The sequence below is a fragment of the Panthera onca genome, chromosome A3 (genome assembly GCF_046562875.1).
Source record: "Panthera onca isolate mPanOnc1 chromosome A3, mPanOnc1 haplotype 2, whole genome shotgun sequence".
Classification (NCBI taxonomy): domain Eukaryota; kingdom Metazoa; phylum Chordata; class Mammalia; order Carnivora; family Felidae; genus Panthera; species Panthera onca.
In genome coordinates this window covers 92121055-92193143 of record NC_138341.1, presented here as the reverse complement: position 1 = coordinate 92193143, position 72089 = coordinate 92121055, and the positions used below count along the sequence as shown (strand labels likewise).

The 72089-nt window shown below is 43.0% G+C and overlaps 2 protein-coding genes across 5 annotated transcripts; one reads left to right on the top strand and one right to left on the bottom strand.

Annotated features, from left to right (window-relative positions):
- The first annotated feature begins 15003 nt into the window (after positions 1-15003).
- On the top strand, positions 15004-25786 carry GZF1 (GDNF inducible zinc finger protein 1). 2 transcript variants are annotated; one of them, XM_060610857.3, is made up of 6 exons: positions 15004-15146; positions 17527-18925; positions 20321-20415; positions 22002-22169; positions 22923-23080; positions 23634-25786. In XM_060610857.3, the coding sequence occupies exons 2-6, from the start codon at positions 17550-17552 to the stop codon at positions 23982-23984; spliced, it is 2148 nt and encodes a 715-aa protein (XP_060466840.3). In that variant the 5' UTR covers positions 15004-15146; positions 17527-17549; the 3' UTR covers positions 23985-25786. The 2 variants fall into 2 exon arrangements, with proteins under 2 accessions (XP_060466840.3, XP_078300431.2); XM_078444305.2 differs by having other exon boundaries at positions 15040-15146; positions 23680-23910.
- Positions 25787-27579: 1793 nt separating this feature from the next.
- Positions 27580-68689, bottom strand: NAPB (NSF attachment protein beta). 3 transcript variants are annotated; one of them, XM_078444306.2, is made up of 11 exons: positions 68494-68689; positions 52845-52924; positions 49809-49925; positions 47931-47977; positions 47705-47782; positions 40612-40667; positions 40355-40439; positions 33050-33154; positions 32003-32071; positions 31582-31632; positions 27580-30586 (listed from the first exon to the last, which is right to left on the bottom strand). In XM_078444306.2, the coding sequence occupies exons 1-11, from the start codon at positions 68589-68591 to the stop codon at positions 30476-30478; spliced, it is 897 nt and encodes a 298-aa protein (XP_078300432.1). In that variant the 5' UTR covers positions 68592-68689; the 3' UTR covers positions 27580-30475. The 3 variants fall into 3 exon arrangements, with proteins under 3 accessions (XP_078300432.1, XP_078300433.1, XP_081651437.1); XM_081795311.1 differs by having other exon boundaries at positions 30567-30586; positions 32017-32071; XM_078444307.2 differs by lacking the exons at positions 47931-47977; positions 52845-52924; positions 68494-68689 and having other exon boundaries at positions 49809-49868.
- Positions 68690-72089: the final 3400 nt, after the last annotated feature.

Genomic DNA, 72089 nt, shown 5'->3' with positions numbered 1-72089 from the left:
TCGTTTGTATGATGGGGTAAGTGTGTGAAGTCTTCTTAGGTCAGAGCCTGCTACATGGATCATGAACAACAAGAGTAAACGGGACTGGTGTGTACCTATTGCTCTGAGCACATTCAGAAGCTTCTTGATTTCCTGACATTCACTGAATATCCAATCTGAGTTACCATGGTTCCTCAGGACTCCCTCAGCTTTGCTCACTGACCATTTCACACGCATACTATTTCTCTTCTGCCAGAATGTTCCAAGTCACTCTCCCTTCACCTCCTCCTCCTGCCCCCACCCCTGCTCCTGTCCCTCTGCCTGTCAGGGCCCCACTACTTCTCCCTCAGACCAATGGACCACTTCCTTATTCTGGTATAGCGCCCTTCCACCAGCCTATTTCTGGTACCATCTCTGCTTTGTAAAGAGCAAACAGAAAATTACAGAAGGTTCCTTTGTCCTTTAGACAGGGCTGGGTCTGGGTAAGTGAGGTGCCTAGGGGACAAAATTTAAGGAGGTACCACTCTCAGAGCCTAAAGGATGCCGGTGAATCGGGGTAAATATTTGCTACACAGGACAATGGTATTTTATTAACAATTTAAAGTTAATTTCTTGGGGCACCTGGGCCCCACTGGCTCAGTAGGTTAAGCGACTGACTTCGGCTCAGGTATTGATCTCAAGGTTCATGGGTTTGAGCCCCCCATCAGGCTCTCTGCTGTCAGCATGGAGCCCTCTTGGGATCTCTGTCCCTGTCTCTGCCCTTCCCCTGCTTGTGCTTTCTCTCTCTGTTTCTCTCAAAACTAAATAAACTTAAAAAAAATGAAAACAATTTCTTACCATTTACCAATTCCTTTACCATGATTCCTACAAATCAGTAAAAGGCATGATTTCTACAAATCAGTAAAAGGCTTAGCAAATGCAAAACTTGGAAAAAGATTAATGCATGCATATCATAGAAATACAGATGGCCTCTTAAGATCAGACAAAACACTCACTGCACCCTCATTTTTAAAATGCATGTTGGGGCGCCTGGGTGGCGCAGTCGGTTAAGCGTCCGATTTCAGCCAGGTCACGATCTCGCGGTCCGTGAGTTCGAGCCCCGCGTCAGGCTCTGGACTGATGGCTCGGAGCCTGGAGCCTGTTTCCGATTCTGTGTCTCCCTCTCTCTCTGCCCCTCCCCCCTTCATGCTCTGTCTCTCTCTGTCCCAAAAATAAATAAAAAACGTTGAAAAAAAAAAATTAAAAAAAAAAAAATAAATAAAATAAAATGCATGTTGCAGAGGACTGTAGTGGATGTTGTGGCCATGTCCCCGGAATCCCCTTTGTAACAGATTTTCAAGGGATTGACCTCTGCTCATCTCTGGGTTAACTTCCTAATTGGTCTCAGGCAGTCAGAATAATCCTGCTTCCATTTCCAGAAGTAACAGGTTCATGGACCTGGGCCCAGCAAACATTTGAAGAGCAGAGGAAAAAAGAAATTGGGTGCATCAGAGCTTTGATGCACTATGGAACTAATCCAACCACAAAACCCATGTGCACCACCTCCAGGTCTTTTGGGAGTCAATTATTCTTTTTTAACATGCAAGACAGCTTGATGGGCCTTTCAGCAACTTTCAATAAAGTTGTCCAATCAACATGAATCACTATTACTTTTCATTCATCATAGTGATAATGGACCAAAACATTTTGTTGTACTCCATGTTGGCCAGAGTCCAGGGAAAAGAGCATTCCTGCTCAGTTGTTTGGGGTGTTGATTAGTCCAGTCTCTTCTGAGGTCAAGTGACATTTAAAATCCACCTCTCTTATCTTTGTAGTTCCATTTCTATGTACAGGTGACCCTTGAACAACATGAGTTTGAACTACATGGGCCCACTTATATTGGATTTTTTACATTACAGTAAATGCATTCTTTTTTTTTTTAATTTTTTTTTAACGTTTATTTATTTTTGAGACCGAGAGAGACAGAGCATGAATGGGGGAGGGTCAGAGAGAGGGAGACACAGAATCTGAAGCAGGCTCCAGGCTCCGAGCTGTCAGCACAGAGACCGACGCGGGGCTGAACTCACGGACTGCGTGAGATCATGACCTGAGCCGAAGTCGGCCGCTCAACCGACTGAGCCACCCAGGCGCCCCATTAAGCATATAGTATATAACACATGTAACATAAAAATATGTATTAATTGACTGTTTATATTATCTGGTCAGCAGTAGGCTACTAGTAGTTAGGTTTTGGGGGAGTCAAAAGTTGCATGTGGAGTTTTAACTGCACAGGAGTCACTGCCGCTAACCCCTGTATTGTTCAAGGATCAACTGTATGCATGTTTTGCAGATCCGATTGGCCGTATACATACACATCTTCATACAAGATAATTCATCATGGCAGTCTTTGTGTTAACAGTAAAACATCTCAAATATGAAAACACGAAGAGATTAAGGAAATTATAATATTCCCACAGAATGGATTATTGTGCAGCCTTGAAAACAAGTGGCAGACCTGTACATGATATGAATGGCATGAAATAATCTTTGAGATTCATAATAGAGAAGTTCAAACTCTTTGTAGAACATTAACAATAGTAATCACAGTCAGTGAAATCAGTATCCCAAGAAGTTTTCAAGGTGTTTTGCATTATTTCCAACCTCATTTTATAGATGAGAAAATTGATTCGTGTTTTTTAAAAAAATGGGATTCCATATAGGCTTACTCTGTAAGCATGGACCTTCTTGAAGGATTGGCAAAAACTTCACGATGGCTGTCCTTAGGGCTTGGATTCTAGGGTTTTAATGTGGGGACAAGGCATTTGCTGTTAAATGTTCTTAGACTCTCCATTTTTTACAGTGTTAGTGTCTTGCTTTTCAGTTCAAATTTCATTTAAGAATGAGGAATACGTTTTCGCAGGCAGAAGTAAAGGACATTCAAGTTGCAGGCATCCACAAGGAGAGGCCTCACTTCTCCCCACAGAACAGCCAACCTGAGCCTCACCTGGAGCAATGAAGTCTCCAGGTAGATGTTTCACTGAGATACATTGGGATCTCGCCAAAAAAATCCACATTTAAAAATCACCAATTAACCTTGTGAGAACTAATTTGAAGTTCTAACCTGCCCAAATTTAAGGCGGGTGTTAAAACTCAAACTCTTGATTGACCCCCAAGTTGTGTAAATATGTTTAATTTGCTCTCCTGGAACCTAACCTACTACTTTGTAGCATTTTGGAGCCCGGGCACCCAACCATTAGGAAAATCATCCACTAGGCGGCGCCGTTGGTACTCCAAGAGAGCCCAGACCCCGCAGGGCTGGGGCCCAGACCACAGGTCGCAGCGGCCTCCGGCCCTGAGGGGCCTGCTCTCCCCTCGCAGGTGCGCGTAGGCCGCCCGCAAACCCGATGCCCCGCCGAAGCTCTGGGCTTTTCCGTTCAGCTGACTGACCGTAGTGCTTCACGAGCGAGAGGGAATATAAGGCGATTGAGGGCAGCTATGCAGGGGAGAGGTGGAGACCACAAGCCCAGGCCTCGCTAGCCAGCAGCGAATGTCCAGACGCCTAAGCTTCTTTCGCCCATGCTTTAGCGGGACTTCCCGGGTCTCACGGATGGTGGCTAACGTCATCATCTGGCGACCACCCAGAGCGAATTGTAACACTGCCTGACCGCAGAGACTCACAACGGCGCGTCCCACGTGACCCAGCGCCCCAGCTTCGCTTCAAGCCCTCGGAGGAGCCCTGAAAAGGAGAGAACCTGGTCCCGGCGGGGTGGGGCGGGGCCGGCGTCCCAATAGCCAATGGGCGGTGAGTACCGCGGGTTTGAACCGCCCCTCCCCGGCGCTCCCCGAGAGCCGGTTGAGAGCTCCGGGAGAGCGGATCTGGCGGCACAAGTTGAATGGCTGGGCCCGGGGCGGTAGGCGGGGCTGGCGCCAGGTGGGCGGGGCGGGAAGTCAGGGGCGTGTCTCCGCTCCTCTCACTATGGTGTAGAGCTGGGGGTGTAATTCTTTATAGTTCTTTACAGTCTAGTTTTATAGATTTGTGCTGTTTTTTAATGTTTGTTTTTTATATTTAGAGAGATATAGCAGGAGAAGGGGAGGGGCAGAGAGAGAGAAGGAGGGAGAAAATCCCAAGCAGGTTCTGCACTGTTAGCAGAGCCCCACATGGATCTTGACCTCACCAACTGTGAGATTATGACCTGAGCCAAAATCAAGAGCGGGTGGCTTAACCCACTGAGCCTCCCAGGAGCCCCTTTAGATTTGTTTTTAAATCAGATAATTTATGAGAATAGTGTAATCTTCTTTACTCATTATGATATAGGGAGCATTTCTCCAAGCCATTACAAGTTTTTCGGTTTTATTGAAAATAAATGACAAAACTGTATTTAAAGTGTACACTGTGATTTGATAAATGCATACATTGTAAAATGATTACCACTAGTTCCAGTAAATAATTGTAAACGTTACTTTAATGACCACATAATAAGCCAATGCATGGCTATATTGCAAATTATTCAGTCATCTTATGGGTGAGTAGGTTTTTTATAAAGTTTTAGTAATATCAGTGCACTCGAGTGAACGCCTTTACGTGAAAATTGTTCACTCCCTTTTACTTCTTCAGGATGGCTAAAGGGTGAGGACAGTTCCATGGATAAACATACAGATAGTACATAGATAGATTTTTTTTTTCCCTAACTGCTCCTGAGATTGCATTTCCCATGCATACTTGTGCTGAGTCAGAGGTTATGTTTAACTGTAGATCAATTTGTCCAGACATTGGTTTGTCATTGTTTTTATAGTATTCCATTTGTCGGTGAAATCTCTGCCATTTGTACTCCTGTGTGTGAATTGCCTATTTGTGTTCTTTGCTAATTCTGTATTAGGTTGTTGGTGGGTTTTTTTCCTTATTGATTTTCAAAGTTCTTTTAAAAAGCTTGATGTAATTTCCATCTGGGAACCTGATTATGTAGCATTTCTAAAGGGAATTGAATATAAAGTTTATGATAATCATGTCTGGTTTCTTCACTTGGTCAGGCACTAAAGCTCTTATGACACCCATCTGTGCTTCAGCGGTGAACCAGTGAATGCTAACTAACTGGGGCAGAACAGGGATCCTAGCTGCTCTTGTCCACATATGTTGTTTTGTGTCTACTTAGACTTCTGAAACATTCTGAATACTTCATGTACTGTTTTAAACACTTACATGGGATTCTTCATAGTGATAAAGTAAGATTGCAGTAGTATTACAACAAGGTTTTATTTTATTTTTTTTTTTAATTTTTTTTTTTTTAACGTTTTATTTATTTTTGAGACAGGGAGAGACAGAGCATGAACAGGGGAGGGTCAGAGAGAGGGAGACACAGAATCCGAAACAGGCTCCAGGCTCCGAGCTGTCAGCACAGAGCCCGACGCGGGGCTCGAACTCACGGACCGCGAGATCATGACCTGAGCCGAAGTCGGCCACTTAACCGACTGAGCCACCCAGGCGCCCCAACAACAAGGTTTTATTTTAAATTGTTCTGTAAAAAGTGGTGCAATGCCCATTTTGACATTCTGTGTTTAAGCAAAGTTGATTTAAAAGCCGGATTAAATTTATCTAAATGTAATGGCTGGATTAAATTTATCTGACTGTGATGTGCCTGATGAGAGGAGATATGCATTTTTAACTCTTCCTGGAATCTGAGCTCTTTTCAAAATCAAGTGCCATTTGTTACTGTGTTTCTCGTCTCCCATCATGAGTTATCATTTAGACTTTTCCTGGAGACATTTATATTTGGGGTCAATCCTGAGCCCTATCCTGACAACTATTGTTTTTAACTATGGAGAGTATTGAGAGCTTTGATAAAAGTATTGAGAACACCATGCTGAAAAGATTATATATGTGTAAAAATCCCTTGCTTAAAAATGCTTCAATCCATTGGTGAGGATATAGAAAAATTAGAAACATAGAATTACCACATGATCCAGCAATTCTGCTTCTAAATATATACCTGAAAGAACTGAAAGCAGGGACTCAGAACTTGCACACCAATATTTATAGCAGCATTATTCACAAAAGCAAAAAGATGGAAACAACCCAAATATCTATCAACAGATAAATAAACAAGAGTGGTATATACATACCATGGAATATTATTCATACTTAAAAGATAATGAGGTTTTGACACGTTTTGACATGGATCAACTTATGCTAAATGAAATAAGCCAGACCCAAAGGCCACAGTTTGTATACTTCCATGTACATGAGGTCTCTAGAGGAGTCAAATTCATACAGACAGAAAGTAGAGTGGTTGTCGCCAGTGCCTGGCGAAAGGACAGAATGGGAAGTTATTGTTAATGGATACAGAGTTTCTGTTTGGAATGATGAAAAAGTTCTGGAGATGCACAGTGGTGATGGTTGTAGAATATTGTTAATGTACTTAATGCCACCCAAGTATACACTTAAAAATGGTTCGACTGGTGAATTTTACATTACATATATTTCATCACAATTAAAAAAAAAAAAAAAAAAAGGATTCAATCCAGAACCACGGTGAAATGATTTACAAATTCTCGAAGGAGCAGTGCCTGCAATTTAAAAACACTTCTTAAAAAGCAAATGACCTTTTTCCAGCTCCTTCACCTTTAGTGTTTAGACTGTTGCCAATTTTTCTTAATACCTATAGTGACCTGGAAGTCATGCCGCTGTTGCTGCTAAAACTGAGACTATGCGGCCAATACCTTGCCATTTCTGGCAGGCATGGCAGAATCTCATGATCCTGTGTGACGTGAGCTTAGGCCAATTGAAACCAACAACCTCCATTGCTCTGTTTCCAGTCAAAGCCATCAAGCACATCAAACCAAAAACTTTCAACAAACCACATCTCAGAGATCTTTATGAAGCCTTGTGCAGAAACCATGTCCCTCTGTCAGCTCAGCTTTGCCACCAGCTAGTGTGTTCTGACAGAATATGTCAGTTGTCCCCACCCCGGAGTCCAGCAGAGATGAGGTCTGGTGTGAATGAACATTGGTGCAAGCTGGGAGGATGCAAGGACGTTTGGAAGTGAGCAGAGGTTAACCTTAAGGAAAAGTGAAACTTTGGCCTAGACATATAATTTTCTTAATGTTTAAACACTTAAAAAATAAGTCACAAATTAATATCTGCTGATATGAGATAGCCTGAGGCCCTGGTCATTCTTTCCCTTTAACAGATGGGCCTGTGGAGGCCTGTGAATACTTTGAAACGATGTGCAGATTTACCTCTGGTTGTATGGTTGCTTTTTTTTTTTAATGTCTATTTTTGAAAGAAAGAGAATGCACATGCGCACAAACCAGGGAGGGGCAGAGAGGGGTCAGGAGAGAGAATCCAAAGCAGGCTCCAGGCTCCTGAATTCAGACAGGAGAAGCAACAGTCATTTGAAATCGTGTAGTTGTCTCCAGTTTGGCTTCTTCAGGGCATATGACAATGCCCATATCCCAAATCACCATGTCCAGGACAGCACAGAGAGTCAAAAGTCTGTCAACCAGACATACTAACCATCAAGCAAAAGAGTGAGGAGGCTACAGAAAACAGGAAAGGCTAGGAAGCTGAATGACACCTGCTATGAAATTTCCAGGGAGCTGATTACACCGGAGGCAGTTGACAGCATAGCAGCCTGGCAGACCCTGTGCAAGAGATAATGAGTGGCCATTCCTTGATTTATTCACTCTCATTCCTTTATTTAGGAAGGACTTATGTGAGCTAGCTGCTGGATTCACCATTCTGTGCTCATAAACCTCACAGTCTAGTGGGTGGGGGGGAGAAAGATTTTTAAGCCAACAGTCACCAAATAAGTATAAAATCATGCTTGTCATTTGTGTGATTATTGAGTGGTACCTGGTATTCTGTGAGCTTATGGGACGGGGCTCTGTCACAGTCAGGGCACTGGGGTTGGCTTTCCTGTAGAGGAGACAACTGAATTGAAGCTGAAGCGATATGTAGGAACTAAATGGGGGAGGAGGGAAGATCAGACCAGGATGCGCAAATGGCCTGTGCTGAGGGGATGTGTGGCCATTTCCAGACTTGAACCCTGGCCTGGGTGGCCAGGAGTATAGACGTGCAATGGCAGCGATGTGGTCAGGCAGAGAAGGGCCAGATCCCTGACCTCTTGCATGAACCACACTTCTGAGTGTTCACTTTTGGAATCATGCAAACCAAAGATGTGGGACATTTAGGATGTTATTTAATCACACCCTCTCCAGTCCCCTTTTGATTTTTACCTGAGCTGGGAGGCTTTATGGTCTGGTCAGAGCTCGCACTCTAGAGCTTCAAATCCTGGCTCTTTGTTGGCTCTCTGTGTGATCTTGGGTAAGTTCCTTACCCTCTCTGTTCCTTTGTACTTTTGTGAGAAGAAATGAGTAATGCCAGCAACGTGCTTGGCATGGTGGCTCACTCACTGTAAGCATGGAACACATTTTGTTCTTATTTTCATTATAATTAACCCGAAACGGGACCAGTTTGGGGGAGGTTGTGTTTGCAGGAGGAAGGCCACGCAGCTTCTAGGCTCACTGACTCCATGCCCTTCCACCACGTCACACTGTTTTCACAAAGGGCGAGTCCTTTTCATGCTGTAATTCTGTCCCTGAGCAAAAAAAAATTAAATGATGGTCCTTAAAATTATATTCAATTGATCCGGTTCTGCTTATTCCTTTTTTCCTCCTTCCCTGACCAAATGGAGAAGAAGAAACAGCTCTTGAGGCATGAAGTTGCTGCCTGGAGCCTCTGAATATCTTGCACGCCCCTACAGGCTGGGCCCATAGTGGGTGGCGATGCAGCACCTGGCTCCTTGGGGACCCTGGAAGCCCTTCTGGTCCACAAAGCATCTTAGCTGCTTCAAGGTCTATCTCAGACATCAGGAGAGAGATTGCTTTGATGACACAGAGGAATGTGCCTCATTTCTAGAATTTGTTTACAGTGCACAAACTGTACCAGAAAATTTGCACCATATAAGAGAGGTATCCGAGAGACCTGAGTGCTGGATATTTGTGAAGAGATGAGGGCAAACGGAAGGCTTGGAGGAACATTTCAGAGCACTGGCTGTGTGAGTGGCCGGGGATGGGAAAAGTAGACTAGGGTGTCTCCCTGACTGTGGCGTCTCCTGCCAGGAGAAAACTGTAGCATGTGTGTGCACAGAGCCTCGCCAGCAGGTGGGCAGCTAGAGTGCCCTGATGCAAAGGGCCAGGTGGGGCAAGACTGGAAACTAGAAATGCCTTGGATAGATGGAAGGGAGCGGAGCAGGTGGGGGCCACTACCAAGACAGTGAGGATGCTGCCAGCCTTGCTGGGGAGGCCCATTTAGGCATGGCTACATTCTTCTTGGACCCCAGAGCCTGGAGAACCACAGGCAGTCCAGCATGATGGAATCCTTGCAGGTGGGATCGATGACCTCCAACTGCTCTACTGCTCGAAGAACAGCACCCCTCCCAGTGCCCTCTGACAACAGGATAGAGTGGCTTGTCCTCTGGGGGCATGAAAGGAGGAGAAGCTCCAGGCTTGTCCCATCTGTCACCAAGTGCAGTGTACCAGGCACACGGGAACCCACACTACCAAGAAGGCCCTTAAATGTGGATGCTGCGGGGAGCCACCTGAAACACACACATTAGGGACTCGTGTGTGTGTTGGGGGGGAATATGTGTGCACAATAAATTATGGCAGGTTTTGTCGGTGTTTTGTCAGAGTTTACACTTCTAATCACTTGGAATGACTGTTGGAATTGCTTAGTGAAGAACTGGCAAAAGAGATAAGACATTCAAATGGCAGAAATACTTGTTTAATCGCCAGAGAGCTAAGATTTATAATTTGATTTTAGAGTCTGTGTGCTGGACTCTTTCGTTTTGAACATTACAGTAGGCCAGGGAATCATCATCTAATGTCATATTTATTTCTACGAAGTTGAACTTTGCACCAGACATTCCCTTGAAAATAATAGTAAAATATAAAATCCAATTTTAATAAAAACTCTATCAGAATTTTTACATTGTAGTGGTGTAGATTCATTAAAAAGGGACCCTCTTTCAAGTATAAGGAAATTTGAATGCAGCATAATGGACTCATATGAGAAAATTTGACACATATTTCAAGAAATATTGGTTTGAGGACTTTGGAGAAGAATTAATTGAGGCCATGATTTAATAGGTTTTCTGTCCTGAGGGTATATCCTTATGCCAAGAATTTTCAGATAGGATCAGAAAGTGACAGAGTTAAAGTGAGGGGCGGGCAGGGGGGAATAGCTCAAGGTCAAGGTGACTACAGGATATGGAATGATAGACTTTGTCCTGGTGTATTAGTCCAGGATTTTCAGAGAAACAGAAGTAGGATAGAGAGATAAATAAGAGGAGATTCATGATAGGAACTGGGTCATGTGGCTCTGGAGGCCAAGAAGCCCCACAGTCTACTGGCTGAAGATGGGAACCAGGCATGCCAGTGGTATCCTTCAGTCTGAAGTCAGAGGCCATTGGTGTACATGGCCGGAGTCCCAAACTTCAAGCTCCAAGAGCAGGAGAAGATGGATGTCCTGGCTCAAGAAGAGAGAGAATTTGCCCCCTCTTTGCCTTTTTGTTCCAGGTGGGCCCCCAACGGATTGGATGCTGCTGCCCACATTGGTGAGGGTGGATCTTCTTTACTCAGTCTACTCAATCAAATGCTAATGTCTCCCATAAACAACCCCACAGACACACGCAGAAATACTGCTTCACCAGCTGTCAGGGTCTCCCTTGGGCCAGTGAAGTTGGAACAAAATTAACAGTCACACCTGGGATAAGACCTGAGGCTTGAAAAATCGAGGGGAAGAAAAATCTCAGTTCTTGAATGGGGAATTTTGTTCTTCTGTGCATTTCATCCTTTATTCTCTCCATAAGGAAGGCTGCCACTTGGTCAGCAGCATTTCTGCTGCTGAATTTATGGGTGCCTGTCTCCTTCCCTTGACCTGGAGGCCCTCCACACAAATCTTGTGTACAGATCACATGCTTCCTTTTATGCTGTTGGAGAATTTTAATCAGTTCTGTCTGGTCTGTCTCTGGATATTTGTAAGATCTCTTTGGTTCTGTTGTTATGCAGTTTCATTACATTGTATCTAGGTATGAATTTATTTTTATCCATCCTTCCCAAACGTGAGAGTTTCTGTATTTAGTTCTGGAAAATTATCAGTCAATATAGATGCTGGCAAGGATGTGGAAAAATGGGAACCCTCTTGCACTGTTGGTGGGAATGCAAACTGGTGCAGCCGCTCTGGAAAACAGTGTGGAGGTTCCTCAAAAAATTAAAAATAGATCTACCCTATGACCCAGCAATAGCACTGCTAGGAATTTACCCAAGGGATACAGGAGTGCTGATGCATAGGGGCACGTGTACCCCAATGTTTATAGCAGCACTTTCAACAATAGCCAAATTATGGAAAGAGCCTAAATGTCCATCAACTGATGAATGATAAAGAAGATGTGGTTTATATATACAATGGAATACTACTTGGCAATGAGAAATAATGAAATATGGCCTTTTGTAGCAACGTGGATGGAACTGGAGAGTGTTATGCTAAGTGAAATAAGCCATACAGAGAAAGACAGATACCACATGTTTTCACTCTTATGTGGAGCCTGAGAAACTTACCAGAAGACCATGGGGGAGGGGAAGAGGAAAAAAAAAAGTCACAGAGAGGGAGGGAGGCAAACCATAAGAGACCCTTAAATACTGAGAACAAACTGAGGGTTGAAGGGGGTGTGCGAGGGGGGAAAGTGGGTGATGGACATTGAGGAGGGCACTTGTTGTGAGCACTGGGTGTTGTATGGAAACCAATTTGACAATAAATCATATTTTAAAATTATCAGTCAATATCTTCAAATATTGCCTCTCAGTCTCTATTTTGTTTTTTCTTCTTGAAGTCCTATTATGAGTATATTAGACTTTAGTATTCTCTCCTCCCCTTCTCTCTCTCTTTCTCTTTGAAACATAAATAGACATTTAAAAAAATTAAGAGACATATGTCTCTGAAGGAACACAGGGGCAGCATCAGACCCTGGATCCTCAGTGGGAGCCAATCACAGGTAATTTGCTGGCTGTGAAAGAGGAGGCAGCAAATTCATCTAATGTGAACTTGAAGAAGAGGAAAAAGATGAAAATCATGATGGAGAAGAGCAGAGGTCAGTTCATCTTAAGAATGCTCTTTAGGACATATATTGCCTACAATGTATATAAAACTTCCTCTGAGAAAACTAAATTTGCTTTGTAGACAAAGATTTACAGGTCTTTTTCTCTTTGGCCATCAGGAATCTCAGAGCCAAATCTGAAGTCTGTTCTGGACACTCAAGGCATCATCTCTGCACCTCCTTTCTTCCTATTCTCTCTGCTTTATATTTAGAAGTGTTTCCTGAGCTTACAATCAGCAGAAGAAACCCAAAAGCCAGGACTGGCTGATCAGCAAAAAATTTAAAACCTCTCCATGAAAAGGAAAAACATACACAATAATGGAGATAGTTTGGTACTGACATTAGGATAGTCCCGAGGATCAACTGACAAAGTCCAGAAGTAAATGGTGGCCTTTACAGTCAAATGATTTTTGACAAGGAGATCAGGCAGTTTAATGGGGAAAGGAATAGTCTTTCTAACAAATGTTGGGACAACTGGATAATCACGTGCAAAAGAATTAAGTAGGACCCCTATCTCATACTGTATACAAAAATTAACTCAAAATGGATCAAAGACTTAAATGTAAGAGCTAAAACTACAAAACTTTTAGAAGAAAACAGGTATGAATCATCATGACCTTTGATTAGGCGACAGGTTCCAAAAGCAACAAAAGAAAAAAATAGATTGGAGTCTTTCAAAATTTAAAAGTCCCATGCTTCAAAAGACACCATCCAGAAAGTGAAAAGACAACCCACAAGATGGGAGAAATATCTGCAAATTGTATTATCTGATGAGGGACTTTTATTTAAATATAAAAAGAACTCTTACAACTCAATAATAAAATGACTAATAACTAAAAAAATAGACAAAGGATTAGAATACAAATTTCTCCAAAGGAGATACAGAAATGGCCAGTAAGCACTGAAGATTTAAGTGAGGAAGCAATCACCTTTTCGTAATGCAAAACAAAATCATAAATTAAAAAATCATTCTGGACTGGGGCACTGGGTGGCTCAGCTGGTTAAGCGTCTGACTTTGGCTCAGGTCATGATCTCATGGTTCATGGGTTCGAGCCCCGCATCGGACTCTGTGCTGACTGTGCAGAGCTTACAGCCTGCTTTGGATTCTGTGTCTCCCTCTCTCTCTGTCTCTCTCTCAAAAAAAATAAACATTAATAAAAAAATTTTTTTTAAATCATTCTGGACCTTCTGGGGTCCAAGTGAAAACTGTGTTCATTCCAGTTTCCTGGAAGCATGGAGTGCAAATATAGTGTGCTTAAGCAAAGCCACCTCTCACTAATTCTTCAAATACTGAGTACCTGCTCTACTATGTGTGGTAAGCTGGCTCCTGTTAAAATTAAAAAGAAAATCTTCTCCCAACCCAGAAATCTTCTCCATAAAGGTAGTACACACTTTTATTATCAAATAAGCATTAAACAAGAATGTGATGTGCATCACAGGCAATTGACAGACAGAAACCTCACCCCTTCATGTTAGCTGTTACATACATATTTTCTGGTGTGATCTGTTTCATATATATTCTCAACATAAACAGTAATAACTAGTCCCCCAGTAAAAGGACTAGACAGCACTACTGATCACATGGAGTTCACCCTCTCTACCTGGTGACTGGGATGACCATCTAGGTTGGCTGTTTAGTTTATCCAGAGGAAAAAACACGCTACTCATGATAGGAGTTAGTTGTGCAACTTGGAGCAAGGCGCTCACTAAAGTTAGTGTCCTAGGAAACTGGGAGACTGGGTGCTCTCTCTCTGGATGTTTACACTGCAAACAGCTGGCTCCAGGGCCCTGGAGCAAGAGTCTTCTAGGTTCTAGGTCTTAAAGCTGACCCAAGGCCTAGGTAGTCTTCAAAAGGACTTAGGTACATTTCAAAGAATACTTACAATGATCCCTTTTCTAAACTAAATGTTGAAAGAAAAAGGAGAGATAAATATTTTCAAAAGGAAGAATTAAGCATCTTATTTTTTAAATGTCTGCTTTACAGTCCCACACATCACCAACACATCCTGTAGGTAAGACGACGCCCAGTGCATGGTTGGCCACAGAAAGCGGGAACAGGACCTCAAAAATCTTTAGCGGTGACTCGAAGAGGGAAGCCAGGGTCTGGATTGAGAACTTTAAGTTTAGTTTAAGACAAGTCTTCCAAAGCAGGATTTTGATTAAGACTGCACAAGGATGCGTGGCAGCAGCAAGGTTTTGGGCTTAAGTGTTCGAAGACGGAGCATGAATTCTTTCCACCCAAGGGCGGCAGGGTCTTGGGAAGCTCTGTAATGACCACGTGCGAGGCTGCAGACTTCAGGGATACTACACTGCACGCTGTAGTAAGGTGTGTGGTGTGCTCTCGGCTCTCGTGAGCTAGGGGGAACCCTGGGCAGGGGCCGTGAGGAAAGAATGCCTGCCGATCACCCCGCCCCCTCGCCAACCCCGTCCAGTCGCACGTGGAAGTCCTTTGTCCGCCGCCCACCAGTCCCAGGACGCGCGCGGGACGCCTGCCCCTTCCCGGTGCCGGGCAAGCGTTGCAGACGGTCCCCTACTCCGCATGGCTGACCCCACCCGGGACTGTGCGCAGCACAAGGCTAGTTGGCGCCGCGGGCTAGCGACCCGAGACGAACCTGAACGTGACCACGCCCCCGCCCCCACGCTCATGTGACCTTCTGGGGCTGGCCCAGCCCCGCCCCCGCCGCACCGTGAACACCCTCTGAGATGCCTTCGCGGTCTTCTACGCAGGCGCAGATTTTGGCTCGCGGCGGGTGACGCAATCCCGCGCGGACTGAGAGACTCAGGCCCTAAGCGTACGTCGAATCACGTAACTTTCCCTGAACGGCCTCCGCAGTCGGACGTGCGCGCGCAGCCCCTCCCCCAGCCGCGGGAGGGGGCGGGGATGTCTGGGGTGGGGCGGGGCCTGCGGCGACCAATCGGCAGCGTCCGCGCTGGTGCCGCGCCCCGCCCAGCCGGCCGTCGGTCCCCCGGGGCCTGGTCCGGCAGACGCGCGGTGGCTGCAGCGGCGGCGGCGGCGGCGGCGGCGCCGGCTGGGAGGTGAGTGTGCGGCCCGCAGGCCCTGCGGGCTCCTCGCCCCAGCTGCTGCCTCCCGACTTGTCCGCATGCGGGGAGCGGGCCGGCCGCGCGTGCCCTCCGGGAGGAGCCGCGGGCCTCGGGAGCGCAGGAGCCAGGGACTGCCCGGAGTCGGAGGTCCAGGCCCGGTCACGCGGGCGCCGTGGACGCCCGCGGCCCAGCAACCACCGAGTCCATTTGCAGCGGGGGCGTGTGTCCCTCCCTCGGAAGTGTGCTGGTCGGAGGGGCGGAGGAGGCGGGGGCGTCCTCCGTTGGAGCGCGACGCCCACCCGGACGCGGCTGGGCGGGAGCGCCGCACCCTCCCCAGTGCGGAGGGGCCTCGGAGAGCCGCCGGCTGGAGCGCGATGCTCGAGACGGAGGTGCGACCGGGTGCCATCCAATTACAGTGGGAGATGCAGCTGTCACCCAGGCCGGAGGATTCCTGTCGCCATGATCACTGCCTTTCCTTCCTGTGCTCAGACAGGATGGGAAATCTTGCTCAGAAATCATTTTGTTGATAGACTCAGAAATTACTATCAGGCCGCCTCTATGTTCACACGTCTGCCCGAGGTGCCGTTTGGCAGAGGTTTGGGAAAGTGGAGGGCTGCTGGTGAGTATGGGCATCATGCTGAGCAAGCCCTCTGCAGCCATTTCTCCCAGGCTGGGGCTGGAATGCATGACAGTCCTTGGCCTATTGTTCCCCCCCCCCCTTCCCCCCAACACCATAACTCTTTACCTAGGCTTATCGGTATTTTCAGGTGAGTGCTCAGGCTTCCTGGATGTTCTTGTTACAGTTGAACTCTCAGAGGGCAGTCTTTTTTCATGTTTGTGGGGGGCTGGTGTTTGTAGGGAGCAAATTGTAGTGCCAGGTACTGGAAACAGTATCACTGGTGGGAATAGAGAAGTGGAGAGAGGTCAGGCTGGTTTTCCAGGGAAAATGAAGACAAGTTCTGCTGTAGACATGCTGAGTCTGAGATGACATCTAAGATCTGGCTGAAGGAGGACAGGTACTTTGGATGGGTGCTGGAGATTTAGGAACTAAAACATACTGGGAAGAGGAAGGGAGATTCAGGAGCATAAGCTTTCTATGAGAAGAAAGCACATAGTCAGAGAGTGTGAGGCGAGAGTAGTGCCAGTCAAGCAGAAGTGACCCATGATGGTGTGGGGTGCCATGGAAACCAAGGAGAGAAGACCTCTGGGTGGGGGTGAAATCTGCAGCATCCACAGCTGTGGAAAAACCTAGGGAGGAAAAGCAGCTCTTTGCATTTGGCATGGCTGAAGTGAGGGGCCTGCTGAGCAGTTTCAGTGCAAGTCAGTTCCACCAGGCCAAGCCTCAAACCTCAGTCTCAAGGTTTACCTTGTTCCTCTTCTGTGAAATGGGGATAACAGCAACACCCAGGCCTAGGAAGCCAGTAGCAAGTAGCTTACAAGTCTCAGGTGCGCTTGTAAGCACTTGACATGCTTGTACTCACTGAAGCCTCGCATGGCCTGGCAATCTTGTACAAAAGAGCAGACTGTATGTAGTTTAGAGAAATTAAGTTACTTGGTCACTAGCACAGCTCCTGAAAGTATTCTCATAAAGTGATAGGAATTCAAATTATGAGGTGTTTAGGGGTGCTGGAAATGGCCATGGATTATGGACTGCTTTTCCATGAAGTTTTCCTCATGGAAAGTAGTTATTTAGTTGGTTGTTTTCAAAGGCAGACATGATTCTCTAAGATTTGTTCTCAGTGGCAGCCATGTGTTTTGTTTTAATTATTTGGTTTCCTAGTCAAAGAACTAGACATTATTGTTGCAGTAAATTCTATTACAGTTTTGAGGTCTGGGTCTATAAGGAAGGTAGAAAATGTTCTAGGTATGCAAGTTCCTGCCAGAATATATTTCATTAGGCCTCACTTTCGTCATTTATGGTTATCCCTGGGAGAAATCTTAGTATTATTTCTTTCATTAAATATTATGAGGGTACATCAAAACTTCACTTTAGAAACCCGCTAAGAAGTGGTATGATTTGGGGTCACCTGGGTGGCTGAGTCGGTTAAGCGTCCAACTCTTGATTTCGGCTCAGGTCATGATCTCATGGTTCGTGAGTTTGAGCCCTGCATTGGGCTCTGCGCTGACAGTGTGGAGCCTGCTTGGAATTCTCTCTCTCTCCCTTTCTCTCTTTCCCTAGCCTGCTCATGCTCTCTCTCTCAAAAATAAATAAGCTTTTAAAAAAACGTGGTGTGATTTATATCTTTATGTGAGGAAAGTTGGGTTTTGGTTGTTAATCAGCTCCTATCCTCTAGAGAACTGAAATAATTCTAATTTTTAATCCTTTTGCTTTAGTGGTTGCTCATGCATGAATAATTCTTGCTTCTGTTTTCAGAGCTGTTTTTGGAAAGAAGAAACATGGAAAGTGGTGCAGTTCTGCTGGAATCCAAATCCTCACCATTCAACCTTCTGCATGAAATGCATCAGCTGCGCCTTCTTGGTCACCTGTGTGATGTGACTGTCAGCGTGGAGTACCAGGGTGTCCGTGAAGAGTTCATGGCTCATAAGGCTGTGCTGGCAGCCACCAGCAAGTTCTTTAAAGAAATGTTTCTTAACGAGAAGACTGTGGATGGTACGAGGACTAATGTCTACCTAAATGAAGTGCAAGTTGTTGACTTTGCTTCATTTCTTGAGTTTGTCTACACTGCGAAGGTACAGGTAGAGGAAGATCGGGTGCAGCGAATGCTGGAAATGGCCGAGAAACTGAAATGTCTGGACTTATCGGAAACTTGTTTTCAGTTGAAGAAGCAGATGTTAGAGTCGGTACTTCTGGAGTTGCAGAACTTCTCCGAGTCACAGGAGGCAGAAGGGAGTAGTGGCTCCCAAGCCACCATTGCCCCTGACCCCAGGGCAAGTCCCACCGTGGACAGTCCTCTTGCTAACGGCCTCGGGGATTCCTCAGATCCCCCAGCAGAGACAATCAGCAATGGTGTGTTGCCAGATATGCCCCCCAGGAAGTCCAAGGAGAAACCAGACAAGAAAAAAGATGCAGTCAAGCCTCCCTACCCAAAAATCAGAAGGGCCAGTGGAAGGCTGGCTGGAAGAAAGGTGTTTGTGGAAATCCCTAAAAAGAAATACACAAGAAGGCTCCGGGAGCAGCAGAGAAGTGCCGAGGACAACATGGGGGACTACTGCAGCCCCCAGGACCCTAGCCCGGATGCCATGGGTGCAGAAATGGAGCCCGTCACAAAACATGAAGAATGTGGCACGGCAGTGGAAGCAGTGCAGGTGCTGCCAAAAGTGGGTGGCCGGGAGGACGCAGGCCGTCGGGAGGAGGACGAGGACGAGGATGAGGAGGGTGAGAAGAGGAAGAGCAACTTCAAATGCACTATCTGCGAGAAAGCCTTTCTTTATGAGAAGAGCTTCCTGAAGCACATCCGGCACCATCACGGAGTGGCCACTGAGGTGGTTCACCGCTGCGATACGTGCGGCCAGACCTTTGCCAACCGCTGCAACCTCAAGAGCCACCAGCGCCACGTGCACAGCAGCGAGCGCCACTTCCCATGTGAGCTATGCGGCAAGAAGTTCAAGAGGAAGAAGGACGTCAAGCGGCACGTGGTGCAGGTGCACGAGGGTGGCGGCGAGCGACACCAGTGCCAGCAGTGCGGCAAGGGCCTGAGCTCTAAGACGGCGCTACGGCTGCATGAGCGGACGCACACGGGCCACAAGCCGTATGGCTGCACCGAGTGTGAGGCCAAGTTCTCTCAGCCCTCGGCGCTGAAGACCCACATGAGGTAGGGCCATGGCCACCAGCTGAAGCCGCTGCAAGGGTGCTTTTTACCTGGGATGCAGCCTCTTGATGTTCTGGAGACAGGTGTCGAGAGATCGAGGTAGTTCCAGGGTTTGACCAGTGTGGCCACATCCAGAACATTCTGTATCTTAATCTGTGCACTCTAGAAGTTGGGGGGCTGCTTTCGGACCTCTGTGAATTCTCTTCCTGAGTAGAGGTGTCTTTTCATTCAGCCTTCTTACAGGTCCCAGGCTGATGGCTGTCCCCCTCGCCCTGTGCCCAGTGCCAGCACAGAAGCCTGGATACCGAGCCCTGGCCCACCCAGCCAGAGGCCACTGGGAACACCAGGTCTACCAGTCTGGTTCTGCAGCCATGCAGGCCAGGCTATCCTGATCTCAGAGTAGCCTCTGGAACTTACAGTGCCACCATGCTTGAGGGGCAGTTGAGCTTATCACCTTCATTGCTCTTTTCCTGACTATTTATTTAGAACTTGGGCCTGTGACCAGCTGGGTCCCATGGTCCCACTAACGACCTCAGTGAGAGGCCATTTAGGGCTTTAAGACATTCCTCTGGTCTTAGGTGTTTGTTCTCTGGGCTTGGAAAGTGTGCTGTTGGTTAGCCCAACCTCCAGAATCAGGACAGTGTTTTCTGTTCATAATTTCTAAAGTGTAGGGTGGGGTACACCAGTTTTTAAGTAGGTGTCCTTCCAGGCTTCACTGTTTATGCTTGAAATCCAGACAAGCAGTTTCTCCTGTAGTACAGACCTGCCGTCAGGCCGGGGCCAGTCTTTGGGGCGGTCACATGGCATTCATTGTCTTTTTACTCTATGTGAGAAGTTTAAAAATTTGGCTTAGGAAGTGCTTAGAGAGTTGTGGTCGATGGCTACTAGTTGGGAAACTAAAATGCTGAGGTGTCCTCCTCGGAAACCAGGCTTCTTCAGCATTTTGAGAACCATTCTTTCTGGCCCGGTCATTTTTGTATATGTGCTGCCGAAGCGAGCACTGGCCCGGTCATTTTTGATCATGTGGTGCTTTGTCAGCCGTGGTCCCCAAGGTGTCTGTGGTTGATCACTCTCACGAGGAAGCTTTATACAAATGTGGCCCAGCACCATTCAGTAGTTAAGAAAGCGTGCAGAGGTGCGTGTCTGCCAGCCATGCAGTGTAAACCAGAGGGCGGTGAGGGGCTGTTCCGCGCCCCTCCCCCCGGGGAAGTGTGGCAGCCTGCTGGCCCCTGCTGGAAATGGATCTGGGGACAGAGGTCACGGGCCTGTGTCTTTCCACTTAGGCCATTCTCATTCGGTCTCTTGGAATAACCACCTTTGCAGGCTACAGTGGAAATTGTATTGCAAAGTCGGCTTTGAGATACATCCTAAGTTATCATCTGAATGTTGTACTTTCAGAATTCATACAGGGGAAAAACCTTTTGTCTGTGATGAATGTGGTGCAAGATTCACTCAGAACCACATGCTGATTTATCATAAAAGGTGTCACACAGGTAAATACTCAATGCTGTTGTGATTGAATGTCTTTGTAGCTGTAGAAGAAACTGCCATTTAATTTAGAAGTTGGCATCTCCCAAAGTGGTGCAGGCTAAGGCCATGATATAGCTTTTCCATCTCATAAGTGAGCAAAAACGAGTAAATAAAATATGCCTCTGCCCCTGGTGCTGGCGTGCTTGAGGTAGCGGCCTGTGCACACTGGGAAGTGGAAGGTGGCAAGGGAGTCTTACATATGATGAGGTATGAAACAGTTCCTAGTGTTTTAGCCCAAAATTCCATTTCTAGGAATCTGTCCTGAAGAAATTGTTCAAAATATGGGAAAAAACTATATGGTGTCACCCACCTACTTGCTCTTTGTAATAACAGAGCATTGGAAACAACCTGATTGTCCATCCACAAGGAAGTGGTCCAGTAAACTGGTAAATCCATCTCCTGCCGGCTCCTGATGGGGCGGCTCTCAGGGCTCTGAACGTTATGAAAAACACCTGTGCCCGGATGTGGACTGGAAAACGCACAATTATGCATACAGCTAATCCCAGCAACATTGAAAACCTGCACATAAGAGACTAGATGAAAACAAATTTCTATGATGTATTAGGTAGTGGGATTATCTCATTTCTATCTTCTAAATTTTTGTGATGTGATTTTATTATGTGATGCAGAAAATGTAAGTTGGCTTTATTCAAATTCAGCACAGTAATGCTGAGGTTCAGAACCTTGCTGTATACAATACAGAATCTAACTATTGTATGCTGCTGTTACCATACTAACCCAGTTCTTTCTTACTTGCTTGCATTTTAAAATGTTTATCTCTAAACACTGCCATATGAGCCTCAAGTTCAAATGCAGGTGAAGCAGAGCCAAGGCATTTAATGATGTGAATTACTGAGACTGTGAAATGAGAATCAGTGCCTCATGGAAGATTGGGGGTGGAGGTGAGGTCAGGCTATACTGAATCATTAAATAAGCACTGGTCATTTGATGAAAATAGTAATGTATTTGGGTTCTGTTAAAGGCAGTATTTTTATTTTGTTGTTTGTGAAATCAGGGGCACATCTAGTAATCAGATGCGTTTGATTTGTGGGATTAAAAGACTCAAATTATACAACATGAAGTGGGAACATTTTTCTCCTGTTATGTACTCTAGTCCAGGTTGATGGGAGTTGCTGCCTGAGAGCAGCTGTGCATATGTAGCCATGTAAACTTCCTATCCTCCCAAGGGGGACTTTTGCCCTGATAAAGTGCCAGAGGAGTGCTGCTTTGCAAAATCCAACAGTTCCCCCAAACAAGTTGTAAAATTTGTTTGGAATGACTGAATTTCCAAAATGTGGGCTGACTGAATGATCTAATTCTAGGCTAGTGGAATCCTTCTTGGGATTTCCAAGTGTATTTTACGTGAACTTTCAGCAGATAGCAGACATCTTACACAAATAGGTGTTTTATGACAGTTTTAACTAGAAGATGTAACGTGCTGCCCAGCACGGTGCTTTCGAGTTCATAGGTGATCTAGAGTGTGGGCCAACTCTTAGAGTGTTCTGGTGCCTGTATCATTTCTAACTTTCTGTTTTATCTTTTCATGTAGGTGAAAGACCTTTTATGTGTGAAACATGTGGCAAGAGTTTTGCTTCTAAGGAGTATTTAAAACATCACAACAGAATCCATACTGGATCCAAACCCTTTAAATGTGAAGTTTGTTTCAGGACTTTTGCCCAACGGAATTCGCTCTACCAGCATATTAAAGTCCATACAGGTATGGCTGGAATGTAGCCAGGGAAGGGAGTTCAGTGTGGCAAGAATAATATCCCAAAGGTTTTAGATTCACTAGAAAATCATTTGGAGTTGAGCATTATTTTGTGTGTTGTGATAGCATTTTTAAATTTCTGAGTTTCTAGTTTCTGCCTCTGACAAACTGAAAAGGTATGAATGTTTGAATGTGTATGTGGATATGTGGACATTTGAACTTGGGGTAATGATCTACATGTTAGTGTATACACACACGCACAAATTCAGTTTCAGTGGGACTTGGAATTTTATATTCCGTTACTGTGGAAAACAGGTGAATTTCTGTAGATGTAATACCAGCTTTTGGCTTTGGCTCTCTTTGGGTGTAGGCCATAAACTCCTGTTATTCGAGGGATAGATTTGTACTTGTCAGTCGACTCTCCGGTCGTTCCCAGCGCAGCCTTCCTCCTGATGCTTTCTTTTTTTCTTTTTCTTTTTTTTAAAAGTTTATTTATTTTGAGATAGGGCGAGCAGGGGAGGGGCAGAGAGAGAAAGAATCCCATGCAGGCTCCATGCTGCCAGCGCAGACCCCAATGCAGGGGTTGATCCCAGGAACTGTGAGATCATGACCTGAGCCAATATCAGCTGGACGCTTAACTGACTGAACCACCCAGGCGCCCCTCTGCTGATACCTTCTAGTGGGCATGATTCCAGAGTGTATCAGAATTCAGTACAGTAGGCTGGAGAGATGAACCAGTGGTTTTCTTCTCTTCTGCCTCAGGGGAACGTCCTTACTGCTGTGACCAGTGTGGCAAGCAGTTTACCCAGCTCAACGCTCTCCAGCGTCACCATCGCATCCACACAGGGGAGAAGCCGTTCATGTGTAACGCGTGCGGGCGGACGTTTACTGACAAGTCCACTCTGCGGCGGCACACCTCGGTAAGCAGTACTGTAGCTTCGGAATGACAAATCTCTGGGCCCCACATACCCTTAACTCTAGACAGTCAGAAATGCTGGTCATCATTCCATAAGGTGGTTATAGAAGACAACAGGTCTCTCCTTTTCAGGTTTTCTCTTCAGGGTGTACATTCCCAGTGTGAATGAAGAACTGAGTTTCAGGACTCTAAAGGCACAATCTATGATAAGTACTTCCTAACAGTAACAGTGGTGGTAGAAAATGTTTGGCTATTAGTGAAAGGGTATTTTGTTGTGGTAGAAGCAAAATTAAGTTGAAAAGAGACCATTGTTTTAAAAGATGTACTTGTTCTTGGGGCACCTGGGTGGCTCAGTCAGTTAAGTGTCTGACTTCCACTCAAGTCATGATCTCACGGTTCGTGGTTTGAACCCCGCATCGGGTTCTAGGCTGAATGCCTGGAAGCTGCTTCAGATTCTGTGCCTCTCTCTCTCAGAAATAAATAAACATTAAAAAAAATGTAAAAGATGTACTTGTTCAGAGACACGTTGTGATTTTTGTTTTGTGTTTGATTTGTAGATACATGATAAGAATACTCCATGGAAGTCTTTCCTTGTTATTGTAGATGGCTCACCCAAGAATGATGACACACACAAGACTGAACAGCCGGACGAAGAATACACACCATCCAAACTTTCAGATAAATTGCTGTCTTTTGCAGAAAATGGCCATTTTCACAACCTAGCCACAGTCCAAGCTAGTGTACCTGCCGTGCACGAGAACAGTTCTGCAGACACGGCTTGCAAGTCAGATGATTCTGTGGTGTCTCAGGACGCTTTGCTGGCCACCACCATCAGTGAGCTTAGTGAGCTGACTCCACAGACAGACCCGATGCCCACACAGCTTCACTCTCTGACCAACATGGAATGAAAGCTTGGAGTCACCTGCCAAGCACATCCTACGCTGCGTCTCTGTGTGAGTGATCACTGTACACAAGTTAGCATCGGGGGCTAAGACCAAGAACTGTGTGGGCAAAATGGGCAAGAATAGCTTCTGCACATTTTCCTGAATCTCTGCTAACTTGCACGTCTTTATCAAAGCATTTTTAGAGCTTTCCCTTAAAAATCCCAGTCTGCATGACCTCAGCTACACTTGATCAAGAAACAAGGCAGTTAACATGACCTCACTTAATCCTGGTGCAGGTTGTATGCATAACCGTTCTATTGCTTGTCTTGATGTGTATGAAGTTTGGACAACTACATAACTATAGATCCAGAGCCCTGGCCCAGCTCATAAAGTTAGTGTTGGTGGTCTCCCTCGTCTCTCAGCCTGCCTTACACTTCAGTGTGGGTTTATTACTCTGATACCTTTAGGCTATTAAGCTGAAATAAAACTGGGACCATGTTTTCAACTCTTTCCTATTGAACTGAAGCAAGTCTGATTTGCTCTGGGGACCCTTGAATGGGACTGAAGAAATGGACAGTTGCATCCATTCCCTTCCACCTCTTGTTTTGTAGGCACTGAAGAAGAAATGACAAATTGAACGCTTGCAGAATGGCTTAGTATACTCTCTACTCACAGCACATATGCAGCTAGGAAATTGGTCCTGGAATAACTGCTAAAATGAAATGTGGCTGGTGGGTTTCATTCCTAAAATCTGATTAGGTAAAAGCTGTCCTACCAAAGATTCTAGCAGCAAATGGTATAGTTGTTTTGCAGAGGTGTAAAAGATTAAGCAAGAGGATTTAGAACACTTGAAACATCATGTAGTCCTTTTATTCACAAGTAGCAATGAGGTGGTCTGGCACATCTTAGAACACAGAGTGTTAGTATTTTTTGCTAGGTATTCTTGACTGACTCCGTGATGTTCAGAAACCCAGAATTTCTCATTCATGTATCAAGCGCTTGCCACAGGAAAGTAATTCCCAGAGTTTCCTTGGGAGCACGTGAGCATGTAGCAGAAGGGACCAAAGGTTTGGAACTCATCTTTGATTATGCCTTAAGAGTGGATTGTGAAGAACCAGTAACTTTGTCTTATGTGCTTCTGAGGCTGACTCGTGCTGGCCTTTTGCTCAAAATGAATTTGCAATGAAGATAACTGCTGTATTTGCTAAGCCTGATCCTTGGTTCCAGTGGCTTGGGTATGTTGCCACACGCTAAGTGCTTTGATTCACGTGTAACCCTAAACATGCTAATTTAAAAAGAGAATCCTGAAGAATTCTTTTATTAGTTGCTATTTTTCCTACATTTTAATTTATTAAACTTGCTGTGAAAACATACACACTTTCTAAGAGAAAGGCAGTTTATCCTGAGTTCCAGAATGAAATCACACCTGCACTATGCCAGAGACTAATGCAGGAAGACATTCTCCCTAAATGCTTACTTTGTTCTAACTTGTGACATGTTAAACACGAAAGCCACTCTGAGATGTTTTAGGTGCTGATAAAATGTTTCACACTTGCTCTTGAAAATCACAGTACTGAATTTTCAATGATAACGTGGTTGTGTTTATAGAATAAAAGTGATGTCACACAATCAATTTTGTTCTCGGTAAGAGAATGAGCCTGTCCAGCTGATGTACTGTTTCATGGGATAAAGTCATCTTAATGAGAAGGAATTTAAATAATAGATTATTTTGTTACCTACTGGAAGAAATTTTGTCTTGAATTTGTTTCTTTAGAAATTCTACAAAAAGTCATTTACTGTGTTAATAAATGTTTGCTTTGTAAAAAGTTTTGCAAATCTGAAGTTTATTTCCGCTGTTAGAATTTAGGCTCTGTAGAAATAAGATACTTAATTGAAACAAATATTTTCATTTCATGGGTAATGAAATTCAAAATCAGGGCCTGTAGTCCTAGGATTCGTCTCTGTAACTATCTGCACTGCATATGCACTCTCCACGTGAACACCTGGCTGTGAGGGACGCTGGCCTTGGCATGCAGGGGTGGTAGCTCGAGCAGCCAGGACTCTGGCGTCTGCACAGAGGCCTCTTCAGTGTGATGTTACAGTTCCCATCACAGATGTGTCTCCAACTAGACCTGTTTGTCTTCCCAGGATGGTAAGGCTGCCTGGGAGAGCAGAAAAATGAAAAAACCTTGTAGAAGATCCAGCACAGCAGGATTTGTGGGGTGTTGCAATTTCTTAACCCAAGTACAGTCTTGCTGGGAAAAAGCAAGGCTACCCTCTGAGTATGTCAGTCCCAAATGCGTGATTAGGAAAGTGTCTTGGGTGCTGGTGCTGCTTGTCCCAGAGCATCATGAAAGGTGACCAAGGGGATGATTTATTGCCTTCCCAACATTTGTGGGAAATACTCTCAGTGCAAACTCCCAAGCACTCTGTTGCCTTTGCTTTTACCAAAATTTGCTGTACAGAATTTGAAAAAGAAAGCCATGTGGTGGTGGTGGTGGGTGGGGAAGACCTTTACACTAAAGTTGACTTTAACAGAAATGTGGTTTTGCTATAGGTGATAATCCAACAGATTTGAGTGTAAATTATAATTTAGTTCTAACCCATTAAAATCTTAAACCTTGCCACACCACGGACATTTTCTGAGACCAAATGAGTACTTGTTCCCGAACTTGATGGTGTTCATGTTACTTGGAAGTTAACAGTATTATTTTGATGGGGAATATAGGGCCTGGGCACTCACACAAAGGGCCATTTGTACACCTGTACCAAGGTGGGCGTACAGAACTGGGCAGGCTACAAACGGCTCCAAGGGCCACCTGGCAGATCATCCTAGCAGAACCCCAGAAACCATCCACATACCTCTGCCTGTCTACACAGGGACCCTTACCACAGCAGCTCCTGTTAGGAAAGGGTCCTGGGGAGAGACACCTGAATGAGAACTAAACTAGAATGATCAACAACTAAGAATGCCTAGGCTGGACAGCCTATTCCGCCATTCATTTTTAAAAATTTGCTTTGAATTCTCTTTAAATTGTTGTGAATATTCTTATGGACCTGACCACTCTTCTCGGAGGGGAGGAGCCGGTCTGCAAGAGGCCTCGTCCCCAAGGGCATCCTCTTACTCCCCAGAACTTGAGGCCCGAGTGGCCCATGGGCTTGCTCCTCCCCAGGGGCACGTGTTGTCCCTGTATAGACATTTGCAGAGTGACATGAACACCCACACTGCACAGAGGTGAGGGGCTTCAGAGTTCCTCACCTCCCCCCACAACAGTCTTCTAGGAACCTGCTCTCCCTGCACTTGGCAAGTGACTGTGGCCTAAAGGGATGCCGGCAGGAGTCCTTCCCCTGGCAGCCAGAGGGATGGTACCATGCAAATCCAGGGACTGCGTCTACAGGCTGAAACCAGGGCTGCCGCCAAAGCCTCTGCTGGCAGAGATGCCCCAGGGCAGCAGACCTCCACCAAGTGAGGGAGGTTGGGCAGAGCCCAACTCGTGTTTGGATGGAAATTCAAAGAGCTTAGAGAATATTAATGCCCATTACCTTAACCTTAATGGGAACAACTTCAAGGAACTGAAGTTTGATTTGTTTAAATTTATCTAGAAAAGACCCATCAAAGTATTCATAATTTCCACTTTATTTTCTGTACAGGGTGATGTAAAACATACACACTCTTTCTGCTAAGGTAGAGTGATGGTCACACGGTTAGTTTTCATAATATAATCCTCCACCCGAGAGGTCAAGGGAGGAGACCCCGCGATGGCCGGCTCAGCACGTGGCGGCGGGAGCCTGCTCTGGTCCACAGCTCACACTGCGGGCAGGCGGGTCGCGGGTGGCATGCCGTGCTGCCGGGTCCTCCGACGGAAGCCACAAAGGTTTGCATTTGGACATTTTAAATGCACAGTATCAGAGGATACAATAAATGCACACACTTTGGTTACAGGGATGTCATCACGCACGGTCACAACTGTGCAAAAATACTGTTTTCAAATCATTAAATAAAAAAAGGAGGAACTCACATAAGCTATATAAAAATGTTGCCACAAAAAGCAAAGCTTTCCTGTAAGAAATTGTGACTGACTCGGACTATGAACTAACCCCCGATCTGCTAAAATACAAGAGCTGGAACATAAATACTCATTATATTTTGTTCATAAAGAATATTCTGTAACCCCTGAAAACTAACTCGGGCCTCAGTCATGGTACTACCCAACGTTGATGGGACATTTCAAAAGAAGGAAGTTTGGGTAATGTTAACAGGACTGTTCTCATTTTCCTTTTATTTTCTGGCAGTTCTGTTCTAGCCATTACAATTATTTTAACTCTTTTCATGTAAATATTAAACACAGAAAATTATTAACTCAGCCACTGATCCCTGTTTACTTGTTTACTTCAATACAAACAAGCAACTCTCCAACTGTTTTCACAAACCACCACTTCCTCAGACAGGGCTTGTAGGGGCCACGAGCGCAGGGAAAGGAATTGCCTTAAGAGAAATCATCTTGTTCTTACTTCAAGTGGTCAGGCCAGAAAGTCCTTTTAACAAGTGAAACAAACCTTCACACTAGTGATTAAACAAGCACCTGGCAGGTAGGATTTAAATGCTCTCCAGGTGGGAAAGACTCACAGCCTGAGGACACAGGCTAGGAAAGCACTCACCACGCCTCACTTTCACACAAGTGCATTCAGCTGGCTGTGGAACAGACTGAGCATAGGAAACCACCCTGTGCAAATCATTTCTTCATAAGAGATTCCAATAGGAAGTGAAGAAAGTAGCAAATGGGCCATGTTCTCAATTGTACCATAAGTGATAGCCCTCTTTCTTGTAAGAATCCCAGACCTTTGGAGGAAGGAAGGAACACTCATCAGATTTCAGGGCCAAAGGCAAGAGTGTACCATGGCTTCTGACCTTCCTCTCTAGCCATCACTGACCTTCCTCCCCACCAGGCTACCTTGCACAGGTGACCCCACAACTGCAGCCAGGAAATCCTCAGCCACCTGAAGGACAGCCTCCACCACCAGGACTCAGCTGGCCCTTTCCAACTTCCTTTCTTGCTATGTTCTCCTTCATCCCAGCCCAACCTGCTCACCACCACCATGCCTTCCTTCTCTCTCAGCCCCTGGACTGGCCACACCCTCTACTTCTGCCCAGCCAAAGCCTACCAATCCCAGCTGAGGGACATCTAAAAATGAAAACACCCTTCAAATTCCAGTTACTATCTGACCTAACATGGGGAATTTCATTATGTGTATTTAATGACAGCAGCATAATTTAGAAAGACCCCTAAACTAGTCTAGGAACAAATGCATATCAAACTTAAGTCATTTAAGCATAAGAATACACACAGAGAAGATTCAGGAAATAAGAGCATGTCTAAAGCCACAGAATGTAAGCTTATAAGTCAATAGAGCACATATTATGTAAACCAAAATGATACAACTAAATTAAAATATACAAGCTCAAACAATTCCATCAGCCAAGAGGCAAATCGATCCTTCTCAGAAGCTGGTTGGCCTTCTTCCCTAACTGGACACACAGTAAACCCCTGTACCTGTACTTACCCCACCTAACCCAACACATTCAACAAATGGGTAAAATGATGACTGTTCTCTCAAGCTCTGACCTAGATAAACCCCAGCTCTGATGAGGAATCACATGGCGGGGGCACAGCAGGCACCGTCTCAACGTGGGCAAGTATCTGAACATGAAAATAAAAGGGACATGCCAATTGAATCACATTTATGTGAATATAAAGAAAGGATTCCACCCCAACAAAAAGTGGAAACAAATTCCAGGAAAAGGAAAAATTGTTTCTTATAGATCTTACATGTGTGAGTGAGTACAAATTGGTCAAACTCACCCTGACATCCACCCATACATGTAAGCAAGCCCTGCCAGGAAGCTCCCTTTTCTCACAACGTAAGTCAGCGCTGCTGACAGACCCTGGATGTTCTGAATTTCCGCATGCACATCAGCAAATACAACAATATAAAAAGCAAACACACTGGTCACTAGCACCATCATAAGAATCACAACAACAAATAAACAATTTCTAATAAGTGAAGTCATAAAACTCATTCCTAACAGCCATCCTGAACTAAACATGTACATTTAGAGAATACATCCAGGTACGAATTTATAGAAAACAAGCAAAGCATCTATTACCATGATTAGGTTTGGTACTCCAGTCCAAGAAAATGACATAAAAATACGTGGCAAAGTTAAACATGGGCTCTGCAAATATCAAAATGATAGGAATAAGATTGTGAAGTGGTTCTCAAAAAACCATGGGGGCTCCAGTGAGCATGGAATAGCCTATCACACCTACAATATGCACAGGACCTTCCCAGCTGTCTGCTTCACAAAGACACAAACACAGGGAGCTTACACACATACACACACGGTTTGGCTCATATGCAAAGAATTAAGCCATTAAATGGGCATCCCATAAAGATCATGTGGCCCTAACATGAAACTAAAGAGGAGTCAGCTGCATGCCACAAAGACATAATGTTCACTTTAGGTCCCCGTCTCCTTCTCCATCCCCTTGGATGGACTTTTTGATACGAAGCAACATGGTCGTAAGCCACTGATCCAAGCGAGATATTGAGTCAAATTCCTTCACCTAGTTTAAAGAAAGAGGAACAGGAATTATTCCATGGAAATACAACCAAACACACAAAAAAATAATGCCCCAGGCTGTTTAAATATTTCCAGTGATAATCCTCCAACTTTTTTTCATTTAAACCTTTCATTCCAGTTTATAGCTTTCATCTTTAAAAATAATATGTTTTTTCATTATCCTGGGACTATTTTGGTGGAGCTAGTGACAAATTCCTGTGCTTTTTATACTGCTCTGTATGCTAACATGCTAAACTCCTAACCACCTTTATAATTGGAAGAGCATACTTCATGTGACAAAGGAAATGAGACTGTGTATAAGAAGAAAATGTGGAAAATTACTGGTGTTGCATGCATGAACGTGCTTGCAGACACAGAACATGTGAAAGCAGAATCCCTTTAACTCATTTCAACGCATTACCAAAGAGTGATATCTTAACAGGATGTGATGGTTTGGTAGCAAAAGTTAAATGGGAAAATATTCCTTTCTACTATCACTTCAAAGCCATGATGAATAAATTAATGGAGGATACTGAGAAATCTGCTGGATTCTAAACACAAGATGGCAAAAGATGGGAAAATAGAAAACTAATGAGCACAAAAAAAAGTCTTCCATTTTTTTTATTCCAAGAATATAGCAATCTCTCACTGCTTTGTTTTTATATTTTAAGCTATATTTAACTGATTTTACTTTAGTTATTTATAGATCAGGTATTTTCAAAGGAAAACATTAAAATAGCAAAGTGTAACAGTTTATGATACTCTCTCTTAAATTTGTCTCCCAGCTAAACTCAGCATGGCTAATAGAACTGTCTAATTGTAAAGGTTTGTGGGATATATAAAACATGACCTTTGGAAAATATAACTTGGGTATATTGGATAAATGTTCAAACAAATGTTCCCCAATCCCCATTCCAAAACATTTATACAGGAAAAGGAAAAGAAGTTTCTGTAATTTAAACTTCAAAGAATGTACTGCATCCCAAACACATAACTTACTGCTTCAGTGTAAGCTTCACTGTTCTGTTCTTCATGAGCTTCTAGAAGTTTCTGGTAGTGTAAGTATGGAAAGGTTAGTTTGATAGGCTAAACAGTCCCACCCATGGATAGGTACTTCAAATATAGAAATAGCCTTAGTATCACATTAACTGATGTTGCCAAACACCTTACAGAATTGAGGAAATACTCAAATGTAAGCCAAGAGCTACCCTAAGGCAGGGACCCAGTTTTTGGGCTAACATTTCCGAGCTGCCTGGGTTAGAACACAATATTTCCGTCCTTGACTCTGGTGGCATTTGAGACCCACTCTGCAAAGGCAGGAGAATGCCAGCGCTCCTCACAGAATTAGAACTTCACTTCAGATCCAATCCCACCTGACAGCAAAGACTGTTTTTCTTCTTCAAATTGTGATGTTACTTACTTTCAATAACTTACATTCTCTTGAATCAGTAAAGGCTGGAAACATTTCCTCATACTTCTCAAGAGCAAGCTAAAAGAGAAAAAACACTTGTTAATGTGTGACTTGCTGAATCAGGAAATAAAGCACTTTCTATCTGAACATCCTAGTCCTTCAGTAAGATCTACCTGAAGCCTACTTAGGTGTATAACAAGTATGCTGTTACACTATCAGCACAGGAAACCTATTCAATCTGAATTACCAACTTCAATTATGAATACATTTCTAAACTAATTTTTCTGTATTAGGTTGCTGTAGAGATGACAATGTGGACCAAATCTAATTCTTTTTATTAGTTTATTTTTGAGAGGCAGAGAGAGAGAGACAGAGTGTGAGTGGGGGAGGGGATAGATAGAGAGGGAGACACAGAATCCGAAGCAGGCTCCAGGCTCTGAGCTGTCAGCACAGAGCCCGACGCGGGGCCCGAACTCACAAACCGTGAGATCATGACCTGAGCTGAAGCCGGGCACTCAACTGACTGAGCCACCCAGGCGCCCCACCAAATCTAATTCTTAAAAACAAACAGACAAGGTGTCCATTTCCATCCACTACACTGTCCAGATTGCAAATAAATCCCAGTGAGACCTTGGCTGGAGGCTGGAAGGAAGGACACCTCCCCTTCAGTGGCTTCACTTCCGCCCTCCCACCTCCAGAAGGACACAGCAAGGATGCCCAAATCTCTGCCTCCTGTCTCCCCAATCCCCGTTCCAAATTGATTTTGGAGTTTGAAAGAAAGGATGTTATTCTACTTTTACTTTTTCCCCCTTAACCCCCTAATTTCTTTAAAGTAAAACTACTGAAGGGAATGTGACTACCAGTTTGGCAGCTGTAACAAGATTACAACTGGGATGCATAGCACAATATTAGCATTATTATTATTATATTAATGAGGGCAGCTTGGTCTTGTTACAACCACTATCACCCAGTGAAGCACACCACGAATGACAGGGGGCCTGAGGCTTGTTCTCATGGGTCAAGTGCAGCAGAAACTGGCACTGCGGGCCTCCTTACCTTGGCATTCAGCTCATCTACTATGAAGTGACAGAGGGCCGCTTTAAAGAAGTAGTCCTTTGCACTGTACTTCAACAAAGGATTATCCATAGTGTTTGCCCCAACCTAGGCACAGAAAGCAGAATTAGATTTCAAAGGTTTACCTTCCTATTAGGCAAACTGATCCTCACCTACCCTTTAGAAGACACTTGTTTTATCTTACTTACATCAGTTTAGCTATAGATACATCCTTTTAACCCAGTATCACACACTAGGAAATTCTACTAGACAAGAAATGGAATTTAATACATAAAGTGCTAACCTGTTAAAAATGACCCAGAAGACTATTACTTTCAGGAAGACGGAATAGACATTATTTTTCTCCATCCCTCCTGCTAAGTGCAACTAAAAGCCCCATTTTATATAAAACCAACAAAAGGAGACTGAAAGGAGGAGACATGTGGAAAACACAGCACAGGTTCCCTGCGTTTTCTTTTTCTTTCATATATCCTGGACTTGGAACAAAAAGTTAGCAACCCATAAATGCCACACTAGATGCAGCAAAAAGAGAGAGACAGAGAGAGAGAGAGAGAGAGAGAGAGAGAGAGAGAGAGAGAGAATATACAGAAGTTTGCTTTGTCTAGCTGAAAGACCAAGAAAGGGGGAACCTAGCAAGACAGAAAAGTTTAGGAAGTTACTGCTCTACTCCAAATACCACAGAAAACTGTGGCTCCACCCCCACTCACTTCAGCAAAGACCCCAGACATAGCTAAGATGTCCATCCTTCTGAGACTGCAAGGGAGATCCCCAAAGCCCTGCCCCCTGCCTAGGTGGCTTCACAAAGGCCCAGTAGGGAACCAAGCCTTTATCCCCACCAGCTAGTAGTGGCCCACCCTTCACCCCTGCTTCAAGGCAGTGGAGACCTGGAGACCTCCTGGGGAGCCTGGGCCTCACTTCCACCCAGGAGGAAGGAGGGAGGGGTCATCCCCCATCTCCCAGCAGGTGAGATGTCAGAAGAGGCCTATGGAGGCTTACAACTTCCACCACCACCTGGCAGAGCAACCCCAATATAGTATTGGTGGCCGCCTCCACCCAGCAACAGTAGTGAGGGCCCAGACGTTAATGGAGGCCAAGTGGGGGCTGAGCTTCAAGCTCCAGCTGGCGGCAGTGAAGTGACAGGCCCCTACTGCAGCCAGAGCAGGGTCACAGGACACTAGCTGAGAGGAAAGGTTTAAATAGGTTCCAGTCCAGTTGTCAACAGTAACTCACTCACAACACCAAAAAAGGAGATCTTAACCTGAATGGCAAACAACAACCAAAAGATGACAGCTTTGAGGGGATAGAATTGTTAGAATTACACAACGATTTAAAAGGAGCCCTAATAAAAATGCTTCAAGCAGCAATTACAAAATAATGCTTAAAACTAAAGATAAAACAGAAAGCATCAACAAAGAAAAAGAAATTTCTAGCAGAGGAAAAAATCCATAAGATATAAAAAAAAAAAAAAAGTAGAAATTTCAGAACTGAAAAACACAATAACCAGTATAAAAAATGGATAGGCTCAACAGCAGAATACATGGAAAAGAAGAATCAATGAACTAATGACAGAAATTAGTAATTAGAAATTACTCAGTTTCAACAACAGAGAGCAGACAGATTGAAAAAAAAAACAAACAAAAAACAAAAAAAACAAATGAACAGAGTATCCGGGACTATCAGACTATAAAACAAAGTCTAATACTCAAGTTGTCCAAGTCCTGGGAGAAGAGAACAGAGAGAGGGGCTGAAAAAGTACTTGAAGAAATAATGGCTGAAACTTCCTAAATGTGGCAAGAAACATAAACTTACAGACTCAAGACGGTTAGTGAAACCCAAACAGGATGAAAGCAAAAATACCCGGGCCAAACTGCATAAAATTCTGAAAAACTGAAGCCAAGGACAAAATGTTAAAAGCAGCCAGAAAAAAATGATACCTTATCTACAGGAGAAAAACAACTTGAATGACAGCAGACTTCTCAGAAGTCGTTAAGTGGCACATTTTTCAGGTACTAAAGAAATCAATTGTCAACCCAGAGCTGCATACCCTGGGAAAAGATGCTTCAAGAATGAAGGGGAAATGAAAACATTCGCAGACGAAGGAACACTAAGAGAATTTGTCACCAGTAAACCTGACCTAAAGAAAATGGCAAAAGGATATCTGTTCCTTAAATGCAAAGGAAAAAATGAAAGAAGTAATCTTAGAACATCAGAAGAAAGAAAGAACATAGTAAGCAAAATATGGGTAATACAATGGGCTTTTCCTGTCTTCTTGGGTTTTTTAAATTATGTTGGACAGTTTAGGTAAAAATTGTATCATTGACTGAGGTAGTTCTCAAAGTATGGAGAGAAAATTATACATTGAATGAAGAGGAGAAAGGGACAGAAAGGAAGGTTTCTCTATTTCACTGGAAATAATAAAAATGATGATACCATTAGCTTGTGATAAATTCTGTACATGGTATACCTAGAACAATCACTAAAAACAGCTACTCAAAGACATTTACTTGAAAACACTATAGTCAAGCAACCCACTGTAAGTTATGGCAGGACAAAGAAAACAAAAAAACAAAAAACAGAGCATAAATAGAAAGTAATAAATAAAATGGCAGACTTAAGTCCTGATACATCAAAAATTACATTAAATGTGAATGCTCCAGGTAAACCAATTAAAAGACAGACATTAGTAGAGTAGATTAAAAAGCATGGCATAACTACATGCTGTCCACAAGAAACTCACTCGATCAATTACGGTAATATAGGCAGGCTGAATGAAAAAGATGGGAAAAGCTATCTCATACAGACATTAACCAAAAGCAAGCTGGAGGCTATATTAATATTAGGTAAAGTAGCCTTCAGAGCAAAGAAAATTAACAGAAACAAAGTAAGACATTATAAAATGATAAGAGTATCAACGTACCAAAAAAACATGGCAATCCCATGTATGCAGCAAACAGAGCTGCAAAATATGCGAGGCAAAGACTGACAGAAATGAAAGAAGAGAGACAAATCCACAATCACAGCTGGAGACTCCAATACTACACTCTCAACAATGGACAGAAATAGAGTATACAGAAAAACTCAACAACGTCATCAACCAGGAAAGTCTAATCAACATTACAGAACATGCCACCAAGCAACAGCAGAACCACAGAACAAATGCCAAGTTAGACCATGTTCTGAGCCATAAAACAACTTTAACAAATTGGTAAGAATTGAAATCACACAGAGTGTGTTCTCCAGCTACAATGGAATCAAACTAGAAATCAACAGAAAGATAAACAGGAAAATCTCCAAACACTTGGTAATTAACCAAAACATTTCTACATAATCCACGGAAATCAATAAATACAATGAAATAAATAAAACAATTTAACAGAATTGTAAGACACAAAGCATTGTTTAGAGGGGAACTGATAGCACTCAACATGTGTACACAACAAAGAGGAAAATCAGTAAGCTCAGCTCCCACCTCAACTCCCTAAAAAAGGAAGAACAAAATAAATCTAAAGACAGTAGGAGGATGAAATAATAGCATTAGAAATCAAAGAAACTGAAAACAGAAAAACAGAGAAAATCACTGAATTCTACCAAATGTTTAAAGAGAGGACATCAATCCCTCACAAATTCTTCCAGAGACGGGAAAATATTTCCCAACTCATTCCATGAGGCCAGTATTACTTTCCTGCCAAAATCAAAGATCTCACAAGAAAATTAAAGAATACAGATTGAAAATCCTCCACAAAATACTAGCAAACTAACTCTGAAAACTTTCAAAAAGGCTTACACATTATGACTATACAGTAAAAAATTAATTTTGTCCAAAGTGAGGTCTTGCTTTTGTCTGTGGCTCCTGGGAAGTCATCTTTAAGCCCTTGCTTGGAATGTCCTACCTGAAGAGTATTTTTGTTTACCTGAGTGTCTCTGACAACGTGGTTCAGCTCAACATATGGAGGGACTGGAGAATAAGATCAGCCATGTCTATGAGCCACAATAAAAATTCTAGATGCCAAGCGCAGGTGAACTTCTTCCCCTGTTGGTAATACTCCATGCATATTTTCACACATTGTTGCTCGGGGAAGTACTCCACTGGGGAAGGACAATAGGAAGTTCCACACTTGCAACTCTCCTGGACCCTGCTCCTAAGCACCTCTTTCTTTCACTGATTTTAATCTGTATCCTTCTGGTATAATAAACCATAACTGTGGCATAATAGCTTTCACTGAGTCCTATGGGTCCTTCTAGAGAATTATCAAACCTGAAGGTGCCCTTGAAGACCCCCAAACTTTGCAATAATCAAGCAGGATTTATCCCAGGAATGTAAGGTTGGTTCAAAACATGAAAATCCACCAATAAAATACACCATACTAATAAAGAACAAAAACCATATGATCATTTCAACAGAAACAGAAAAAAAGCACTTGACAAAACCCAATATGCTTTGAGGATAAAAACACTCAACAAACTAGGAAGAGAAGGGAACTTCCTCAAACTAATAGAGGGTATCTGCAGAAGACTTACAGCTAACATATTATTTAATGATGAAAGACGAAAAGCTTTCTGTCTAAAATGGGAATAAGACAAGGATGTGTGCTCTTGCTACTTATTTACCATTGTTCAGGAGGGTCTAGCCAAGGTAACTAACAAGAAAATTAAGTAAAAGGCATCCAGATTTGAAAACAGGTAAAACTATAGCTATCTGCAGATGACATGAATACATGATTTTCTAAAAAGAAATCAAAACAAACAAATAAACAAAAACCCCAAACCCACTAGAGTTAATAAACTAGTTCAGTAAGGTTGCAGTATATAAAACTAGCAAATAAATAAATAAAAATAAAACTAGCAATTAACAACCTGAAAAGGAAACAGAGAAAACAATTCCATTTACAACAGCATCAAAAAGAATAATATACTTAGCAGTATATGTAACTAAAGAAGTGCAAGGCTTGCGCACTTTTTAAAAACTATAAAATATTATTGAACAAAATTAAAGAAGATCTAAACACATGAAAAGGCACCCTGTATTCAGAGTTTGGAAGATTTAATGATGTTAAGATGTCAATACTTTCCAAATTGGTCTATAGATTCAATGCAATCCCCATCAAATTCCAGCTGGCTTTTTAGCACAGATAAATTGATCCTAAAATTCATATGGAAATGCTAGGGTCCCTGAATAGCTAAAACAATCTTGAAAAAAAGCAAGAAAAAAAGCTGGAGGACTCACAGTTCCTGATTTCAAAACTACATAATCAAAACAGTGTGACTGATACTGGCAGAAAGACAGACATATAAGGCCAATGGGATAGAAGAGATGGTCAAATAGAATATCCGTTAAATAATTTCCAGTGAGGGGTCCAAGACTATATTCAATGGCAAAAGGACAGTATATTCAACAAACACTGCTGGGAAAACTGAATATCCACAAGCAAAAGAATGAAGGTGGACCCTTACCTAACAGTATACACAAAACACTATACACTCACAATGAATCAAAGACCTAAACAGAAGACCTCCAATTATAAAACTCTTACAACAAAACAGGGGAGAAGCTTTCAGGACCCTGGGTTTGGCAATGACTTCTTGAATATGATGTGAAAAACACAGGTAACAACAAAAACACAGAGAAACTGGATTTCATCAAAGTTAAAAACTACATATCAGAGGACACCAACAACAGAGTAAAAAAAGCAACCCACAGAATGGGAGAAAATATATAAAGAATTTCTAAAATGTAATACAACCCAACTCAAAATCAGGTAAAGGAACTGAACCAACATTTCTCCAATGAAGATAGACAAATGGCCAACAAGCTGGGGTGCCTGGGTGGCTCAGTTGGCTAAGCGTCTGACTTCAACTCAGGTCATGATCTCACGGCTTGTGGGTTCGAGTCCTGCATTGAGCTCTGTGCTGACAGCTCAGAGCCTGGAGCCTGCTTCGGATTCTGTGTCTCTCTCTCTCTCTGTTCCTCCCCCACTCATGCTCTCAGCCTGTCTCTCAAAATAAATAAATAAACATTAAAAAAAATGGCCAACAAGCACATGAAAAGGGTCTCAACATCACTAACCATCAGGGTAATGGAAACCAAAACCACAATGAAGTGTGACTTCATGCTCATTAGGGTAGCTATTATCAAAAACCCAGAAAACAGAAGGTATTGGTGAGGATGCAGAGCAACTGGAACCCGTGCACATTGCTGGTGGGAACGTAAACTGGTGCAGTCACTGTGGAAAAGTTTGGCAGTTCCTCAAAAAGTTAAAAACAGGGGCACCTGGGTGGCTCAGTTGGTTAAGTGTCTGACTCTTGGTTTTGGCCCAGGTCATGATCTCACAATTTGTGAGATGGAGCCCTGCATCGGGCTCTGTGCTGACAGCATGGAACCTGTTTGGCATTCTGTCTCCCCATCTCTCTCTGCCCCTCTCCCACTTGCACGCTCTCTCCCCAAAAAAAGGTAGAAACAGACTTGCTTCATAAACCAGCAATCCGAATCCTAGGTATATATACAACCAAGGGAATGGCAAACATACCGCCACAAAAACATGAACACAAGTTTTCAGAGCAGAATTATTCATAATAGTTCAAGTGAAAAAAGCTCAAATGTTCATTAAGTGATAAACAGGTAAACTAACCACGGAATATTACTCAGCTATGAAAAGTATCATTACATGCTAAAACAAACGTGTTTCAAGGTTTTAAGAAGAACCTTGAAAAAACTATGCTAAGCAAAAGAAGCCAGTTACAAAAGGCCACATTTCCTAGAAGGCCTAGAATAAACAAGTCCAGAGACAGAAAGTAGAGAGTGGTTTCAGAGACCAAGAGAAGGGGAGATAGGAGTGTCTTCTGGGGGATGATGAAAATGATTTGGAATTAGGTACTGGTGATGGTTACACAACTTTGTGAATATACTAAAACCTACTGACTTGTATTCTTTACCAGGATGAATTATATGATGTGTGAATTATATCTTTTTTTTTTTAATTTTTTTTAACATTTATTCATTTTTGAGACAGAGAGAGACAGAGCATGAACGGGGGAAGGTCAGAGAGAGAGGGAGACACAGAATCTGAAGCAGGTTGCAGGCTCTGAGCTGTCAGCACAGAGTCCAATGCGGGGCTCGAACTCACAGACCACAAGATCATGACCTGAGCCAAAGTCGGACGCCCAACCGACTGAGCCACCCAGGCGCCCCAAATTATATCTTGATAAAAAGGAAAATTAAACAAAGTTTAATTAAAAAAAAAGACTCAGAGTGACTTCCACTGTAAGTCGGCAAGACTGCGGCAGCCTCACCTGCTCGTAGATCTCGATGGCTTTCTGGTACTGCTCCAGCTGGGCGGCATACGCTGCCACTTTCAGCAGACACTTGTTAGCTGAACTGCAATCAAGAACCAGAGCAGAGCAAGTAACAATCCAATGGAAAAATGGAAACGTATTCCAGTACACCCTCATTTGGTACAGCCCGATATGCTCACAGAGTATGGTGAAGGTTTTTCTTTTACCACACATAACAAAACCCATTTAATTATATTAAGAAAAACAACACTTGCCTGTTGGATTCTTCCCCTTTGTAATAATCAGCTGATTGTTCATAATGTGCGATAGCCTGAAAAACACAAATGTATTTTACCCAAATTGTCTGAAGAACTACGTTTAAGAATTACAACTGCATAGGTATTATTCCTATAGCTAAACCTATTTCAACAGCACACCTTTCATAACTTGGCCTCCTTTACTTGAGGAATAGAATATAGCATGCATATCCGGAATACTCACTGTCCACCAAATTTTCTTCTTCCCTTCCTCCAAGGCAAATGCCCAGCTACACTATTTCTCCAGCCCCTACGTGCAGTTCCGGGCAGCTGTGACCTGCTGTTTCCAACAGAATGTAAAGAGACATGCTGTGGGCCTCTACAAGGCTTGCCTTATCCACCTGAACGTGTATTCTTCTTCAGGCCTCATCCCTTTCAATGAGCTAGAATGGCAATGACCAAGTTTGGAGTGACAGTGGAAGCCACAAATCAAAGATGGCAGAACTGTCCACCTTGTTCCAAAATAACTACAAAGGGCAGAATGTACCTCAATCACCATGTACCCACTGCTGCCAAAACCAGAACAGCTACGCTGGATGGTTATTTTAGAGACACACAAAGCCCTATTACATTTTAGGTCTACAGCTTGCCTCAGCAGCATAGACTTTCCTCATCAATACCTTAAGTGTCATCTAGAATAATAGTGTTGCCTTCAATCTAAAATGTGTGGTGATGAATTAACAGTCAAGTGGAGAAGAAACAGAGGTTTTAAGCTGGAAAGCTAGAAGCCCTTGTCACGCTGTGGCATAACAGTGAAATCAAGCATATGACAGCTCAGAAGGCAGAACACATCCCTACTGGATCCAGAAACTCTACAGGAAGAAGCTGTATGGAAAGAGACAGATAATAGTGTGTATTGCTGTTTTCAGCAAAGCTTTGTAAGAGAGAACTCTGGAAAGAATTAGCTTGTTTTGTAGGCAATTATGAAAGAAAACAGACAAAGTCCAGTGATAGGGCCTCATACAACTGGAAAGGCCAATGGCTTCTATACCCCAAATGGCAAAAGATAAGTCTGAACATTTTAAACTAGGGGCCTGGCAACCTTTTCTGTAACAGCCCGGGTTATAAATATTTTAGGCTTTGTGAGTCATATGATGTGTTGCAACAACTTAGTTCTCCTGCGGTACCACAAAAGCAGCCACAAACAGTAAACAAATGAGTGGGTCTATGTTCCAAAAGCTTTATTTATGGACAATTTTAATTTCACATGGTTTTTACATGTTGTGAAGTGCTGTTTTCTGACTAATGATTAAAAAACATGAAAACTATTCTTAACTTGGGTATACACAAACAGGTGGTGGGTTTGTGGACCTCTGCCTTAAATTTCAAGGTTTTCCCAGTAAGCCATAAAGAGGAAGATGGCTGGTATCAGACTACAGGTGCTCCCTTCCCACTAAGCCCATAGCTTCAAGGAAGTCCTACCCAATGACTGAACAGAGAGGCACAAAGACAAGAAAACAAACAGGCTAGGGAACTATGTTAAAGATCACTCTAGCCGTGGCTCCTGGGAGCTGACTGGAAGCAGAAAGACCTGGCCATAAAGCCTCAGCCCCCACCTTCTTGCAGGTACTAGTGTAATGATCAAGACCAACACTGACTTGGTTTACAAAATTTGTTTACTTCTGAGGCCAGCATTAGCCATGTCTGGACTGCAGAGCATCATGGACGGTTTGTGAAAAACTGACACTTCTGGGCTTGAATAATTATGTTTTGGGTCCATTTGGTCAGCCTACCCTAACTAATATACTCCCCAAACAAATCTTCTGAGTATTATTTATAACAGGGGCAAAACTGGAAACAATGTAAATGGTTAAATATAATAAACTACTATGCTAAGATTAAGAATAATGACAGAAAGTATCAATACGGAAAGTTCTCCATGAAATATTAAATTAACAAACAGCCATGAAAGAACAGATACATTGCAGTCCTCTTTTCACACATACATAGACACATAGGGAAACCATCTGGAATAGATTCCCTGCACACTTATCAGAGCTGTCACATACACAAATGTGTGGGATGATGTGATGAATATATATGTTCTCCCACTAAAATGTAAGCTCTGTAAGGGCAGGTGTCACCATTATGTCGCTGAACCTAGCAGAGTGTTGATCATATAGTAGGTGCTCAATAAACAGATGCTAAGTGAGTAAAGGCAGACTGCATTTCAAGTGATAGCCCCCTACTAAACTACTGCCAATATCTTAATGTGGAATGCCCAGAAAGTGTTTCAGTCAATTCCTAATTAATCAAAAGTAATCTTCTTTGAAATGTTCCCATGCTCTCTAAAGTATTTAACATAGTTTTCCATTGTAACAGATGGGGTAAAGTATGAGAAATGTGACTGAATCTTTACTAAAGAGTGTCAGATGATATAACCTCAGGGAGTGGGGCCAGGGGGTGGAGGTGGGGACTCTCACTACTTATCTTTCTAGTTCTCACAACACCAGAACTCAATGAACAGTATTGGGTTAACTGTATGTAACTGCGGTTTTGAGGTAAAAATAAGTGGCCAAATAGGGACAATTTGGTTTAACCTAATACTTATTAAGTAATGATACTGGTTCATCAAAATGTAACTGTAAACTACAGCTAGATTCATCACAGTAAAAAGAAATTTAAAGCTTAGTTTTTAATAGTGCTAATTAAGCCAATAATGAAACTAATACTTCCAAGTTTTGACAGAGGTTATAGTTGAAATCAAATCTTATCTAGTGGCTTAACAAAGAAGTTTCAGAGAAAAGAGGTTGGCACAGGTTATCATTGGATGTTCACACCTAGTCTGGAGTTTTAACATGCAGTGAAATTTACCAGCCACAAGTAGACCCTCGCACCTTACAAAATTACCCACTGTTTTTTACAATTTAACAGACCATGATAAATATCAAAAGTAGAAGACAGCCACCAATAATAACTGCACACATAACTATAAACCCAGACACAAAATCATCCGTTATCCTGTTATTTAAGTAGCCCACCAAAGGAACTACATTCATATTCTTTTTTGGGGAATCTGGTGAAGGTCACAATGCTGGAAAATACATGAATCCTGAAATGAGAGAGAACACTCTTTAGGACTGCAGTCCTCATCAGTCTTAAAGCAAATGCAATTTCCACATCTCAAGCTTAAGAGTCCACTTTATAGGTCAACTTAACCTTCAGATGGGATCAACTCTTTTAGAATATATACCTCCAGACAGGACATGAACTTGCCATAGGCACATCCTACATGGTAACCAATAGTATTAAATCATGTTCTCCAGGGGCTGAAACAGAAATGGTCACAATTCCTCTGGGTCATTTAAAAGCCCATTTAAAAAGGACCCATTTATTAGTTTGTTTAATGTTTTATTTCATGAAATCAAAGGAATAATGTGAGCCTTTGAAACTTCACACACTTCATTGGTCACTAGCTAAAGTCTGTGCACGACTTATAGAACATACAGTGGCTTATATTAACAGAGAATAAATTCATTTGTAATAAATCAAATGTAAGGTACCTTAATAGAACTGATTTTCAAACTTAAACTTCAAGCACTACTGACCATAATCTGGTGAGTCCAACCAAGGAAGCAAGGGTAATGATTTCTAAACACAGGAAACCAAACATCAGGGAATACTGCAAGGTAACCCTCTGTGTGCTGAGTAATATTCTTTTTTTTTTTTTTAATGTTTATTTTTGAGAGAGACAGAGCATAAGTAGGGGAGGGGCAGAGAGACAGGGAGACACAGAATCCAAAACAGGCTCCAGGCTTTGAGCGGTCAGCACAGAGCCCAATGCAGGGCTTGAATTCACAAGCCATGAGATCATGACCTGAGTTGAAGTTGGACACTTAACCCACTGAGTCACCCAAGTGCCCCATGCTGAGTAGGGTTCTTAAACTGCTTTTAAAAGGGCATGTCACATTAGTGTAGGGAGATGCCACCTGCTGGCCAACTTACAGAATGGCAGGAACACCATGAGTTCTGGGGGGATTCAGAAGCTGACAAAACACATTTTTTTTTAAAAGAAGGAAAACAAGAGAACACTACAGATCATTTTATCCACCCTGAATTTCACAAACGGAGACCCATGTGTGAAGTGGTTGCTCAAGAGCATGCCCTGGCAGCAGAGATGGCACAGTGCTGCAGGCTCCTGGCTCCAGTGTACTCTCCTGACCACCCTGGGAGAAGCCAACGAAGGAGCCTCCACTGGAAAGATGGTCTGCATGAGTGCTTGTCCCCCTAAGATGATTCAACCTTGGTGAAGATACTGTGCCCACCCGAGACACCCTGAAAAATAAATATCCCAGCCACACCAGACCCATCTCCTTTCTGTTCCATCACCAATTCTGCAGCAGGGAGCACAGAAGGGCTCAGGTCTGGGTCTCCCCATCCTCTCCAGGGTCTGCAGATAACTTCTCTGATGAGAAGGGCCACATGCAATGCAGTCAGTGGCTCTGATTTAGTCAAGATTGGAGCACCCTTAGAAAACCATGGCATATATGACAAAATGGCCAAATCATGAATTCTATTAAATAAGTCATAGTGAGTTTTGTGCTACATAACCACAAGGTGGTGATTAGCATGAAGTCAGAGGGTGAAGGTTAATTCCAGTCCAACTTTAGTAGTCAGAGACACCTCCCCAAACAAAGATTCTATGTGCTTTGGCAGGTACATTGCTATGGCAGAGATAGGGGTGTCAGAGTCTACTAAGTACATAGAGTTCTGGGTTCTTGGAATTCATCAGTAAACAAGAGGCAAAGCTCCGTGCTGACATGGGGTGCCCACTCTAGTGCAGGGAAAGACGATGAATAACAGGAATGATGAGTAAGCATTTGTAGCGTATGACATAAGGTGACATGTGCACTGCAATAAAAAGAAAAAGCCGAGTTGGGGGAGGTGTTTGGGTATGTATTCGTGACAAGATGGGGTTCCAATTTTAACTAAGTGGTCATGATAGGTCTCATAGAAAAGGCAACAAATTAAGCAAAAATTTGAAGGACAAAGGGGAGTAAGCCATGTGGGCATCTGTGGAAGAGCCCCAAGGACAGAGGAAACACAGTGCAAAAGTCTTGAGGCAGGAGCTCATCTGGCATGTGTGAGGATCAGCAAAGAGGTCATAGAGGCCACAGCATGGTATATAGCACGGGGGAAGAAGGTGGGGAAGAGCAAGAAGAGAGTTCAGAGAGGCACAAGGGTGGGGGATGAATCAGTGGAGACTTGGAGGCCATCTGAAGGCTCTGGCTATTCCTCTGAGTGAAGATAGGGTAACGTCAGGTTGTAAGCAGTGAAGACACAATCTGATCTACTTTACCTAAGGATTTCTCTGGCTGTTCTGTTACACTGGAGGGAGGGGGGACATTACTATTGACAAAAACCAGTGTAATATATATGAAATTATCATTTCACACCAGGAGAAAAGTTCTCATATGTTGGCAACAGTACCTGTCTTGCTAACTTCCAAGTGGCTGCCATACTACACCTAACTCCTTGATGCTCCATTAGGATTTTAGTCAACATTGCTATTTCTTAGTATAAAGCCCCCCTTTCCCTGAGAAAATGCACAAAAGCAGAGAAGAGAGTGAATCCAAAAGGAAAGGGTGATGGGGACCTTATGCCCAGGGCTCAGAACTCAAGCAGGAGCAAAAACAGGAAGGCCAATTTAGAGGCTCCTGCAGTGACCCAGTGAAAGCTGGGGGCACAAGGAGGTAGTGAGGGGGCGGGGACTTGGGAGCTTAGAGGACAACACTGTAGAAATCGCCCACAGACTGGATGTGGAGAAAAAGAGGATGCCTGTGGTTCGGAGGGGGAATATCACAGTGGAGGGGGGGGATCGGAATCCTGTCTCAGACACACTGGACTGGCAGTGATGGTTGGCAGACAGGAGGATACAGGGATCTGAGGTGTGGAGGGAGGTCTGGGCTGCAGATAGACTTGTGAGCCACTGGCAGACAGTCTGTAAAGCAGTGACGATGAGTGCAGAGAGAGCACCAAGAGAGCAATGTGGAGTGAGAGAAGACAAGGAGTTAGCCCCAGGGTGCCCCACACCAGAGTATGGGGAGAAGAGGAGGCACCATCAGTCACCTGTTCCAGAAGCAGAGAGACAGCATGAAATAAAAGAGGAAGAGGGATGCCTGTCTGATGCTGCATGGGGCTCAGCGAGTGCCCTGACCATTCAGATAGGACAGAACTGTAACCCCAAGAGCATGCCAGGTGCTCATCAGCCTGACAGGAACCATTGGCCTCCACTGCCGCTTTTCTTTCTCACTCACACCTCTGGTTTCCCACAGTACTCAGGACGGTGTTACATAAACATGTGTCTCTAGTCTGAGCTGACGGAGTCTCCGGATCTGACAAATGTCTTCCTCTTGCCAAGGTGCCCTGAGCCCTGCAGGTGATCCTGTAACTGAGAAGACAGGGTGATAAAGGATGAAGCCCTGTGCTGGGGCCGGCTTTGCATCAGCTCTGCTGGATCCAATCTGAATGGTTCCAGGCAGCTCAGTCCTTTCGAGCCCTAACTTCCACATCCATAAAGGGGCCTCTGTGCTATAAGAGCTAAAAAGTGGTAAAATTTCACAGCATGCAAGCAACGACAGAGCCTGGGAAAGAGTGGTGCTCAGTGTTTCCTCTTCTCCTCTTTTGCTGCTATAAACCACAGCTCAGAAAACCAGCCCCATGTGAAACAGAGGTATGGCTAGGCCAGTGTTCAGTTCCCTTCTTCCTCCAGGTCAGGGCCTAAATTATAAAGGTGAGCACATCCCTGCAGTCCCAAAGCTTCCTTCCTGAAGCCCAAAGGAAGACTTCTGGAAACACCACCATCCTGACACAAATCACCCAGAGCAGAGAGAGCGGGCAGGCTTGGTAAATGTTACCCAGCTCTCAGGTGTCAGGCACTTCCCTGAAGAGAAGCCTATCCAGACCTTAGCCCGCCAGGTCCCCCATCTCTACAATGAAGCAATCTCAATAGTTCTGCACCACTCAGCTCCACTGGAAGGGGGAGGGCTCCCTGAGTCATGTTGTCTACCTGCCTCACACCCACCTGTGGAGGAACACTGCCCTAGCTCACCTTCTCGATGTCCACGAGTTCAGTCTCATAGATCTCTGCAATGGTGATGTGGTGCTTGGCTGCAATCGTAAACCTTCCCTGCGGGAAAAACAAAAAACAGTCCCATTCTGCTTTCACCTTTTTGAAAGCCAAACACTTTGGGAAGCAAAAAACAACAACAAAAGTACAACTGTAAGCCATCTCCAGGACTCCACCCCACAGCCGCTCACGCAAGGCAGGGTCTTACCATGTCTGTGTAAATGTCGATGGCTGCATTTAAGCAGTTGATAGCCTCTGAAGCGAAGGCATTTAAGAAAAACAATGAAAAATCCATTCAGTCAAAGAGGGTTCTGGGGAGCCTATCTTCTTGGCTGTTACTAGAATGTTAAGGAGGTTGCACTTGGGGTGGAGGGTACGCAGGTGAGTTAGTGAAAAGCAAGCAGAAATCACACAAGGCCAGACCCCACAGTATGCTCAGTCCCCAGCAGGTTCAGTGCCAAGTAGGGAACTGTAGCTGGGGGGGTGGACTGGCTCAGTTGTCTCAGCCAGACAGTGAGGACCCAGCCAGGGTGAAGCCCACATTAAAGAGCAGACAAAGCCATGGGGGCTGTCATCAACACTGATCAGCTCTAGCTGCTAAAACATAAGTGTAAATGCATTCTTCACTGATATCATGTATATATATGAATTCTGGAAGACAGTCCTTCACAAGGAAGATCACTTCAATAGACTCAACTCTTCATGCAGCCAATATCAAAAGCACTTTGAAAATACCTGTTCACACAACTCTTAAGTGAAGTCAGCATTTTGTACAATGTTAAAAGATGCTAACTTTTGGGGTATGAAAAAGAAACCTAGTAAGTGATACTGCTAATAAGTTCTATTAATTTTCTAAAACACTGAGCCAACAAATTTCCTGTCACAAAATGGTGGTGTTTATAATGCTAGCATACAGATGACAGCTCCAAGTTTATTGTTCTTGCTTTAAAGGAGGTAAGCAAAGAGAAAAGGCCTGACTGAAAAGTAGAAAGGTAACACAGAGTAACAAAATTAAAAGCAATTTCTTCCCAAGCTATGTAAGAAATGTGAATTGTTACACCTTTAAAAATATAGAAAAGTAAGCTACCCACAGTGCCACTCAAACCCACTGCTGGTATTTTGATGTACTTTTCCTTCCAGTGTTTTCTGGATGCATTTCCATGTGCACAAATTTTTTAATAAATTTGAGACCTCAATTCTTGTGTGGTTCTTTGGTTACCATGTGGACATTTACCAGGTCATTGGAGATGCTCTGAATCCAGGGACTTTAATGCCTGCATCATATCCTGGAATACTGATGCATTATAATTTTATTATTCCACCCTTGTTGTTCATTTAGGCTGTGTACAGTTTTTCACGTTCAGAAACAGAATGCAATTAATCTTTATACAAAAGCCCTTGAAGTATCTTAGTTCTCAATGATACATTCATAAAAGCTGAGATTTCTGTGCTAAAGTGCACTGCTAAAAGAAAAATACGGAGGCTCCACAGCCACCAGTGCATGTGCCACAGGGAAGATGTTAATGCTTTTAATTGCTAAGTGTATACTCTTAACTAAAAAAGAAATAACATTTGTAAACTTTTGCCATTTTAAATACCCAAGTTCATTATTTCTTCAAAACCAGTACTTGAAAAACCAGTACTTTTAAAAAAGTCAGATGAATACGGTGTGAATAAGTTGTTTTTAACTATCAGATATTACAATCTCCCATTAACTGGATCTTAAAATGTACCAGGTATTTAAGAGTGAGGGACCATTACTTTTATTTAATGAGTAATATATATTCATAAATTAAGATAATAATAAGATGTAGATAAAATTAAAGCTAATTTCCAAAACATTCTCCAAAATGCACTGTGAATGGAGTTTAAGAAAATAGGTATTATGACAAATTGAACATAATTTCTCCTTGTAAAAGCTCAAAGTGATTATAGAAAAAACCCTGAAGGTACTAAAATCTCTATTATCCCAAAGCACAAACATTTCTTTTTTACAGGACTCAAAGGTCCAGCAGCGTAACCTGAGAGAAGGCCCCCAACATTGATCCGATGGCCCTGGGTACGCAGAGGTGGAGGCATGTCTTACCTTGAGGGTCTGCCTTTTTGTAAGCATTCCCAGCATCCACAAAGCTGGTGGCAGAATCATGCTTGCTCTGAAGCTGCATGTGGAGCTTGGCTGCCTGACAAAATGCATTTCCTGCAGCTGAGGAAGACAAGTCACTACAATTAATCACAGAGGAGCAAGTGTCCCCAGAGTGGCCCATGCTCTAAGTGCTGCACCTACTCCTAGAAAAGTTCCATGTCACTGAAAAGAAGCGTTGCAGTCAGAAGGATGTGTAAATGTGATCAAGTGACTCTCAGGTGTGTATAAAAAAACAGAAACAAGTTCAACCGGTGACAAAAGCCTCTCTCGGCCCCAGAAGACCTCCCAAGTGGCACCTGGGTGATGGGCCTCCATTTAGTACCAAAGCCAGTCATGTTCAACTCTGTCCCCCAGCATATACTAAACAGTGACTGGGGCTTCAAGCCACACATGTTTAAAGAAAGCTAAAACACTGAGGTCAAGGACACTTATTTGCTCATCTTTCTATCTCATAGTGTCCACTGGCCTTGGCTGTCATCACTGAAGAAACTGCTAATGGAAGCTCCTTGAACAAAGTAAGTATCTCAAGAGTGAATGTTAGGTCCACAATTTCAAAACTCAAAGTTTCTTCTTTTTTTTTTTTTTTTTTTTTTTAAATTTTTTTTTTTTCAACGTTTTTTATTTATTTTTGGGACAGAGAGAGACAGAGCATGAACGGGGGAGGGGCAGAGAGAGAGGGAGACACAGAATCGGAAACAGGCTCCAGGCTCCGAGCCATCAGCCCGGAGCCTGACGCGGGGCTCGAACTCACGGACCGCGAGATCGTGACCTGGCTGAAGTCGGACGCTTAACCGACTGCGCCACCCAGGCGCCCCCTCAAAGTTTCTTCTTAAATTATAACAAAATCTGACTGAACTTTATATGAGGTTTAACCTGACTTTAACTCCCATTTAGGGTGGACAACTTGCATATTCCCTGCAGGTTTGGTTACACAGTGGGATTGGTTACAAGGTGCTGCTGAGGTTTCTGTTGGGACGAGGTACAGTGTAAAGGTTTATGCACTTAAATTTTTCAGAAAAGGTTTTGATCAGGGACTGTAGACTCTAGAGGGGCAGAAAAGAATGAGGGAAGGAATCCACAGCAGAGCAGTCATGTGAACAAGGAACAAATGTTTGAAGGCAAGAAAAGGCTGGGAACAGAGGCTGGTGACAAGTCCATGCTGCCTGCAGGAGGGATAAATGTAGTGGGCAGGAGAGATGAAGGCTGAAGATGCCATTGGGCCAGTTCTGGGAGGCTTTAAATGTCAGCATGAGGAACCTGGACAAGGATAAACCCCCACTGTCATGAGGTTCTTGGCTCAGAGAGAACTACCACAGACTGGAAAACATGAGGCCCGTGGAGAACAGAGCTCAGTAAGGTGTGGAATAGGGAAGTCAGCACTAATAGGAATGGAGGGGAAAGAATTCCCTCTACAAGGAAAAACATGATGAAGAACATCATGAGACCTTTTAGTACTTAAAAAAATATATTTTTTGTAGCCATTTCAAAAACATTCAGAGAAGTACAGAAAATTGTGGGAGACACCAAAATACCCACTGCTGGTACTAAGAAATAAAGCATTCAATTCAACTAAACCTTTGGCTGTCATCCCTTGTCCTGACCCCTCTTCCAGAGGTAACCACACAATTCCTACTCAGGTTTCTGCACTTCCACCAGAGGGAAAAGTAGCAGTACATACTCCTGATCCAGCCTGCCCAGGTTCAATTCTGGCTCTGTGTAAGACAAAAAGAGTGCCCAGGCAGTTTTGAAAATACTCAGCCATTACATGGCACAGGGGCTGAGCAATTAGGATGCTGGCCCCCAGCTGGAGCTGGGACTGGAGAGCCCCCACCTACCAGGCTTTAACTCTTACACTGTGGATTATGGGGTCGGGGGTCCCGGAGAAGGGGTCAAGGCTGATGCTGCCAGGGGAGTGCCTCAGTAGCGGCTAACTGAATGGCAGCCTTGATGGGCTCTGCCTCAGGAGAGTACAGTTACAACATGGACCTCCCAATTACAGTGTTTCACTGTACTGGCTGGCTCCAGTTTTTCACATGCTGGCCACTCTCATTAGTACATGCAAATCTATCCTTAGACCACACCCTTACACCATGCAAGAGATACAAATACTGAGACAATACTCCTTTCTCCTCCACTGTTTTTAATACATTATAATTCAGGTGTAATGCATTTTGGAAATATATCCTTTTAACCTAAAACTAAACCTATAAAAGAACTGTACAGTCAGAAAGGGCTTTCACATTCATATATTTCTACAGCAATTTCTTCATTAAAATGCTTTTAAAGTGTCAGCCTTAATGGGTTGATTTGAACACACTGTACATACACCCTAACCTTAGACAACGTTCTATGTCAGTTATATCTCAATAAAGCTAGGGAAAAAGCAGATGGGGAAATGCACTTGCAGAGTGTAAGCGTCCTACTTTAGATCAAGCAGCAGCTACAGGCCAGGGCTAGACAACAATGTCCCTGCTCCAGGTGAAGGTTGTCTCCATTTTCACTAAAGAAATACCCTATCACAGAGACAACAAGCCCTCTTTGTGCACAAGGGTAGGGGATGAATTTGTTTCCCAAATCAGTGTATAGAGGGTTATCCCCTCTCAGACCGATAAAATAATTCCACTGATTGTTATGTGTAATTTCACTGGATAGAAAGCATTATGTTAAAAAGTGATAGTAAATCTGTTGGGGTTTATAAAAATAACACCTTGGCTGTCACATTTCTCAATGGAACCTCAATCAGCTACTACAGAGCTGTTCTCACAGTAAGAAATTCTCAACCAATGTGTAAGTAAAGAAAAATAGGCTTTGTTCACTTAGATCAAAGTTCTTTTCTCCCACACCATGGTGGCCACACCAGTTATTCAGCACACACACATCTCAGCCAACAGTAGGAAATGCAGACAGTTATTTCCTCCTTCAAGATGATTTTAAAGTTATTTGCCTGAAAAGCGAAATAAACAAAAACTTTATACATACCACTCCAATTTTTTGCCATCTTGAACATATTTGCAGCTCTGGTATACATTTCACAAGCCTCTTCTATTTTTGTGTTTCCTCTGAGAAAAATTTAAAAATGAGGTTAAGTTTTACTGTAGCAACCATCCACATCTCCAATTCACCCTCCCTTAAATAATAAGCATTTAATGAATGCTTACTATGTGCCAGCCAAGTATTCTAGAATTTTAACAGGTGCTCAAATGGTACGCTCTTATTATCCCTATTTCCCAAATCAGGAAACAGAGGCACAAAAGTAAATAACCCAAGGTCACACAACAAGAATGTCACAGAACTGTGACTCAAATACATATCTGGCTGATCTCAGAGCCTACAACCTTAACCAGAGTCCTTTTCATGCATGGAAATTGTAGTTTTGGATGAAGTGGAGAAATAAGAAGTATATTATTCAAATGGGATTAAATTTGAAGGATACATTTTTTACCCTTAATTTGGAAGAGTTTAGCACTATGCTTATTCAAAAACAAACAAGCAAACAAAACAACAACAACAACAACAACAACAACAACAAGTTGAAGCCGGAGCATAAAAGAAAGTGCCATGTTGTTTGACTGCTTTATTATCAGCTCTGGCAGGGAATGTTCCTTTCTCCAACATAGAAGGGGCCTCAGGGTCCAGCTGCTCACCCCATGTGTAAATGTATTTTACAACATCCTGAGAGGAAGAAACTCTATTGCTACTGGAATACATACTGTTCTGGAAAGTTCTTCAGTAGACAGCTGATTCCACTCAGGGAAAGCTCTAGCTGCTCAGACATTTCTTCTCACATAAAGGCAAAACTAATCCTCTGTAACTTGCACCAGGGTTTTCTAATTCAACCTTGTTCTTAGCTAAACTAAGGACCCTCTCTACCTCGTCTATCTACATTGAAAACATAAATAACCAGAGAATGAAGACAAAGCACTCTGTGCGAGTGGTTTAGGACATAAGGACTAGGAGAAAGGGGAGGTCAAGGCTGACCCTTAGAGAGTGGCACAATCTAAACAAGAGTGAGCACATACGCATATGCCAGAAACTTGAACAGGCTCTGTGCTCCCACAGAAGGACACAGACAGCTCTGTGTCAATACGTGTCCCAGAGCAGTACACTAAGGCCCAAGTGTGACTCACACCTTAGGCAGTAACTACTAACTGTCTTACCCCAGTTTAGTTCTTTAACTTCTTTGGGCCTCCATTGTTGCATGTGTAAACAGTGGATAATATGATCTATACTTGTGGGTTATTATCTTTTTTTAATTTTTAATGTTTATTTTTGAGGGACAGAGAGAGAGAGAACAAGCATGAGTGGGGTAGGGGCAGAGAGAGGTAGGGAGACACAGAATCTGAAGCAGGCTCCAGGCTCTGAGCTGTAAGCACAGAGCCTGATGGGGGGCTTGAACCCATGAGCCGTGAGATCATGACCTGAGCCGAAGTTGGACGCTTAAACGACTGAGCCACCCGGACGCTATAATACTTGTGGGTTATTATATAGATCAAAAGAAAAAATCCATATATAGTTGCCCTTGCAGGGTCTGACCCAGAGTAGGTACTCAATCAGGATGATTATTGTAACTAGATTGATGTACTGAAGGCATAAAAACTTTTGGGAATATTTGTACAAATAAGGGATCTGTCTTGATAAGGGACTTGTATCTGAAATATGTAAACAACACAACTCGAAAATAAAAAAGACTAGTAACTCAATTAAAAAATAGGTGAAGAATCTATTAGACGTTTCTTCAAAGACGACACACAAATAGCCAATAAGCACATGAAAAGATGCTCAACATCATTAGCCATCAAGGAAATGCAAGTCAAAACCACAAATGAGATCCCACTTCACACCCACTAGGATGGCTAGAATCAAAAGACAGATAAGAATAAATGTTAGGGAGGATGTGTAGAAACTGGACCCTCCTATACAGCTGGTACAAATATAACATGGCATAGCCACTGTTAACTTGGCAGTTTCTCAAAAGGTTAAACATAGTTACTGTATGAGCCAGCAACTCTGCTCCTTGGTATACACCCAAGAGAAATAAAAACACTATGTCCACACAAAAACTTGTATACAAACATTCACGTTCAAGGCAGCATTATTCGTAACTGCCAAACAGTGGAAACAACATAAATGTCCATCTACTGAAGAAAAGATAAATAAAATGTGGTCTATACATGGAATGGATATTGGACAATAAAAAGGAATGAAGTACTGATATATCAATGAACCTTGAAAACATCACGCTAAGTGAGAGAAGCCAGTCACGCATGAGCATATTGTAGGATATCTAGGATATGCAAATCTATAGAGACAGTAAACAGGTTGCCTACAGTGTTGGAGAAAAAGGAGGAGGGGCAAGGAGGATAGAGTTTTTTTTTGTGGCGGTGATGATATTCTAAAATGTACTGTTAGGATAGTTACACAGCTATCTGGACACTTTAAATGGGTGAATCATGGGGTGCCTGGGTGGCTCGGTCGGTTAAGCGTCCGACTTCGGCTCAGGTCATGATCTCACGGTCCGTGGGTTCGAGCCCCGCGTCGGGCTCTGTGCTGACAGCTCAGAGCCTGAAGCCTGTTTCAGATTCTGTGTCTCCTTCTTTCTGTGACCCTCCCCCGTTCATGCTCTGTCTCTCTCTGTCTCAAAAATAAATAAACGTTAAAAAAAAAAATTAAAAAAAAATAAATAAATAAAAAAAATAAATGGGTGAATCACATGGTATGTGAATTATATTTAAAGTTGCACCACTCCCTTCCCCCAACAAAAAAAGGAAAAAACAAACAAACAAACAAAACTTTGGCAGCTATGTCACACAGCAAATGACACGATGGTGAAAAGCCACACCAAAAATGTGGTGTCAGAATAAGCAAAGCTTTCCTTTAATCACACCCTCATGTTCCTTTTTCTCAACTTCAAATCTGCATATTAAAAAAAACCAATTAGCTAATTATCCTAATGGAAAATTCCTAAGTTTTCAATCTTTAGCCATAGCTCCTTGGAGTTAACAAAGACTTACCACTTTCTTGTCTTATTTTTCTAAAGCATACCAGGAATCTTGCACTGTAATTATAGTTCAATCATTCTTATTAAAGGTTTTCAAATAAAACCAGCTTAATTAAAATGTACTTTATCCTATTATTTTCAGAGACAGATTCAGCTAGGAATAATAGAACGCCTACATTATGCTAGGGTTTATGCTGGATATTTCCACATATGTTATGTCATTTTCTTTATTACAACCACCATTAAAGATGCTAACTACATTTGACAGAAGAGAAAATTGTACCTGGAAGTCAATGGCTGGCCCAAGGTTATCCAGCTAAAGTCAGTGGTGGAGCTGACACCTGATGTCAAATTCAGTGATCATTATATAAATAATGAATGTATTTTTTTATGAAGACTTAAGACCCTCACCTCTCCTAAAACAGAATCACAAGAAGTATACTCAGAAAAACCAGAGCACCAGAGAAACTCACTTGTCATAAACACAACATAACTTTAAGAATTCATGAAAAATGTACTTCTGAAATCACTCCAAATGCCTACTGTGTTCTATGCATGTGAAAGTTAAATTTTATAAGTTTTAAGGACAAACATTCAGAATTCACATTCAAATAATTCAAATGATTGTTATCCTAGGCCTCTATAAATGAGGTATAAGATCCTTGAAAAGAGAAACAAGTTTCTATGAGAGGATCTACATTATGAAGTGATAGAATTTAAGTACATGGCACTGAACTGACAAGAAGAAAAGCTAACTTGAGACAAACTTAACTATTTTTGGAGATTATCCTATCCTGAATTTGAAGAAGAAAATGCTTTCTCCACCATGAAAGAAAACAGTGACTAGCCTGCATAAGAACCACTACCACCACTACCATTCCCTCCACCACTATCATCTATCACCTTCACCACCTCCACCACTATCATCACTATTACCAACACCTCCACTACCATCACCACCACCATTACCACCTCCACCACCATCAATCACCTTCACCACCTCCACCACCATCATCACCATTACCAACACCTCCACTACCATCACCACCACCATTACCAACACCTCCATCACCACCACCACCACCACCTACACCATCATCAATCACCTTCACCACCTCTACCTTCACCACTACCATTACCGACACCTCTACCACCACCACCTTCATCATCATCACCACCACCACCACTTCTACCACCACCACCATCACCTCCATCCTCTCCACCATGCAGCCCCAGCTGACCCCACCACCCCTCAATTCTATGAGCAAGGCTGACTCCCTCCTCTTCTTGATTATGCTTATTCAGGAGACATTCACTGAGATCAGTAAATGTCAGAAAGGCTAAGAAAAGAATGTTCTTGCCCAAGAGGAGATCAGAATGCTGAGGAAAAAATATTTAACTTCAGGGCTGGAAAAGATCTGAGAGTACTCATCCCACCTTCCATGTTCCACTGAAGAGATGTGGTCAGAGCCATGACATGTCCCACTGGTGAACTGCAGAGCTGCAATCCCATCCTGTCTGTTCCCATTCAGATGCTGGGGAGGTGGGGGGAGAGGAAGGGGTGGGGAGGAAGAAGGTGGGGAGGAGGGGGGAAGAAGCCAGACTGGGAAATTACATCCCATTATTTCAAGGAGCTCCAATAATATTTACATGCAGACAAATCACTGATCTTTTAAAAACCAATTAATCCTCGAATAATCTAAAGTCTTGATTTTTCCTCATCCTGAGTAAGAACTATTTCAGAGCACTACAAAACACTGGCAACTATAGTACATCCTCTTCTAAGACTGGGTGGGAAGAGGGGGACGTTAAAGTAGAATTATGAGGACTAATGGCACACACATCCTGAGACCTACCCAAAAGCAAAGGAGGCAACTGCTGAGGTACAAATAAAGCTGCTTCTAAAATCACAAAATACCTGAGTAAAAGTATAAAAGGTGATAACTGACAGTGCTGTGATAATGTGAAAGCAGAATTAGAGACAAAATCTAACCCTATCATCAGAGTATGCTGAAGGGATGTCAAACTACACCAAAGGATTACAAACAGGGAGAAGCCCCACAAACAGGACAGCTCCTTATGTTCACTATGAGCAACATTACTTTAGCCTATAGGCTGACTGAGGACAGACACTACCACAGGGCTTGGCACACAGGCCTCAATAATAATGCTGACTTCTCAGAGTCTGGATGGAAGAAACTATCCATAGTACAGTTTTTTGATAGTGTTCCCATATATCATTCGAAACAATAAGCAAATACAGAAAGCATCCAGAAAAGGAGAGGAAAATTAGGAATCTGTTTAAAATATCTCTACCATTAATAGAAACACTGTTTCTCTACTCACAACACTTCTGACATCAAACCTGCAGCATTTTCCACACCAAGCAATTTTCTAGTTCTCTGCAGCCACCAGCTGGGTGTCCTACAATTCAATTCAATTGTGACACTACTCAGTCAGTGCAGACCTCACAGGTTAAGGGCCTAGTCCCACAAGACTGCCCCCACTTCAGACACCAATCTCAAGCAGTGAGTCCTCAAAGTACTCATATCTCTAACTTGGCTACAAATCAGGGGTTCCCACAACCCCCTCTTCAATCTGATTAATTTGGTAGAACTCACAGAACTGAGGGAAACTATTTATGATCACAAATGATGTAACTCAGAAGCAGCTAAATGGAAGAGATGTATCCAGGGAGGTATATAGGCAGGGAGTGCAAGGGGCATCCACACCAGCTCCAGGGGTGCCACATGCTCACCACCTCCACATGCTCACCACCTCAGAAGTTTTCCAAACCCATCATTTAGAGTTCTGTTAAGGTTCCATACACAGGCATGACTGATCACTGGCCACTGGTGATTAACTCAGTCCCCAACCCCTCTCCCCTCCTGGGAGGCTTAGGGGTGAGGCCGAAATTTCTAACCCTCTAATCATATGGTTGGCTCCTCTGACAACCAGCCCCCATCCTGAAGCCAACTGGGAACCCACCAACAGTCACCTCATTAGCATACACTACAGTATGGTTGAAAGGGGCTTATTATGATACAGGAAATGCTTCTCTCACCCTCACCACTCAGGATCCCACAAGGTCTTTACTGTGTCAGGAACCAGGGATGAAGAACAAATATATACTTCCCATTATATCACAACATCACAGCCACATAGAACTATTTATTCTATTTTTTACCTTCCATAAACAACTTATTTTCATCTGCACTTCATTTCTATAATCTCTAGATTCTAAAAACTTGTTTTCCTAGATAAACACAACCCTTTCAAGATTAATTAACTGCTAAGTTTAATATATTTCTAAACAGTCCAACTTCTTTCATGCGATGCAGAGAGTAGAGGTCTGCAGCAGGGAGAAGCTCTTCATCAAGCTACCTTGAACTCTTATACCAAAAATGTCTATAAAACCATTAGATCAAGGTCATTTGTTTTTTCACAAACAGTAATAGGAGGAGTAGTGACCAGGACACAGTTTTGGACAAAGTCAGACTATAGGAATACTGTCATTTATTAGATAGGTCCTGCCAGCACAGAGCAGGCAGCCCCTCCAGGGCCTCAGAGAAATTCCACCAGAGCAGCCAGCAGAAGCTGGGCATGAGGACCACACCATCAACACTGATGCAGCCTCAGTGCCCTGTCTTGGCCTCTGGATTCCATTTTCTGAGAACTTTTCACTTTAAAAATAATCATAGATTCTTAGACACAGGAAACAATCTGAGACATTTAAGGAATGTCTGACAAAAGTGTCATTTCCTGAAATGAAGTTTGCGAGAACATGTAGAGCAAAGAAAGTTGGTTTTGATTTTGGTAACAGTCCCAGTGCCTGGACTTGGTATGGAGAGTCACCTTTCTTACAGAGAAGAGAATGTATATTTGGACCTATTAATAAAACAAATCAAGATACTTAAATATACAAGAAAACGAACAACAGTAATTATTGGATAAACTCAGAAATGACATGCACAACATGACTTGTCATGAGAAGTTTTTACATTTAATCTCAATCTTTATAAAAATTCAATCTTCAAACTGAATCTCAATCTGGAAGAAACACTGATGAGACCTGTAAATTCTACAGGATCATGGTTAGTGACTAAATACCAACTTGTCCTAACATCCTCCAAACCCAGACACATCAACAAGAAGCAGATACAACCACCTGTAATCCGTGCCAACAGCAAAATTAGGAGAGAGAATTCAACAAGATGAAGAAATAATAGACTGGAGAAATAAAACCCCCCAACTAGCAGAGCCAGTGACACTGCTCCTGCTGGACGACAGGAGGAAATGCATGGACATGAGGGGATGAGGCAGGGTCCAGCAGCAAGGAAGGGCTGCACAAGAGTGAGGGAACATGGAAGCCAGGTGGAGACCTAGAGGGCTGGAGCACTGGGCCTGGGGAACTAGAGGGGAACTTGGCTAGAGGTGGCCCTGCTTCTGGGGAAGGCAGGGGCAGATCTATGGAAGCTTAGTCGTGAAGGGAAAGACAGCAAGTGGTGGAAGCTAAGAGTCTTAGAAAACAAAGGGGTGTCACAGCACTGGGAGTCACACCAAGCCCCTACTCACCCCTCCCTTATACTTGTCATCAAAAAAAGTCCTTAATGGTATCAACAGAAGAGAGCGTTCAAATTAAGAAACCCGTGAAACCACCCAAACCCCTCATCTTTCATCACAGAAACAAATTTTGTTATGAGACCAAGAAACTCCAACACTCTCTAAACAGAAAAAGGTAAGCAGCATCCATACAAAGCTACAATGTTCCAAGAACAAAAACTCTGCAGCTGACAAAAATGTTCCCCCCAAACTATCCCAAGGCAAACAATCCCATATAACTTAAATATTATTAAACAATCATTTATAGATATGAAACTATACCACAGTTCAGAAATTCAAAATTCAGAATGCAAGAGCATTCAGGGGAACAGAATATTCCACCTCAAAATAAACTACTTTGGCATAAGGAAAATGAGAATGGAGGAAAATGAGAATAGCAGATACAGAAAGACCCTTTCTCAGAGCTTCCCCTATCTGAATAAATGCCGAAACTTCTAAGAAATGGGGACTGCCATAAATCCCCTCTCCTGGAAAAGTTTTATGGTCGTGAAGCAGATGGAAAGTTGATACAGAGATGGGCTTGCACAAACAAACCTCACTCCTTTGTTCTCCAGTCTGCTGCTTCTTGGAAGCCTAAAACCTTTTGTCTTGACACTTCTCTACAAATGCACTGTTCTTTAAGATGCTATAAGCCCAAGTTCCAATCACCCCTTTGAGTTACCCATCACTGTACATGTTCAATACACTATTTATTCTTGTTAGTCTATATTCTGTCTAATTTGTAGAGCCCCAGCTGGAGAACCCAGGGGAGTAGAGAAAAAAGGTGAAGTTCTTCCTTCCTTACATGCACAAAAAATAAGACTATGAACTCGTTTCAAATTCTAGAAATTCTAGAAGGAAAGAAAGAAAAAGACCAAATAATTTCAGAAATAAAATCTTGGCTAGAACACACCTACAGGGAGAACAGATTCTACTGACACTGAGGAGAAAAATAAAAACACCCACGAGAATGGAAATGAAACAAGGGAGGGAAAAGGATCTAAGAAAAAGTGACAGAGAGGATAAGCAAAGAGCCAATATCCATGTAACTGGAGTCCCTGAAAAGGGAAGTAAAATATATCAAAACATTGAAACAATACTTAAAACTACACTTTCAGAAAATTTTATGGAAACAAAAGAAGAACTGAATCAAAATACCAAAAGGGCCTACCATGTACTGGGAAAACGGACTCAGAATGGTCTACTGTAAAACACATATAATAAAACTATTATATTTTATAAAGAAAAGCTCCAGGCTTCCAGGCAAAGTCACTTACAAAATTAAGAAAATCAGGTTAACTTCAACCAGACATCAACAGCAACATACAAAGCAGACAACATACAAAGCAAAACAATAGGAAACATTTCTAAGCAAGCTCAAGGGAAAAACAGTGTGAGCCAAATATTATACAACCAGCCAAGCCAACCATTAAATACCAGCGATAGAAGCAAGAACTTAAGGAATATCGCACTGGCTTCCATCTATGAGATAACTAGGGAACATAAGTAAAAATGCTGATGGTGGTGGCACGGAATATGTTTTATTATAGATCTAAGACAAAAAACAAACAAAAAGAGACAGAATCTGTTCCCAAAACAGATCTTCCCAACATCTGTTCCCAAAAAGTACAAATAACTGAACCCTGTCCTCCCACACACATATCACTGGACAAAGGGGAAAATTTAGAACAGGCTCAGTGATTGGCACATAGGTAATGGGTGTCTTTCACAGCAAACAAATTCTAGATGCTTACTGGAGCTAAGGGTACTAAAAAAGGTTACCAGTAGAACAAAAATACAAAATTTCCTAAATAAAAACCAAAGAAAAGAGATCACATGAAGACTGCAAATAAAACATTACACGTAATAAATAGAACAAAGCAGGATGACAGAATTAAAAACCAATCATATACCAGTCGTACCAATAATATAAATGGACTGAAGATTTTTAGATTTTCTCAGAAAACAAAAGCCAATACAATATTGTGTGCTCAATACAAGAAATACAACTAAAATAAAGCTATTCTGAAAGGTTTAAGAATAAAGACATGGTCAAAAGGATACCACATACATCAACCAACTTTTATTTGATTTGTTCCAACAACAAATAACCGCCCAATCTCCACAAGCTTCTTTCTCACTCACTTTACCTGTTATTGCAGACTGATGGTGCTGGTTCTTTCTCCATGTGTCATGTCTCTCTATTCTGAATACAGCCCTCTCTCTAGTGTACTCTTATGACAGAGAAAAACCACAGCAGAAGGGGAAGTGCACTTTGCCCAGAGCCCAGCAGCACAGGTACCACGGCAGCAGGCAGAATGTACAATCCTCTTACATAATACAGTCCTAAAAGCAGGCAAACGCAAATAAGAAAGCAAGGACTGCTACTCCAGTATCAAACAAGGCAGAATCTGAGCTCAAAAACATCAAAAGAAAGAAAGAAATTCACTTCTTAATGCTAAAGATACAATTCATAATGAAATTATAGTAGTTGTGAACATCTATATACCAAAACATAGTAGACACCTTTATAAAGCAGAAACTACAAGAGATGCAAGAAGACAGAAACACACTTATAAGAGGAGACATGACTATACCCATTAGTCCAAAGCAAGTCAAGGGGACAAAAAATAAACACAAATGTGAAAGGCCTTGACAACATAATCAATGCCTAGATTTTCAGGATCTCTATCAAGTCATACACTCCGAGGAGAACATCCACCTTCTTTGCAAGTGTGCACGGGCCATTCATGAACACCAATCATATATCAGGTGGGAAAGAAAACCTCAGTAAGTTCTCTGATTATAATGAAATAAAACCAGAAATAAAAAATCAGGCTGCCTGGGTGGCTCAGTCAGTTGAGTGTCTAACTTCGGCTCAGGTCATGATTTCATGGTTCCTGAGTTCGAGTCCCACCCACATTGGGCTAGCTGCTGTCAGTGTAAAGCTTGCTTCGGATCCTCTGTTCCCCTTTTTCTCTGCCCCTCCCCAGTTTGTGCTCCCTCTCTCAAAATTAATAAACATTAAAAAAATAAAAAAATAAAAATCACATACAAGAAAAAAGCACCTTCATCTGGAACACAACCTGCAAACAACTCTTGGGACAAAGGGGAAACGAATTACAATAAAAAACACTATATACCAGGATCTGGGGGATACAATTAAAACATTAACACAATTTTAAAGGAAAACTCATACATCAATATTTGGATCCACATAACTAAAATAACGGAAATACTGAAATATTCCATCCTCCATTTTCCCCAAAGGAGCCAGAGGGCAAAAGAAAAGGAGCAACAGAGGTAAATAAAGCAGTAAACAGGAAACTCATAATACCTCTCAGTCAAAATATTAGCTGTTAGGAGAAAAAGGATCAAAAGAATCAAGAGAGAAGGGGAAACACACAAACACAAAAGTGACAGAGGAAAACAACTACTGAAATAAAGAACATTAAAAAAAGTCCAGATTTCACTAGAAAAGGGTTCCAACCTGAACCTTCAAAGACCAGAGCACCGGGTGAAAGGAAAATGTCTGTATTCTCATGAGGCACTTGTCACATCAATACTTCAACTTGATGGACCATCCACAAATGAATTGCAAAGACAGTAATTCAAAAGAAAATATTTAAAAACAGAATCTAATAGCACATTAAAAAACAATACATTATAATCCATAGGAATTCAAGGAACGCCCCAACAGTTCAATATGAGGCTATCCAATCATTAACATATTAGTAACTAAGGAGAAAAATCATGTTTGTCTCCACAGATATTAAAGAGACATTCAAAATATAACTCTTCTGGGGTGCTGGGTCCCCTTCTACCTCTTCTAAACAAACACACCTCACAGGGCTCATGAGAATGAGAGAATATACGGTGAGCACTGCAAAAACTGCAAAAATGCAAACAGAATAAGGCCAATCTAGAAAGAGTTTGCCATTTGATACATAAACTGTAACTTGGCACTAATATTAGAAAACCAAATGTTCATAAATTAACAGTAATATAGCTCCATGCAGCTTAATAAGCATTCTAATACCTCAGTCAATCCTTACAATTCCGAAAAGCAGATTCTTTCCCTTTGCCCACTTGAAAGCTGAGAAAAACAAACTCCAAGAATGATTTACTGGGCTAGGGGTCACCACACTAATAGAGAGAGACTGAACTTAGGTTTGGTCTTCCTATATGTAATAATATAGGATACATTATTATAGCTTGTATATATGTTATAATTACCCAATATGTAGGTCTATTTTTTATATTCTAACATAATAAATTTATAATAAATGTACATATATATTTCATATACTATACTACTTGTCTCTAAATAAATCTGAGCTTAATGATTTTTCTTTTTTTAATGTTCAATCTGCACTTGAGTATCTATTGTAACTGAGGGGGTCCTAAATGCTTTACAAATGCTATCATATGTCCTCACCATATTTTGGCAAAACTTAAACACAATCTCTGTAGAAATAAAGCTGAGTGAAGAATACTGAAAATTTATGGCCTACAATGTTTAAGAAATATTCCCAATTTTCAAAATCAGCTAGGAAATTGTAGACTCATAATTGTTTCAAGATAACCCAGTAGGATCTTTCATTAAATTTACTTTGACACTGCCAAATTTATGGCTCTTTACAAGCTTTATGACTGGACAGCATTCAAAAGCAGGAGAAGGCAGTATTAACCATGCAGAACATCTTCTGACTGTCATTCTCAAGCAGCCATTTCCTTTCATGTGTACTGTGCTGGCTAGCCCCCATCTGGCCTCCTACAACAAGATGGAGAAGACAGCAAGAGATGCCTTAGCAACTCCAAACTTTACTTTACTGTCATACTCAGGCCAGTTTAAGATCTCACTTGCAGCTCTTTAAGATTTTACATTTGAATTTGAAATTAACTACAAAATTTAATAGCTCACTCCTGGGAACAAACGAATTGAAAACGCTACTCTTTTGGTGGTAGTTTTGCTATACTGTGCTAAGCCCTTCAGAAAGAGTAAGTTTTAATTCAATTCCACAACTACAAAAACTCACTACTGTCTAAATGGCAGTCAAGAAGAAAAGAAGAACACCAATAAGGGGTATTTTGTGATGGTTGCACCCCTTAGTGGCTTAGGAACATCTTGCAGACTAGCATGGGACTTGTGCCTTGTACACAGAATACATGACTGACCTTTTCTCGGGAACATACAATGTATATTTTCATGTAATCTTACTGAAAGCAACAAAAAAGGAAGAGCTATAGTATAGTAGTAACAATACAGTATTGCCACAAAACCAGTGTGGGTGCTGGATAAACATGGAGTGAAGGAGATGAGCTCCTAATACATTTTAATCTGCAGTTAGGATAATGAGAATGAGTCCATGTAAAATATGCTGCAATAGGCTGAGCACCTTCTAATTCTAATGGCTGCCATGTCATCAAAACAGCATCATCTGTCGCCTTTAAAGCACGAACTGGTCGGCTCTTAAATACATGGCTCAAATGATACTGACACTGATGATACATCGGTATGTGAGTTTTGTTAACTCAGGAGTCTGACATGGAAGTGGACTACACTGTGGTTTCAAGAAAGAATAACAAGTAGATGGGAAAATTCTGTATCAAAAGAAGGGTGACAGGGTAGACTACCAGGTAACCCAGTCTAGAAGGATGAGGACAGGTACAGATGATGCCAGACATAATAGAAGATTCTAAACATCTAAAATTGACACAGAATCGGTCTTCCCACAGTAACTGACAGAGAAACTAGGGCTGGTTTTTAGCTTCAAGTAATTATATACTATTAAAACTCAGAGAACTGAGTACTCTTCTTCCCCAAGATTTCCTGGAACCAAGTATCACTGAAAATAACACAATTACTCCCCATAGGATAAATAACACATGGTACAAAGCCCTTTCAAATCTTTCATTAAAGGACCAAAGATCCAGTCCTAAAGGTCTTTGGCTCTGAAATCCTGTCAAAGTCACTTAATCTGTCTGGCCCTCTACTTCCTTGGTAAATATCAGCTGACAATTTTGGCAAGTATGCTAATTAATATCATAGTCACCTTCTCCAATGGTTCTAAATGTTTTACATGCATAAACTCACTGAACCCTCACTATTAGATGTACTATTATTACCCCTTTTTACAGCAGACGAAACTGGGGCACGGAGAGGCTAAGTAACTTGCCCCCCATCCAAAAGCCTGCCATATCCAGGCCAGACCTGGGACGCAATGACTTTTATGCAGGTTAAAGACAACAGTTTTCCTATAAGGCCTGTCAATGAAATAGGTGATCAACAATCAAGGAGAGAAAAGATGTTTGTTTACAAACAAAAGCCTTTTCAAAATCCTTTTAGGATTATTGGCTCAAGACTTGGCCAAGCTTCATCAAAACAATAACGCAACACCACTTCACAAAAAGGAGGGTTCCCTTGAGTCAAGTATCAAGTGCTGTAATGTTCTCCTCTGCCAATTATAGATTCTCTTCCAGGGAAACACATCCTGACTTGAAATATGCTGTGACATTAAGATCACCTCCAGGCAGGAGGTGCTAGGACATTAAATTCTATTCAAATATATTTTAAATGCTTTATGAATCACAGAAAGGCGCTATTGTTTGGTGTTAGCATCAAGCATGAGAGAATGCTCCTTATAAATCATCATAACTTTTAAAGGGGAACAAAGTTATAATTCACTGCTATGTTCCAAACTACACATCACAGGAGAATTTAGAAACCAGCTAGGATAAATGCCCTTCCCAAGGTTCTTGAGGTTAGGAACCTTTACTTTTATGCATCTTTGCTTCCTGTACTACTGTGCACTGCATGAAACCTGCATCTAAGCATTTCCTGGAGATGTATCCACAATGGTAAAGTATTATATTATAATCAAGAGAATGAAGATGGCAAAACAAGCAGATTCCAAACTGAATTTAGTACATAAAATAAAATTGTTGAATAATGTAACAAGTATTGGTCCTTCTCAAAAATAAAAATATGTTCTTGATGTCGGCAAAGGATCTTCACTTTCAAAAAGAAAAACACCACCACCACCACCACCACCACCACCACCACCACCACCACCACCAGGAAATTTCAGCCTCTCTAATCCTAAACAGCTGAATCATTCACATATTCAACCACCCAGAACGGTCAGTACAGGCTCTGCTTTTTGGGAAGTCCGAATTTAAAACCTTACCCCAGGAGAACAGAAAATTACAGAAAATTAACGGGATTCCCAAAAGACGCCTACTTAGGAGCTGCGTTTATCCTTAATCAAACAGGAGGCCCTGGCAAACCGATCAATCTCTGGTGAAGTAAAAATACTATACTGAGAAAACGTATTCCTTCTCCAACGAACGTTTATTAAATGCCTACTTGGCACAAGGCAAAGGAGCACCCCATCTCTGGAACGGGGGCGCCGCGCCAGTCTGCTCTTGCTCGGGGCCCACCGCCCAACCAGATGCCCCCAGATGCGCGGGCCAGGCGCCGGGGCAGGGGTCCCCGGACCCGCCCCTCCGGCTCCTCCTGGGTTCGCCTCCGGCCAACCCAAGTCTCTGAGAGATGCGGGTTCAGCCGTGGGGAAAAGAACAAACTGTCCTGCCGCGGCGGTGACGGCCCTCCTCCAAAAGAGGCCACGGGACCCCCGCAACAACGCAGGGACAGCGCCGGGCCGGAGGGGGCGTGGAGGGGTGGGGGGGCCCTCTGGGGACCCCAGGGGATATCTGGAGGGTGCGCTGCGGCTGACGGACTGCGAGAGACTGTAGAGGTTCTGGGGAGCGTGTGAGGGAGAGGTCTGGGGGCTTTAGGGGATGGGGGGCACGCAGGGGTGCTGAGATCCCCTGGGGCGTTCTTGGGAGAGGGGTCCCTGGGAGGCTCTAAGACTTAGGAGCTCTCTGGAGGATGTATGGGAAATGAGGGCCGCTGGGCGTTCCAGAGGTGGAGGGGGGATTCAACAGGGCGCGCATGGGGGTCGGGCAGCTAGGGAGAGGGCCTGGGAGGAGACCCCTTCAGGGCACGCGCGGTCTAGCGCTCACCCAAACAGCCCTCGGAGGAAGGAGTGGGAGGCCTTGACTCTCTTCTCCGCCTCCGCCATCAGCTGCACCGCCTCACGCTCCTTCCCCGCGCTGTCCATGTCGCCTGCTATCGCCGCCACAACCTCCTAACCTGGCTCGGATGCGCCTTCCGCGCTTTCACCCTCCTCTCGCAGCAGCCGGTCGCGCAGGCATGGCGCGCAAGGCCTACCGGGACTTGTAGTCCAAGGCTGGTCACTGGCGGCGGAGATGCGCGAGGCCTCAACTACAATTCCCAGAAGGCCGCTGAGCCGGGCCGGGTGGAGATCTGAGCTAGCGGACTAGCGGCGCCCGGGATTTCGAGATGGGGGGCGTGACTCTCTGTATGGGTCTTAGTCCAAGGTGAACTTTAATCTTTCAAGTATACGGGGAAATGGAAAATGCCCCGTGGCTTTCCAGTAAGGATAACCTCAAACATGCAGCCTCACGTTGGTTCAGGAATCCCTGCTCACCACGACTGATAACCTGGCAATGGGATGGTTGAGCAAACGGAGGATAACAGATTGGAACGTTCAACCTACGCCCCAATTTTGCAAAAGGGAATGTAACGCAGCCACCAAAAGCAATTTCATTAACCATGTGATGCCTATCCACCCACCCACCCGCCAGCAACAGCTGGCAGAGAGAGCCATTTTTATCTCCAGAGCAAGGCGTTTAAGAATGTAATTATTTTCCCCAATATAAATTCAGAGTTATTTTTCAGTCCCCGCATATTTCAGCCTTATGTTGGCCCTCTCCTCCTTGGTTATAAATGAGTTGCATTTATGCTATATATGCGTAATCCACTCTTTTAATTGACCGAATTATTTTCTATGGATGGGAGGCTTTGAACTCTCGTATCCTTTACGTGGTGCTGGCCATAGGGGGTGAGTCTTCTGGAGCACAATTCTGCCTGCCAGGAAGACTATCCATAGATAGATGCTATCGTGTGCCAACAATTTCCAGGCCTGTCCGGGAAGGAGGTGTTTTTTTGTTTGTTTTGTTTTGTTTTTTGCTTTTGTTTTTGTTTTTGTTTTTTTAAATACAAAGTCTAGACCATTTATTTGGCAATGCTAAAGCAGAGGTGGTGAAGCAAATATGAAAATCACTGCCAAATGAGAACTTGTGACAACATTAAACTATTAATAAATACACTGTGGGCACTGGAACACAATATATATCTAAGAAAATGAAGTCTATCTTTAGAGAGAAAGACAACAAGGGTGAAACTCCTTGAAAGGTAACTAAAGCATAGATCGCAGAGTTCATACATTGAAGGTGCTCTAGAATCACTCTATCAGATCTTCAAGCAGGGTTTACTTACTATTACTACATGCAATACTCTAACTTCGAAATCCCAATTTGTGTGCTTTTGAAGCAGTATTGGAGAAGAAGGAGGCAGGAAATTAGAGGTGGCAGTAAATGCAGGAGTAATGAGAAAAACTGCAAAACTGGAAATAAGCACTTGCAAAGCAGAGCAGTCCACAGGGATTTTCACAGAGTGAGGCCAACTCAAAAGCTCTTAAGTGCGGCATCATTATGTTGAATAAAGCAGCTCCCAAAGCTGGCCCAATGCAGAAACTCCAAAGGATGTTCAAGAAATACTGATTCCTAAGCCACTGGCTTTTTCTGTTAGGATCTCCTGAAGTTGAGATCTAGGAAATGTACATTTTAAAAGGAACTCTCTGCTGCTATTGTCAAGCACACAGTTCTAGATTTTCAAATCTGTGGTCAGCTCAAAAGGAGATGGAATGGACTGCCTCCTCCAAACCAGAACATGCAGTTAAGAGTGGCAGGGCACATAGTGACATTTTTTATGTTTGGGTATTTCCTTCATTCTCTTCTTTCTGTCAGGCACATCCTTCCCCAGTCCACACCCAAGTGGCATAAAAACTTCAAGCTGTAATTGTTGTGTAGAACACATGTTTCTTCTCCCAGAGGCTAGATTAGGGGATGTGGCAGGGCAGCGAGGCAAACCTCACAGAGTGAGGATGGCTGAGAGACAGATAAGGAATCCACCAAGCAGGAGAGAAATGGAGACCTGCTCTCATGTGGGCCAGGGAGGGCGTGAGGCCCTCAAGTAGGAGCCGTCCTAGAGTAGGTCCAAAGGATCTACACCTGTGCTGACCAGGATGCTGGCCACTCACCACAAGTGGCCATTTAAATGTAAATCAAATAATATGAAATCAAATGTAAAATTTCATTCATCAGTCACACTAGCCACATTTCAACTGCTCAATGGCCACATGTAGCTAGTCAGCTACCATATTGGACTACACAGATACAGAACATTTCTATTTAAAGCATAACCTAGTGGACAACGCTGACTTAGATATACTTTGCCTTTCAGCAACTCTGGGCATTTAGAAGAAAAGATTTCAGACTGTTTCTGAGAAGATGGAGCAGGAAAGGAGAAGCTTGCACCCTGAACCAGGCAGAACCAAGCAGGATCTGTAGGTCTTCCCCTATGATCATGGTAGACATACAGACATTTAGAGTGAATGAACACACAGGAGGTTAAATTGGAATGTCAAGTATCCCTCTATTCACCCTGAGAGGTGGTCTGCAAAGGCAAGGCTGAAGCCATCTGAGAATAGCCAGCTCTAAGAGAGGCAGAGTCAGAAAATTATCTGTGTGAAAAACAAGATGTGGCCATCTGCACGTGTTCACAGTAGGGGGTGCAGCATGGCTAGAGTCCTAAGTGGAGACTAGCACCAAGGGAAGGTGCAGAAGGCACAAATGCATTGTACTTCCAGGATTGCGTGGGCTGGTGTCTTCAGTGACCAGTGCAGGTGCCCAGTGCCCTGGGTGAGTATCTCCCTAGAGCTGAGTGTAGCTGGCTCCTGCTACTACTGCCCTACCCACAGCTGAACAGCAGGTACCAGTTACTAAGTGGTACCAGTTCATTTAGTGTCACCCACCTCCCTTCCCTCTGATTCTAAAGTCTGTAGGAAACTTCTGGCCGTGACTAGCATTGGGTGTTCCCATGCCTGTGGGTCCCAACTGCCAGCACCGGGAGTTCTCCTAAGTGTTCTCTTTGGCCTTCCAGCCTGATCTGCTTGAATGCTGGAGAAGTGGGGAGGATTAATTAACTACGCTAATAGGGGAATTAATGCCTCTTGGCCTTCCACGAGCAGCCCTCAATCAATGAGTGTTGGAAAATTCGAAGATAATTTTCTGGCGGGACATCTCTGAGCAATGTTTCACACTGTCTTGTGTAGTTTCCCAGTGGTAATGAGCCCCACTCATTACATACAGTAGTGCTCACAGGAGAAGGTTGCTAGTTCTGTACTCTTTATTGACTTTCTTCCCTTGCATCTCCCCATACTCCTACCAGTGCTGCCTTCTGGTGTCACCTTCCAGGAAATTGCTTCCACTGGAATCCTTGTCTCAAGGTCTACTTCTGGGAGAACATAAACTAAGACAGGGAGTGTATGCAGTGACGACCAATAGGCATAGTCTGGTGCCCATGCACAGTCGTGGTGTTCATTACAAATTCATAAATCAGCATTGTCATCTGTGGATAACTGTATACTTGGGGTTCTGGTTGCCACTTCAAACTTAGTGGTGTCAAACTACAA

Excerpts from the sequence above, each read along its gene's own strand:
- NAPB (XM_078444306.2), bottom strand. The coding sequence starts at position 68,591 with ATGGACAGCGCGGGGAAGGAGCGTGAGGCGGTGCAGCTGATGGCGGAG. Across the intron at positions 52,925-68,493 it reads TTCCTCCGAGGGCTGTTTGG|AGGAAACACAAAAATAGAAG; the intron begins GTGAGCGCTAGA and ends AATTTTTCTCAG. Across the intron at positions 40,668-47,704 it reads AACTCGTGGACATCGAGAAG|GCTATCGCACATTATGAACA; the intron begins GTGAGCTAGGGC and ends TGTGTTTTTCAG.
- GZF1 (XM_060610857.3), top strand. The coding sequence starts at position 17,550 with ATGGAAAGTGGTGCAGTTCTGCTGGAATCCAAATCCTCACCATTCAAC. Across the intron at positions 22,170-22,922 it reads GCATATTAAAGTCCATACAG|GGGAACGTCCTTACTGCTGT; the intron begins GTATGGCTGGAA and ends CTTCTGCCTCAG. Across the intron at positions 23,081-23,633 it reads CTCTGCGGCGGCACACCTCG|ATACATGATAAGAATACTCC; the intron begins GTAAGCAGTACT and ends TTTGATTTGTAG.